We start from the raw sequence: 69,470 nt of genomic DNA, 5'->3' as shown, positions 1-69,470 counted from the left end.
TCCATGTAGGCCCCCCATGCCTCCTGGCGCCAGGCCAGCGCACGCTCCTGCAGCTGCAGGTGCTGCTCCGCGACCTCGAGCTGCCATCAGTGGATGGCCAGCAGCTGGGGGTCCGTCGCCATCGGGTGGTGGTGGTGCGGGGTCCGCCGTCTAGCCCGCCGTGGAGCCGGTCGGTCCTCGGCCGAGGAGCTGGCCTGGAGCGATGGTCCCGGAGGGCTCTCCGGGACTACTGATGCCTCGCCGGCGCTCTCTTCCGGTCCTTCTGATGGTGCAGGTGCAGGACACAGGGGAGGAGGGGGGGAAGAAGAATGGAGACAGGCGTTAGTGTGGGCCCCGAGCCGTGGCCTTTGTCCCCCCAGCCCTGTGCTGCAGGTTCCCCATCCCCGTCCCCGGGAGATGCTGCTGTGATGGATGGGGTTCAGGGGTCCCCCTGCCCTGCACCCTGTCCCCTGGTGGGAGCGACTCTCACTTCACCCCACAGGGTCTAACAGCAGGAGAGGTTTCTTAGGCCACAGATGCCCAGTTTCTCCCAGGAGTGACAGCACCAGCTGTCAGAAGAGACAGTCCTTCCAACCCGTCGTGGGGAGAAGACCCCAAGGGGGGCCCCTCTGGGATGCAGCTTTCCCCCTCCTCAGGCTGGCTGCCTTCCAGCTCTCCCTTCCCCTAGCCTCCGCCTGTGGCCCCCGCGCTCCCCCCCAAATTCCAAGCCAGCTCGGCTCCTCCCTCCTCTTTGTTCAGGGCAGAGGTGTCACCTGCCAGCTGTAGCCCCAGGATCCTCCTTTGCCCCTGGGAGCTATTCGGCTCTTGTTGCTCATATGTAGCCTGAGTCTCCCTTTTGCACTCCCCCCACTCCATCACATGCTGCTGCTGCTGCTGCTGCGGGGTGTCCCACCCCCTCCTCCCGGGGGCCCCTCGAGGTTCCGCTCCCCCCTGCCCCGGGGATGGGGCATGGCACTGTCGTGCGGGGTTCGGGGGGGCAGGGGCTGATGCACTGCTGTGAGGGCCATGGCCCTGCTGTCCTTGGGGCCATGGCCATGTGAGCATGTGGGGGGCCCTGGACACATATCTATTACCCCCCCCGCCCCTCAAGCCCAGGGTTGTACACCAGAGGGGGGTACCTACCTGTCGGTCCACTCCCACGGTCTGGAGATCCCCGGGGGGCGGAGGCCCGGCTGCTGCTCCGGGATGGCAGGAGGAGGATCTGCAGCCCGGATTCTGCAGAGGAGGAGCCCCCCTCCTCCTCCTCCTCCTCCTCCTGCCGCGATGTCCCGGGGGTGGGCTCTGGGGGGGGCCCCCGGGGTGCAGGGCTTACCTCCAGAGTGGACTCCGGCTGCAGGGCCTGCTGGGGCTCGTCAGCCGAGGTGTCAAGGGTGGCCGGAGGGGAGGAGGTGTGCCGGGGGCCCAGGATGTCCCTGAGCTCCCTGTAAAAGGGGCAAGTGATGGGGGCGGCCCCAGATCGGCCGGCTGCATCCCGGGCCCGGGAGTAACCCTGCCGCAGCTCCTTCACCTTACTCCTGACGTGGTCAGGAGTGCGGGCAGGGTGACCCCGGGCAGCCAGGCCCTCGGCCAGCCGAGCGAACGCATCCGCGTTCCACCTCTTGCTCCCCATTACCTGGAGCACCTCCTCCTCGCCCCAGAGCCCCAGCAGGTCCCGCAGCTCGGCCTCCGTCCAGGAGGGGCCCCGCTGCCGCTTGCCAGCCTGGCTGCCGGGCTGGCTGGCCTGGCTGCTTTGGCTCCCCTTGGGGGGGGTCCCCTGGGGGCGCTGGGGGGGCTGCCGGGCAGCCATTGCAGCTGGGTGGGGGGCTGAGGGAGGTGCAGGCTGGCCGCGTGTCTGGGCTGCCGCCTGCACGTTCCCTCAGCTTCCTGCACAGGAAGGGAGGGGGAGGGGACCTTTAAGGGGCCGTTCCATGCGGCCACCATTGAGCTGAGGGGCTGGAGACAGCGTCTCTGAACCCCTCAGCTGATGGCCACCATGGCGGACCCGGCAATTTCGACGTTGCGGGACGCGCAACGACTACACGGTCCCTACTTCAACGTTGAACGTCGAAGTAGGGCGCTATTCCCATCTCCTCATGGGGTTAGCGACTTCGACGTCTCGCTGCCTAACGTCGAAGTTAACTTCGAAATAGCGCCCGACGCGTGTAGCCGCGACGGGCGCTATTTCGAAGTTAGTGCCGCTACTTCGGAGTAGTGTGCATGTGTAGACACGGCTAGTGTCATGCTCACCAGTCCTGATAAGGCAGGCAGACTTCCACTGCTGGGACAGACAAAGGCACTCTCTGGATGCTGGTTGCTGCACCTCAGGGTCTTGGGGGTCAGTCCTTTAGGTGTTCCTTCTTCCCTCCTCTTGGATGTTCTGTTCTTCTTTCTCCCCCTCTTGATGTTCAGTTCCTCCCCTTTTCCTTCTGGGATCCCAGTTTTTAAGTAGTGAAACTTGAGTCCTGCTTAGCTATACCTTGACCAGTTATTTTAGTACAATTTTACTAACCAATAATAGCCCACGGAAACAGAATTACCTAACCAATCATAACCCACCACCTTACCTGATTTACACCTAACAGAATTAATTATACAGCGGACAGGAGCAATTACACACCGGACAGAGAACATACAGAAAACAGTAGAAAAGTGAAGACAGTCATCAGAGAATGGTGGTTCCACCTCAGCCATTGATAAGTCGCTGCCTGCCAGACAACATGCTGTTAATTAAGTTTTCTTTACCCATCTTGTGATCTGTGTAACAGTGGGCAGCACTGGGATGGGGTCTTCTTCTTAACAGCCTGATCTGCTACTATTGTGCTGAGATGTAGGAAAAGCTGAAGTACTCAATGCTTTTTTTGCCTCAGTCTTCACGGACAGTCAATTTCCCCATGACGGTCCTAGATGATGCAGTATGGGAAGGTGGAGGGCAGCCGTCTGTGGGGAAGGAGCAAGTTCTGAGCTACCTAGAAAAACTAGATGTGCACAACTCCATGGGTCTGGATTTAATGCACCCCAGGGTACTGAGGGAATTGGCAGAGGTCATTGCAGAACCTTTGGTCATTATCCTTGAAGACTCTTGGAGATCAGGGGAGATACTGGATGACTGGAAGAAGGCAAACATAGTGCCCATCTTTAAAAAAGGAAAGAACTATAGACCCATCAGCCTTACCTCAATCCCTCGGAAAATAATGGAGGGAATCCTCAAGGAATCCATTTTGAAGCACTTGGAAGAGGGGAAAGTGATCAAAAGTAGCCAACATGGATTCACCGGGGCAAGTCCTGCCTGACCAATCTGATTAGCTTCTATGATGGGGTAACAGGCTCTGTGGACATGGGGAAGTCAGTGGATGTGATACACCTTGACTTCAGCAAGGCTTTTGTGACAGTCTCCCACAACATTCTTGTCCATAAGTTAAGGAAATATGGATTGGATCCTTGTGTGATGGAGTCATGTGCGAGTGCATGTGCGATACTCAGGCTGGATGTGTGTGAGACAAGCAGGGCAGCTCCCAGCGGCTGAGGATGACCCTGGGGCTATAATCTAGGCTGGCAGGTAACACCTCTGCCCTGAACAAAGAGGAGGGAGGAGCCGAGCTGGGTTTGAATCGGAGGGGGCAGTTAGAAGATGGGGGGAGAGGGAGCTGGAAGGCAGGCAGCCTGGCGAGGGGGGAAGCTACACCCCAGAGGGGCACCCCTCGGGCTCCTCTTCCCAGGATGGGTTGGAATGACTTTCTCTGATTGCTGCACTGACTCTTCTGTGAGAAACTGGGCCTCTGTCGCTGAATAATCTTCCTATTCTACCTGCTGAGTGAGAGTCACTCCTGCCTGCGGACGGGGTGCAGTGCACGGGGACCCCTGAACCCCATCACACTGGTGTCAGCAGTGGGATGCACTGCACCCATGGATGAGCTCCAGCAGTGGCTGACTGAGCGCAGGAGAAGGAAGGAGCCTCACAAGAGCTGGAGGGGCCAGAGGTGGAACAGAGCGATTCCTGCAGCTGCTGCTGGTGAGTGGATACCCCGGGAGACAGTGGGGAGATGGATTATACCTGACTCCTGAAGGCAGAGCTAGCGGGGCTGTGCAGAGAGAGGGGCCTGACTGCGGGGAAGGTGACCAAGGCCCAGCTGATTGCCCAGCTGGAAGAGAATGACCGATCCGGGGGGCCAGAGCCTGTCCCGGCAGGAAGTGGCCAGTCACCCCCTGGAAGCGTTTCGGATTGTCAGACAGGAGCGGGGGCTCGACGTCGTCAGACAGACGCGGTGCCCACCAGGTCGCGCTCAGCTAGCGGTGGTCCATCGCGGGCGGAGTCCCCCGCCGCAGAGCTGCGAAGGCTGGAACTCGAGGTGAAATTAAAGGAACTGGAGCACCAGGAACGGGAAAGAGAGCGTGAGCGCCAGCTACAAGAGAGACAGCGGGAGGAGAGAGAGCGAGAGCGGGAGCACGACTGGGCCATGGCAGAGGCGAGACGCCAAGAGGCCCCGGCTGTGGTAAGCGGGGAGAGGGCCAGGCTGCTCGGGGTGGCCAGTCACTTGGAGACGCACGTGCTGGCCCAGTGTCAGGACCCAGGGGACATGGACGAGTTCCTTACTGCCTTTGAGTGAGCCTGTGAGTTGCACGAGGTTCCCCCAGCCGAATGGCTCCGACACCTCACCCCCTTGCTGGGCCAGAAGGCCGCAGCGGTGCTCAGCCAGCTGGAGGGGCTGCAGCCTGGGGACTATGAACGGGTCAAACAGGCCCTGTTGCATAAGTTCGGGCTGACTCTGGAGATGTACAAGAAGAAGTTCCAGGAGGCGCAGAAGAAGCCAGAGGAAACCTTTGTAGATGCGGCCTCCCGCCTGAGGCAATACTACCAGAAGTGGGTGTTCGGGATGGGAGCCCAGTCCGTAAAGGACCTGGTCGAGCTGACGGTCCTGGAGCGATTCTACGAGATGTGCTCACCTGACCTGAGGGTGTGGCTTGTGGACCAGACACCTGGGGATCCACACAATGCAGGGAAACTGGCAGATGACTTCACAAACAGCCGGGCTATGTTTGAAAGTGAGCCCCAGAAAGAGAGGGAGTCCTGGAGAGAGAGGGAGTCCCGGAGAGACCGGGAATCTCAGAGAGACCGGTTCCTGGCTGTATGACAGAAGGGACCACCTCTTGGGCGAGCCCAGGAAAGAGGGGCCGGCCACCCACCCTGCCAGAGGGCCAGCCAGGGCCTGGACAGAGCAGCCGGCTGGAGGGACACAGCAAGACCCGGGCTGTTATCGCTGTGGGCGTAGATCAGCCCAGTGCCCCAAGTCCCCAGACAGGTTGAGGAGGCCGGGGGGGTCATGGAGTCAACTGGGTGGAGTCCCAGGCGCCAGAGCGGGTGGTGCCGACAGTGGGTACTCGGCTTGGGCCGAGCCCACCCCACAGACCAGCTCCTCAGGGGGCCAAATGCTCAGAGATCAGTTTACAGAGTGGGGGCGGCACCACCTCTGTGGAGCGAGTGTCTCGCACCCCTCGAGGTGGATGGGAGAAAGGTCATGGGGTTCTGGGACACAGGCGCTGACGTGACGCTGGCCTGGCCCGGGGTGGTGGCACCGGGCCGGATGATGCCCAGTTCCCACTTGACTGTAACGGGAATTGACGGGACCCCTTTCAAGGTTCCCATAGCGAGGGTGCACCTGAAATGGGGGGATAAGGAAGGCCCCAGGGAGCTGGACGTGCACAGCCATTTGCCTGCGGATGTACTAATGGGGGGTGATCTGGAGAACTGGCCAGGTGAGCGCCCTCATGCCCTGGTCTTGATCCGTAGCCAAAGCAAACGAGGGGGGCTCTCCCCAGGTTCGGGGGTAGATACCCAGCCAAAGCCATGGAAGCCACAGGGGCCAACCTTGGGAGAAAAGGGGGCCCCCAAAAACCGGGTCTCACAGGCCAGTGGTTCTGGAGCCAGGCAGGGAAGGGGAAGTAGCTTCCGCCCCTGCCCTGTCCAAAGAGTTCCAGGCAGAGCAGCAGAGAGACCCCTCCTTGCAGAAGATGAGGGAACTGGCCAGTCTCAGCCCAGCTCCACAGCTGGGGGAGGGCTGCAGGGAGAGATTCCTGTGGGAGAAGGGATTCCTGTACCGGGAATGGGTTCCCAGACGCAAAGTGGAACCATGGAAGATCCAGAGGCAACTGGTGGTTCCCCAAAGGTACCGGTGCAGGTTGCTGTACCTAGCCCATGATGTCCCACTCGCAGGACACCAGGGGATCCACTGCACCGGAGGAAGGTTGTTACAGAACTTTTTCTGGCCAGGGATCTTTGCAGCTGTCCGTCAATATTGCCTGTCGTGCAATCCCTGCCAGAGGGTCTATTCCCCTCTCTGACCAGCTGACCCCTGCCCAGCAGACGGAGATCAAGGAGGTGCTGCATTCACACCAACAGCTGTTCTCGGACAGACCCGGACACACTGACCTGGCTGTCCACCGAATAGAGACAGTGACCCACGCCCCTATCAAGTGTGTGCCGTTCAGAGCCACAGGGAGGACGGCTCAGGACATAGAGCAGGAGGTTGAAGACATGCTGGCTCTGGGGGTGATCCAGCCTTCCTCCAGCTCCTGGGCCTCTCCCGTGGTGTTAGTCCCTAAAAAAGGTGGGTTTGTCTGGTTTTGTGTGGACTATCACAAGCTTAACGCCATCACTGTATCGGACGCCTACCCCATGCCCAGGCCTGACGACCTCTTAGACAAGCTGGGGGGAGCCCGTTACCTCACCACCATAGACCTCACCAAGGGGTACTGGCAAGTGCCATTGGACAAAGATGCCCAGCTCAAGTCGGCTTTCATCACCCCTGTGGGGCTCTGCGAGTTCCTGGTCCTGCCCTTTGGCCTCAAGGGGGCACCCGCTACCTTCCAGCGCCTAGTGGACCAGCTACTGAAAGGGATGGAGAGCTTTGCCCTGGCTTACATGGACGACATTTGCATCTTCAGCCAGACGTGGGAGGACCATGTGTCCCAGCTCAAGCGGGTGCTGGACCGACTCCAGAAGGCTGGTCTGACTATCAAGGCAGGGAAGTGCAAGGTGGGGATGGCTGAGGTGACCTACCTGGGCCACAAGGAGGGTAGCGGCCGCTTAAAGCCGGAGCCAGCTAAAGTGGAGGCTGTCAGAGATTGGCCCACACCCCAGACTAAGAAGCAGGTCCAGGCCTTCATTGGGATGGCGGGGTACTACCGGAGGTTTGTGCCCCACTTTAGCTCCATCGCAGCCCCACTCACAGAGCGGTGTAAAAAGGGAAAGCCTGACAAGGTGGTCTGGACCGAGCAGTGCCAAGAGGCCCTCTGCCCGCTGAAGGAGGCTCTGGTCAGGGCCCCAGTGCTGGCAAATCCAGATTTCGACAAGCCCTTCCTGGTGTTCACCGATGCCTCAGACGTGGGGCTGGGCGCTGTGCTAATGTAGGTGAATGACAAGGGGGAGAAACACCCCGTCGTGTACCTGAGCAAGAAGCTGCTGCCCCGGGAGCAGAACTACGCAGCTATAGAGAAGGAATGTCTGGCCATGGTGTGGGCACTGGGGAAGCTGCAGCCGTACCTGTTTGGACGGCGTTTCACCGTGTGCACCGATCACTCACCCCTGACCTGGCTGCATCACATGAAAGGGGCCAACGCCAAGCTCCTGCGGTGGAGTCTGCTCCTGCAGGACTACGACATGGAGGTGGTCCATGTCAAGGGGAACAACAACACCATAGCCGATGCCCTGTCACTCAGGGAGGGCCCCGAACTTCCCCGGGTCACTGGCTAAGTGACCCTGCTCAGTTCGGTCTAGAAGGGGGAGAGATGTGATGGAGTGGGGAGAGTGCATGTGTGAGACTCAGGCTGGATGTGTGTGAGACAAGCAGAGCAGCTCCCAGCGGCCAAGGATGACCGTGGGGCTACAACTGGCAGGTAACACCTCTGCCCTGAACAAAGAGGAGGGAGGAGCTGAGCTGGGTTTGAATCAGAGGCAGCAATTAGAAGCTGGAGGGGAGAGGGAGCTGGAAGGCAGCCAGCCTGGCGAGGGGGGAAGCTACACCCCAGAGGGGCACCCCTCGGGCTCCTCTCCCCAGGACGGGCTGGAATGACTGTCTCTGACTGCTGCAGTGACGCGTCTGTGAGAAACTAGGCCTCTGTGGCCTAATAAACTTCCTATTCTACCTGCTGAGTGAGAGTCACTCCTGCCTGCGGCCAGAGTGCAGTGCATGGGGACCCCTGAACCCCATCACACCTTGAACTATAAGATGGATAGAAAGCTGGTTTGATGGTCGGGCCCAACGGGTAGTGGTCAATGGCTCAATATCTGGATGGCGGTCTCTTTCAAGCAGAGTGCCGCAAGGCTCGGTTGTGGGGCCAGTGTTATTCAACATCTTTCTTAATGACCTGGATGAGGGACTGGGTTGCACCCTCAGCAAGTTTGCGGATGACACAAAACTAGGGCGAGAGGGAGATACGTTGGAGGGTAGAGAGAGACTCCAGAGGGACCTGGATAAATTGGAGGACTGGGCCAAAAGAAATCTGATGCGGTTCAACAAGGAGAAGTGTAGAGTCCTGCACCTGGGGCGGAAGAATCCCAAACATTGTTACAGGCTGGGGACCGACTGGCTCAGCAGCAGTACAATGGAAAGGGACCTAGGGGTTATGGTGGATGAAAGGCTGGATATGAGTACACAGTGTGCCCTTGTAGCCAAGGAAGCTAACAGCATACTGGAGTGCATTAGAAGGAGCATTTCGAGCAGATCTGGAGAAGTAGTTATTCCTCTTTATTCGGCACTGGTGAGGTCACATGTGGAATATTGTGTCCAGTTTTGGGCCCCCCAGTATAAGAAGGATGTGGATTTGCCGGAGCAGGTTCAGCGAAGGGCAACATAAATGATTAAGGGTCTGGAGCACAAGAACTATGAGGGGAGGCTGACGGATTTGGGCTTGTTTAGTTTACAGAAGTGAAAACTTAGAGGTGATTTAATTGCAGCTTTCAACTTCCTGAAGGGGAGCTCTAAAAAGGAGGGTGAGAAACTGTTCTCAGTGGTGTCAGATGGCAGAACAAGGAGTAACGGTCAGGAGTTGTAGAGGGAAAGGTGTGGGTCAGATATCAGGAAAAACTACTTCACCAGGCGCGTGGTGAAGCATTGGAATGTGTTGCCTAGAGAGGTGGTGGATTCTCCATCCCTTGAGGTTTTTAAGTCCCGGCTGGACAAGGTGCTGGCTGGGATGACTTAGTTGGGGTTGATCCTGCTTGAAGCAGGGGGCTGGACTAGAGACCTCCTGAGGTCCCTTCCAGCCCTGTGATTCTGTGATTCTGTGTCATGTAGGTGGAATGTGAGTATGTGACTTGTAGTTTCATGGTTACTGGTTGCTGCTCTTTAGTCTCTTTAGGCCTCTCAAAATGGCTGGAGAAACCATATTGGTTAGACTGTTATAGGTTATGAAAACCAAATTCATCAAATAAAAGTCTCTCCTGATCCCCGAGGACCAGCCACATGCCCAGGTTAATTTATAACTCAGATCTTGACCAATAATTCTGCTGTGCTGATCCTTTGTATTCGAATCTACTATAGGTAGGAAGGGAGGGGGGGAGGGAGGAATACACTGAAATCAAACACTGAAATGCCAGCCGAAGCTGAGAACGTCAGACACAGAAATGACACGTGTACATGAATGGCACAACCAGAGCCACAGCCTAGAACCTTCCACAGACACCTCACTCGGCCCTCTCTGTGCAAAGCTTGTTGCAAATACGTACCAGGGCTCACCACAGCGACTGATCTGGTCAGAGTCCAACCAGATAACATCACCGGCAGTGCTGCTGCTTTCCCTCCAGCACCTGACCACGGCCCCAGCTGCCTGAGTCATCCAGGGAGCATCCCTTATTTGAGCACCACATGGAGCCTGCCCCGGGACTCTCTGTGGAATGCCTGGCTGAGCTCGCCCCAGCATACCTGGACTCTTGTAGACCGTCTCAAGGAGCCAGGTGAGAGACGGGACCAGAAAATCACTCCCATGCCCAGATTTGCAGCCGTTTCCATCGCCAGCCCCGCAGCTGCCTGTCCCCGCCCGAGTAGCACCTAGTACGAGGCCAGCTGGGCACAGCCTTTCTCTGCCCTTCACACACTCCCCACTCCCTGGGCAACATCACAGCAACCCTTCCTCCCAGCTCATCGGCCACATCACACGACACACGCGTGGGGCCCACCCCACCCATTCAGTGTTCCCACCATCGTCTCACTGCTCCGTGCTGGCCGCGGTGCTAGGGAGAAGCAGCTTTGCTGGCTGACACTGGAGGGGGTCTGTTGCGCTGGGCAGGGAGGCAGATGGGGGCCTGTTAAACCCGCCTCAGTCTCACCATTCGCCTCAGGCTGCGTTTGCCTTGCACAGGAAGCCCAGGCGTTGGGTGTTCCACAGAGACCCTCCCAGTCAGCAGCAGTGCCACAGCAAAGGTCCTTGCCTACAATTGTCACACCTCTCCCACCACCACAGGGCCAGCCCAGAGCCTCACAGCGCCTGATCCCATCACAGCCACCAGAGCACGAGGGGTCAAGTTCCTGCAGCATTTCCGCTGCCATCGGCTGCTTTATCCCCTCGAGAAACAGCTTGCCCTGGGTGACTGAGCTGGGGGACAGCCATGGGCAGGAGCTCAGATGTTTGGGGGCTGGTGCTGTATGCATTCAGGTCTACAGGGCAGGGCAGGGCAGGGCCCGAGGACAGCAGCCAGACTGAATTAGAAATGACTCTCCCCTAGCAACACAGACCACAATGTGCCATGCACGTGGCTCAGGCATCTTCTTCTTCTCCTGGACTGAGATGTCAATCGACAGATCCCATCTTCTGCGATGCTGTGGGTGAGCGGCTAAATCAGTCCTTGATCGACAGAGCTGATTACAGATATAGGGAATGTGGCAGCAGGAACGCAATGCTGCTGAAGGCTGGGAGCAATGTGCCTCCCAGAGGTCATCTGCATGAGAATGCAAAGGGCTGCAGGTGTGATACTGAGGCTGGGAGGAATGTGTCTCCCAGAGGTCATCTGCATGAGAATGCAAAGGTGTGCATGTGTGATACCTTTTCAGGCAAAGCCTAATGGGTAGCAAGTAAGCCATGAGATTTGATCTATTGTAAACATGTTGTAAAATCACAATTTAAGCTGACACTCAGTGAGGGAGTTGTGAGATCTCACCAATACTCTGCATTGTTGTGGGGGACAGGGCAGTCGCCATAGGTGCATAAGACATTGATTACACAGGGCTCCCTGATTTAAAGCATTATAAAGGAAGAGGTGTGGGTGAGTCAGTTTGTTATACCATACAGCTAGCTGCATGGTGTGGCAAACGCTCCTCATCTGTTGAAAGACAGAGCTGGATACGAGGGTGTTTGTGAAACCCCCAACTAGAGCTATCAAGAGCTGAAATCACAGGGTTCTGTCTCAGTGTGATTGATAAAGGAGTGCTGGTAGATGAGCTTGGAGCAAACTAGCGAGTGATCTGTATCGCAGTCAGCAATATGATAGCTGTGTGTCAGAAGGACGTTTTTGAGGTTATTATGGCTAGTGATGACGACGTCTAGTTGATGCCAGTGCTTCGAGCGTGCGTGTCTCCACGACACTCTGTGCTGTGGCTTCATTTGGAAGAATGTGTTTGTGATGCACAGATTATGGTACGTGCACAGTTCAAGGAGACGCTGTCCATTGTCATTCATTTTTCCCACACCGAAGTGTCCTAAGCAGGAAGGCCATGAGGCCCAATCAGCTCCAACTCTGGCATTGAAGTCACCCAAGATGTACAGTTGTTCACGAGCAGGTATTTGCGCTACAGCAGCACTAAGCACGTCATAGAACTTGTCTTTTACTTCTGGTGTGGCGTACAGGGTTGGAGCATAAGCGCTGATCAGATGGATGGGACCGGCGCAAGTTTGAAGCGTGATCCAAAGCGGCTCCGCTGGCTTGGCCACGTCCACAGGATGAATGATGGAAGGATTCCAAAAGACATCCTGTATGGTGAGCTAGCCTCTGGCAAAAGACCTCCCGGATGCCCCCAGTTGCGCTACAAAGATGTCTACAAGAGAGACCTCAGAGAGGTAGACATCGAGCTGGACAACTGGGAAGAACAAGCAGACGACCGCAGCAGATGGAGGCAGGGATTACACAAGGGCCCTCAGAAGGGCGAGATGAGGATCAGACAGCTAGCAGAGGAGAAGCGAGCGCACAGAAAGCACACTAAGGACTTGCCAGACACCCACCACATCTGCAAGAGATGCAGCAAGGACTGTCACTCTCGTGTGGGTCTTCATAGTCACAGTAGACGCTGTAAATGAAGTCCTCAATTGAAACTATAAAGGGCGCGATCCATAGTCTATGCAGACTGGAGGATGCCTACTACTACTACTACTACTGGTGGTAGATGATGGTGGGTGGCTGTTAGGAGGAGCTGCAGACCATGGTGACCAGCAGGTGGCTGGTAGGAAGAGCGGTGGGGAACGAGGGTGACTGGCAGAGAGCTGGTAGGAGAAGCGGCGGATGATGGCAACTGGCGGGCAGCTGGTAGGAGGAGTGGCAGACTGGTGGGCGGCCCGTAGGAGCAGCAGCTGGTAGGAGGAGCGGCGGACGACGGCGGGGGGGCTGGTGGCAGCAAGGGGATGCTGCAGAAAAGTGGACAGCTAGTACTGCCCTGGTGTTGTATCTGTGCGCTCTGGGTTTGGGACTGCACCGTGGGACGTACACCCTGTAACCGTGTGGGGTAAAGGGCCAAGAGCCTCAGCAAGAGACTTGGTTCTACTGCATATGGGGATGGGATCTTGGTAACGGGGTTTGTCTCTTCTTTGCTTAGATATATACTGCATCTGTCAATGTAACCTTGGGGTAGGTTATGGTCACTAAACAAGCCATTTCTATCTCAGACTCTGTGCTTGCGAGGGGGGGAGAACCGCCTTACAGGCACCCAGCACGTAGGGTGAAATTGTCCCAGGCCACTGGGTGGGGGCTCGAGCCGGTTGGTCGTATCCTTGACAGGAAACCCCCCAGGAGCTGAACCCGGCCCTTCTGGCAGGCATCTGGCATTAATAGAAGGGTTACATAAGTGGGGGCTCGTCTGGGATTTCTTTTGCTGCGTAGTACCCCTTACAAGCACACATATATATAACATTGTAAGAAGCAGTTCTGTTGTTGCAGGATAAGTTAGAGTTTATACCATGGCTGGTCGTATGCTAGAAGACTGGTGTGAGGAGTTGAGTATCGATCCTAGAAATTGTCTGTTAGTTTTAGGGATATCTGAGGGTACGGAAGATGGCCCAATTGAGGCCCTTCTAACAAAAGCCATTGATTCTCTAACAAGGTGTCATATACTAGACCTCAAGTAGACGACAAAGCATTTGTGGTGCTATGTGAACTGCCAGTAGCTGTGGACTCTTTGCAGATCCCAAGTGAGATAAAGATTCCCACTGGCACCTTGAAAGTTGTGATCACCAAGGCCTTTGCAACAGGCCCCGCTTCACATGCTGGATTTGAGGAGAAGATGACAGCCTTCTTGGCACAGGAAGGAAAGACTGTGGCAGATGTGTCATGTCTACTGAGTGCTGAACCATCGTTCCCTGGCCCTTCTACAGATCTATGGGCCAAAGCTTTGACAAGTGTTGGAAAAGGTCCTGCGACCACATCATGAGTCTAATTCATACCGTAAGTTACGCTTATTTTCTGGAGGTGCGGGCCCAATAACAGGGGAAGAAGCGTTTGAACTCTGGTTAGCACATACCACTGAAATGCTCCGAGAGTGGGCAGTACCTGAAGCTGAGAAGAGAAGGCGACTGATAGAGAGTCCAGCGGGGTCCCGCGCTGGATGTCATTCGTACGTTGAAGCTGGGTAAAACGGAGGCTAGTGTAAATGACTGCTTAGAAGCTCTCAATCATGCTTTTGAGAGGACTGCAGATTCAGAGGAAGTTTATTGCAAATTCCTGAATACCAGACAACAGAGGGGTGAAAAGTTGTCAACCTATGTTCAGAGGTTGGAGAAACTAGTGCAGAGAGTTGTCTTGCATGGAGCCATCACAGCGGAGCAAATGGATCAAACTCGAGTGTCCCAAATTGTGAGGGGAGCGCAATACCAGCACCCAATCCTATTCCACCTTTGGTTAAGGGAACGACTGGCGGCCCCACCCAGCTATTCGTGATTTATTAAAGAGATCCGAGAAGAGGAAGAAAGGCAGGCCACCAGTGAGAGTGGGGGCACTCAACCATCCAAACATGGCGGTACGACCCCTCACAACCCCCCCCAAAACATTGATGGTGAACAGTGGAGAGGAGCTCGCCCAGAAAGTGCAAGACCTGATGGTGCAGGTGGACGAACTGAGGGGTGCTGTAGGTTCAGCCTGGGCACCAGGGAGTGGTGAACAGCTAGCAGAAGTGGTCCATAAGACTGGGCTCAGGACCACTACTTCTACAGGCCGGCCAAGTATAGGATCTGTCTTCTGCTACAAATGTGGTCAGGAAGGACACACTGCAGCAAGATGTCGAAATAAGGAAAATCCAACACAGGTGTACCAAAAGCTGAGGGTCACCTGGGAAAAGTCGGGAAATGGCTACAGGGTTTGGGAAAGGAGCTGCCGACACCCTTGGGAATTGAAGGCTCCCCTAGAAGAGACAGACCCACGGCCTTCCCACGAGGACTAATAGGACCTAGAGCAGAAGTCAATGTGAAAATAGAGAGGGCGGAATGTAGAGCCATACTTGATACAGGGTCTCAAGTGGTATCTTGGTAAAGGGCTTTGTCTCATCTTTGCTTAGATATACGGCATCTGTCACTGTAACCTTGGGGTAGGTTATGGTCATTAAACAACCCATTTCTATCTCAGACTCTGTGCTTGCGAGGGGGGGAGAACTGCCTTACAAGCAACCAGCACGTGGGGTGAAATTGTCCCAGGCCACTGGGTGGGGGCTCCAGCTGGTTGGTTGTATCCCAGATGAGCCCCCACTTATGTAACCCTTCTATTAATGCCAGATGCCTGCCAGAAGGGCCGGGTTCAACTCCTGTGGGGTTTCCTGTCAAGGAAATGACAATGACCTAAAGGTATGTGTGTTACTGAAGAGGAATTATCGCACCATTCTGGAAAGGGAAGAAGCCGAGCTGGCTTCATATTCAAATTCAGCACATTAACACATGGTTTAAATCATCATGGGAACTTTCTGAGTCACTATAGGGGCTTGTCTGCATACTTGGCTCAATCCAGTTCTTGACCTTCCCCCACATCCCTCCACTCTCTGATTTGCTCACCTTGATTATCGTTTTCTGATTTGTCCTTCTTGCTGACTGTTTTTGGTTCTCTGTGCCTTAAATATTGAGTCTGTTCTGCTCTGGCTACAGTCTGAAGAAGTGGGTCTGTCCCACGAAAGCTCACCTAATAAACTATTTTGCAAGTCTTTAAAGTGCTACTTGACTGCTTTTTGTTTTGATAGCATATAGACTAGCACGGCTTCCTCTCTGTTACTTTGAACAGGTGGGAAGGGTTAATCACACCAGGCTTATAACTATCAAAACAAAAAGCAGTCAAGTGGCACTTCAAAGACTCACAAAGCAGTTTATTAGGTGAGCTTTTGTGGTACAGACCCCTTTCTTCAAACCATAGCCAAACCAGTGGTCAAAGCATTCAACAAGCTACCTCAACCAGAATCCCTCCCTTCCTTCTTTACAATGCTTTAAACCAGGGAGCCCTGTGTAATCAATGTCTTATGCACCTATGGCGACTGCCCTGTCCCCCACAACCCAGCGCATCTTGAGATCTCACAACTCCCACACTGAGTGTCAGCTTAAATTGTGATTTTACAACTACATGTTTACAATAGACCAAATCTCATGGCTTACTTGCTACCCATTAAGCTTTGCCTGAAAAGGTATCACACATGAGCCGTGTCTACACGTGCACGCTACTTCGAAGTAGCGGCACTAACTTCAAAATAGCGCCCGTCATGGCTACACGTGTTGGGCGCTATTTCGATGTTAACATCGACGTTAGGCAGCGAGACGTCGAAGCCGCTAACCCCATGAGGGGATGGGAATAGCGCCCTACTTCGAAGTTGAACGTCGAAGTAGGGCACGTGTAGACAATCCGCGTCCCGCAACATCGAAATAGCGGGGTCCGCCATGGTGGCCATCAGCTGAGGGGTTGAGAGACGCTCTCTCTCCAGCCCCTGCAGGGCTCTATGGTCACCGTGTGCAGCAGCCCTTAGCCCAGGGCTTCTGGCTGCTGCTGCAGCAGCTGGGGATCCATGCTGCGTGCACAGGGTCTGCAACCAGTTGTCGGCTCTGTGGATCTTGTGTTGTTTAGTGCAAGTGTGTCTGGGAGGGGCCCTTTAAGGGAGCGGCTTGCTGTTGAGTCCGCCCTGTGACCCTGTCTGCAGCTGTGCCTGGCACCCTTATTTCGATGTGGGCCGCTTTGGCGTGTAGACGTTCCCTTGCAGCGCCTATTTCGATGTGGTGCTGCACAACGTCGATGTTGAACGTCAACGTTGCCAGCCCTGGAGGACATGTAGACGTTATTCATCGAAATAGCCTATTTCGATGTCGCTACATCGAAATAATCTACTTCGATGTAGGCTTCACGTGTAGACGTAGCTATGCACACCTTTGCATTCTCATGCAAATGATCTCTGGGAGACACGTTCCTCCCAGCCTCAGTATCACACCTGCAGCCCTTTGCATTCTCATGCAAATGACCTCTGGGAGACACATTCCTCCCAGCCTTCAGCAGCGTTGCGTTCCTGCTGCCACATTCCCTACACAGATGTCACGTAAAAAAGCCACCAACTGCAGGCATTGCACATTCCTTTTGGATCCAACACTTTTCCTGTAGTGCCTGGATTTGCTGACTCAAAGCAATTAAGAGCCTGTACAGAGGTTTGCCATCAGGACAATCTGTTCTGAACTAGAGCATCCAGATCACTGGGAGATATGCCGCATGGCTTCACATTGGCCATTAAGGTGCCTTTGTTGTGCTTATACTGACCACGGATGAAGCACTTCCCATGAGCAAGCTGGCCACAGAAGACCATCTTTGGTATCTGTGTGTCATCCATTCTCATTACATGTCCAGGCCAACCAAACTGTCTGTTCGTACGCATTGCGTTCATGCCCAGACACCACACAGCTTCAGAACCTCCATGTTAGGAGTTTTGTCCCATTGAGGAAGATGGGCCACATGGCTCCGGCATATTTCTGAGAAGCTGGCGGCCATGGGACAAGGAAGGGGAGGCAGACTCTTGGCCATTCTCTGCACACTCAGGAGCCACGGTCATGTGACTGGATTTTTATATGGGGTATGGAAGCCATTTTAATGGCCAGTGTGGCTATTGGTGCCAAATATTGTGTGAGGTGTCTAACGAAAGCTGATGATACCCTGAATCTGTGTGTGCTACTCACGGCTGTGCCATGTGTGTAGGGAAGGTTACAGATATTAGCTCTGTAGCTGTGTTAGGAAATGTTTCAGTGCGAAGCTTCACAACAGGAAGTGCGAACTCAGCCCCAGCCAGGACATTGGGCTGAACAATAGGGTGGAAACCAGGTGCTTGGACACCAAATCCACATTCCAGATGCTTGGGACGTGGCAGTGGGATGCAGCCCAGTGACCGGGGCTGAGACGAAGGAACAGGTCCTGCTCAGAACTCTGAGACTGTCTCCTGGGATTCATCCACAACAGCCCACCTGAGTCAGGTGGGGGCGGACGCCCAGGGGACTATGGGAAGAAGAAGGGGCCAGGTCCCTGAACAGAGTGGAACAAGAGAGACAACACAAGAGTGAACAGAGTCCATCTTGGACCCTTTGTCTTTTGGTTTCCAAGGGTCCGTGTCCAGCATGTGGACCCCAGTGGGCCTTGTCCCAGACCCTGCAGCCCCCTAATGATGGCCCTGTCAGCCCGCACCTGGCCACACATTTCTTTATTGCAGAGAAGGGGCTGCCCCAGCCCCCTGCTCACCCCCTCCACGGACGCCAGGTCCAGCTGGTAAATGACTTCTCAGCTCATGACACTGTGGGGGGCAGGGCTGGGTTAACAGTGAAATGAACCAACACTTCTCAGCACCCAAAGGGCCCCGGGCACCAGCCCTGCCCCCGCCAGCCCACACTGAGTATAAACCCAGCTGGGGCAGCGCTGGGCACTCACACCCGCGGCACCATGAACCCAGGGACCATCCTGCTCCTTGTGGGGCTCCTGGCCCTGTGGGCCAAGCTGCAGCCTGTGTGTGGACAGCCCATGTTCCGGCTCAAGCCAGGGGGTAAGCGCAGACAACTGCAGCTGGGCAGGGCAGCCCTGGACCTGCACACCTTGCAGAGAAGCCAGGGACTTGCCCAGTAAATCACATGACTGCCTGCTGGGTGCTGGAGGGCAGAGCTGCAGGGCTGGGGTGGCTGTCTGGGGCTAGGCTCAGTGGGGAAGTCATGCAGGCACTGGTCTGGGGCAGCGCTGCACCCTGGTGCATTGATCCTGCTGCTGCTGAGCCAGGTGCCCACCACCACTGATCGCTGCCGGAGCCCATGGCCAGAGAATGACGTTGGAAACCCATCTTTGTGCTGATGTGGGCTCTGCCCCAGCCCCTGGCTCCCAGCACAGGAGGAACTGGGAAATGGTGCAGGAGCTGGGGAAAGGGGGCCATAAATGTGGAGTGGGGTGTAGGGAAGTGGGGGTGCCCCCTGCTGGAGAGCACTGCCCTGGGGCCAGAGCACGGGGCTCCACCTGCCAGGCACGGGAGTCATCGGCCATTCAGGTGCCCCGAGAGCTGCAGGGGTGCGGTAGTACTGGGCAAACTCCAGCCTTGCGAGCTGCTTGCTGAGCAGAGCCCCCGCCAGATGGTTTGCAAACAGCCCCTCTTCTCCCCACCACGAGGCCAGGGCAGAGCCCAGGGGCCGGGCCCCACGCCAGGTGGCACTGGGCTGGGGCAGGGGCGTGGCATGTCATGGCATGGCAGGCGCAGCGCCGACGGGCATCGGGCCCTCTGGTCTCACAGCTCAGAGACTCCCCAGCAGTGGCAGGGAACTGAGACAAAACAAGCAAGTTCCCCACCCCTTCCACCCCTGCACTCCAGCAGCTGCCAAGGGGGCAGGAGGTGGCTGGCAGTGGGGTTGGAGATAGCTCTGAGGCTCGAGCACTGGCCTTGTAAACCCACAGTTGTGAGCTCAGTCCTGGTGGGGGCATTGAGGGGTCTGGGGCAAACAGATTTAAAAAAAAATCGACTGGGATGGCCTTGGCCCTGCTGTGGGCACTGGACTGGGTTCCCTCCCAGCCCCACAAGACAGGTATACGTGTTGGCAGAGCACCCGCCGAGGCTGAGAAATGCTGTGGAACAGAGAAGGGGGTCACCTCCCTGGGAGCTGTAGCAATCAGACAAGCCACAGCTTGTTCTCATTTACTGCTCTACCTGCACAGGTGTGGGGGAGAGGTCACCTGTTAACCTACTTGCAGTGGAGCCAGACTCACACATAGGGCCCAAGCCTGGCCTGGCAGCTAGAATGGCAGTGGGCCCATCCCATCCTGTCCAGGCCTGCAGAGCCTGAACGAGCTGACTGTTGGCATGGCACCCCTGGCGTGGGGGGAGCCATGGCTGGAGCACAGATGGCAGGAGCTCTCTGGCAGAGGGAGTGTAGGGGTATCCCTGGCAGTGGGCTGGTCTGGGGCTGTCAGCAGACACCATGCTCCTTTGGGTTCCTGGCTCCACCAGCTCCCCAAGGTCCTCCAGTGACACCGGGGCAGGTCACCCTGCAGGGTGCCCTGGATCTTGGGGACCTGGGCTGGCAGCCTGGCTTCAGAGGAGCACCCTCCCCACCCACTGTTCTTATGCTCCAATCAATGGGGAGGGAGGAAGGCGGGACGGCCAGAGCAGGAAGCTGGCTGGCCCTGCGGATGCCCTGGCCTGAGGGTGGAATGTGAGTCACACACACAAACAGGCCAACCGCTCCCATGCCGTGGCCCTGGATTGAATCCAAGTATGAGTCCAGGCCCCATTCACCAGCGAGTTAATTCCCCTCCAGCGCTGGGGCTGGCTGGAGGCAGCTCCAGCCAGAACAGCTTCTCGGAGCAGTTAATCTCCCTGGGTCACAGTGTAACCTCAGGCTCAGTGTAAACTGCCTGTGACCCCGTCTGAGCGAGCGGGAACTGACCCTCCCTGCCCGGAGCAACCCCTGCAACTGGCCGGGCAGGACTGAGGTGTGGCAGCCGGAGCTGATTTCTCCGCTCTCCAGCCCAGCGCAGGGGCACTTCCCAGCGTTCCCAGGCGGCCAGCACCCACAGGCCAGGCAGAGCACAGCTGGAGACTCTGAGGTTCTGTTGCTGAGCTCCCAAAGCCTTAAGAGCCAGGCCCCGCAGGCAGCTCCAAGGACCCAGGCAGATGTGGCAGCAGGTTCCCTCGCTCTCCTACTCAAGGGCCAATCTAACTCGGGCTGGGGGCAGGTACAGCCCCGGTGCTCGGAGGGGCTCTCCCTGGCTGTCCTCGCTGCCGAAGCCTGTTTCCCCAGACCCAGCTCACCGGCCTGGGCTGCCTTGGGTCGGGGGCTGACGCTGTCAATGTGTAACAGGTGTGTTCCTGTGTTCCTTGCATGGGCGCCACTCAGGGGCCTTGGCAGGGGCAGGCAAAGACCTAGTGCACCACACCAAGGCCCTTCCCAGCATCTCCTGGCTGCAGTCGGAGCAGAAGTGCCATTTGGCCCATTGCCTGGTATTACCTGGTAACTGTAAGAAAACGGCACTGGGTGCCCCTGTCACAGACCACAGCCCTGCAGTGCTCAGCACTGACCGCACAGCACACGAACTGACAACCAGCCTGCCCCGCTTGGCACCAGGCTAGGCACCCTCAGCTTCCCCCGACGCCTTGTCCCTCGGTGGAGCCACCCCCACATCCTCTCAGGCCTGGGGATGCAGAGAGCCCTGCAGGCTGCTGTGCCCTGGTGCAGCTCCACAAGCTGTTGTGACTGCCTTCACAGAGAGTGCCCGTGCCAGCTGCACCTGCAGACCCAGCGTCCGCATCACGCGAGGGAAACCAGGGCACGCCAGCTGCCCTGGAACACCAGCACCACTGCGGTCTCGCAAGGCTATTGAGTGACAACAGCCTCAGCCAATGGCAACCATGGCTGGGAGCATTACGTCACCCAAGCCAGCTGTCACTGGCTGCAGGAGGACACGAGGGCTGGACTGGGTAATGGTATTATAATGGCTCCTCAACACCTTTGAAGCCACAAAACAAAAGCGGTAGTGCTGTAACACCTGAAAGCTAACCATATCCTTCATCAGGCGACGCGCTTTCGTGGGACAGACCCACTTCTCCAGATCTGGCGAATCCATGTAAGCACATCACCTAATAAAGAACATGGTTAGTCTTTAAGGTGCTCCAGGAATACTGCTCCCGTTCTGCAAAGACCCAGACAAACACGGCTCCCTCGCGGAGACGAGTCACATATGCTGCGTGAAGCTGGAGGGATCCTCCTGAGGCAGCGGAGTGGGGCTGAGGTGCTGGCCTGCCTGGCTGCGCGGCTTTGACTCCTGCTCTGGACGCCAGCTGGGGACGGCTGTGTGCGGGAGGGTTGGCCTTGGCTTTTGACAGCAGCCAGACATGGGAGCTGGGCACCTCAGCTGTGTGCGTGGCTAGCACCTGGCAGGGCTCGCTGGCGCTGCGTGGGCTCAGCCACTCCTCTGCAGACCTTTGCCGGTGCCTGGCAAAGCCGTGGGCCCACACACCGATCAGCGTGAAAGACGTACAGCGTCGCGGCCGGCGGGAGCCTCCCCTTTCTGCGGCGCTGACGAGACCTGGCGCAGGTGCAAACTGTGTGAAAGAGCCATTGTGCTGTGACCGTTGGCTCCTCTGGTTACGTAAACAGCCCCTGCGTGCCTAGAGCTGGGTGGGAACAAGCCAACTGGAGCTGAGTTATGGCCACGCCACGCCCGCCTCATTGTTGACTCTGGCCTTTAAATTACTTGACAGTATGCACCAGCACAGAGCTGCCAAACTGCGTGTGCCCACAGCGCGTCGGAGCTGGCCAGGGACAGGCGTGTGCCCAGCGCCACGTCCCTGGGGCAGAGGCGCGTCTGCCTCACAGCAGCCTGGAGCAAATCCCTCTTGGGCAGTGCCTCAGTTTACCCACCGAAGTCAGGCATAAGGAGACAGTCACCTGGCACACTCCCAATATGGAGATGGGGGTGCCCGCCCTTGCCACCTGCATGCGCATGAACATTGGTGAACAGGTTCTGCCTTGGGGCGGGCACAGTGCCTGCTCCTCCCAACCCAGTGCTCACGGGCATGGGGCTCCGAAGGGCTGCTCCGCTCCCCCTGCGCTCAGACAGCCCCCATCACTGCTGTGCCTAAGGGCTCTGCTCCACTCCACGCTGCCAGCTAGTGTGGGTTTGGCAGCCTCAGCCTCAGCATCCTCCCAGGCCCTCCCACACACGGCCTGGAGGGCTGCTAGCACTGTGGCCGTCGCGTTGTGCCCTGGAGCTGCTGCGGTGGAGCTGTGAGTGAGGGGTTGCACAGACCATGCCCACCTAGGGCAGCGGTGGGCAGCTGCTTGCCCCAGACTGCATGCAGCCTGCTGGGGTTCTAGGCGTGGCCTGGGGCTGTTTTTATCGCGCTGCATTGCCAGATTCCCCGGGTTCTGGCTGTGGAGATGTTTCCTGCCGCTGTTTCTAATGACAGGCCCGTAAAGCTGGGGCCGGGGCATGAGGTGCATGTGGACTGCACCCCACATGGCCTGGAGAAGTGCACTCACCAGCCTCCCTTGCCCTCCCTGGCTTAGGTTGTCACTTTGCCCCAACTCGACCAGGGGCCCTTCCGGGGGCTGCTCAGGGGCCCGTTCTAAGCCTGACCCCATTCAGCATTTCCCTCCGGGGTCTCCTTCTGTGGAGAGGAAGTCCCAGGTGTTGCAGGGCTGGCAGTCCAGCCGGGAGAAGCAGAACAGGAGCCCAAGGTGGGGCACCGGGTCTGACGCTTGCTGCAAGCAGTAGACATAAGGCACAGCCCTGCAGCAGACCACCATCCCTTGGGACATGTGCAATATCCGTCTCTTGCTATCAGAGCCCTTCTGGGGAGCTTCAGCCACACACCAGCGCCTGGGCTCAGCCCAGAGCCCAGAGGCGTTCAGTGGCCTGTGAGCCACAGAGGCTCAATGTCTCTTTCAGCCCAAATCTCGGTGACCTATGCTTTCCTGAGCCCAACCTGCAGCAGTCTGGGGGCTCAGGGCTGCACCCCTGCTCTCTCCTCCTGCCCAGTACTCAGCTGTTCAGTCACTCTCTGCAATGCACAGAGCACGGTCAGCCTCACCTGGACACAGCATCCCCTGGGGAGCTGCAACGCCAGGAGAAGCAGGTTCTTGGATCACCCGCGCTCCGCTGGTCGTGGGCTAGAGGAGGCCGGGGAGCTGCCTGAGAGGTGCAGCTACTTGCTGTCAGTGGTCAGATGCTGGGTCCCTTCCCAGCTCTCACTTCCTGGTTTGCAGGCAGGCTACAGCAGATACCTGATACCCAGGGATTGTGCAACAGAGTGGAGAGGGAGCGCAGCTCTCCAGGGAGCCAGTCCCTCCCTCCGTGGCTGCGGCCCCACCTCAGGAAAAGCTTAAAGCCCAGCCAGGGCTGGGCTTTCTGAGTTGCTGCCTGCAGCACCATGGTGAAGTCCAGCCGTGCTCTGCTCCTCCTGGGGCTCCTGGCTTTCTGGGCCCAGCTGCCCTCAGCTTCCGGTCAGAACGTTACAAGTGAGTAGGCCTCCCCAGCCACCCCGGCCGCGTAGGCAGCCCACCGTGCAAGGGGGGCTTGTGCCTCCAGCACCAGGATGGAGCCAGGACCCAGCTTCCAGATGCTCTGGAGCCGCTCACCATGAGCCGGGTCCTCAGCCCTGCTGCTCGGGGCAGGAGAGGCGCTCACGGCTCTGTGGGCCTGCAGCCCGGCCCTCCCCTGGGCCCACCCTGGCCTGGCTCCATCCTGGGCCTTTGCGTTTCAGAGAAGGAGGGCGTGTGCCCGTCCCTGGTGCTGACGATGGCTAACTGCACGGAGGAGTGCCAGGACGATGGCGACTGTGAGGAGAACCTCAAGTGCTGCCCAACGGGCTGTGGAAGGTCCTGCCAGATCCCCGACGGTAATGCCCACAGCGCTGCCGCACGCCCCCGTCCGCTGGGCCTGCCACTGCCCTGCCCAGGCTGCTCATGCAATGGCGGGCGTGCAGAGGGGCCGCGGGAGCCGTGAGGGTAGCCAGGGCCCTGCCTTCCATGCCAGCGATTGTACTGCTCTCCTGGGTGGCGCCGATGTGGCCCCTGTGATGTGGCGCTGCCCACAGGCCGGGGCAGGGAAGGTCCTCTGTGGGATCGGGGCCTGTGTGTGCCAGTTCTAGGGACTGGGCCCCTCCTATCCCTCTGCCAGGGAACCCTGAGCTGAATGGCTTCGGTCCAGGGGCCAGAGATGTGCCAGCCCCATGGTGGGCGCTGTACACCCCCTGGAGCTCCAGGCCATTGCCGGGGCCTCTGGAGCAGCAGCCCCCAGCTGAGGGGCTCAGGGGAGCTGTGGCTGGCAGCGGAAGCATTTCAAGCCTGCGGAAGAGCTCGATGGGTCTCTCATCGATGGCAGCTGGACCACTACAAGCTTGAACCTTCCCCTTGTCTCTCTACTGTCCTGCAACAGACCCAGCCACAACCCTGAACAGCAGAACTGTGCCCCTGAATGTCTTCCTCGCAGAGGAGCTGCGGGAGCATCCCAGTGCCTGAGGGGGAGCAGGGGAGCCCAGAGCCAGACAGCGCCTTGCTCAGCGGGGGGGGGACGGCTGGTTGCACCCCTGCGCTGGGGCCTCGTCAGCAGCCTGGCGCCCCGGATGGAACGGCTGCAGCTAGCTGTGGGGGGCTGTGCCGAGTGCGAACCCCGCAGGGCTCAGACTCGGGGTACGATAGAGAGGAGAAGCCCCGCCCCATTGGGCTCTGGCCGTTGCATTTCCCTGGCGGTAACGCTGCTCATGTGGCGCTGCCCCACGGGGGGGGGGAGGCGCCTGCAGCCGTGCCCCACTGGGGAGCGCAGCCGCCGCCTGGTGTTGGGTGGGCTCCCCGCCCAGTGCAGCTCCTTCAAGTCTCCGTCTGCTCGAGCATGCTGGGAGGGGGCTGGGAGTGGGCTGAGCTCCTCCTCAGGCCCCCCACCCCCCCAAGCCCCAGCCATCTCCCAGCATGCACTGCGTGCCTGGCCTCCTGCTCCTCCTCTGCCCGCCCGCCAGGTCAGCCGCTGTGGGGTCTCGCGCCCGGCCGGCTCTTGCACCTCCCCACTGACAGGCCCGGTGCAGCCCATCCACTTCTCCGGGGCCTGGGCGCTGCTGGGCGGTCCCCGCCGAGGGCGTGGCGCTCAGGCCTGTGGCAGCAGCAGGAGCCCCAGCCCCAGTGCAGGCAGCACAAGGGCTATGGAGGCTGCTCGGGGCCTCCTGTGGGGCTGGGTTAGTGGCACTCCTGGGTGCCCTGCCAGCAGCGTCACTCACCTACAGCTGCCCCCACGGCACAGCTGGCGGCCACAGTGCCCTTACCGTAGCCAAGCCCTGAGAGCTCCCTGTCTGCCCCTGAACGCGCAGCTGTGCACGCTAGGCTGGGCTGGACACAGCCAAGCAGCGGCAAGGGAGTGGCTGCTGCTCCTTCTCTGAGCCCTGGGCTGCAGGGATTCTCCCCTGTCCCTGACCCCTCTGGGGAAGGGAAATGCAAAGGAAATCACACTGCCTCCTCTTGTCTCTTCAGAAAAGCCTGGCCAGTGCCCAGAAGTGAGCGGTGGGATCCCCATGCTGGGGCTGTGCAAAGACCTCTGCTCCAGCGACACACAGTGCCAAGGGAGCTTGAAGTGCTGCAGAAACGGCTGTCGTAAACTGGTTTGCACCGAACCCGTTTAGAAGGTCAGCACGGCAGTACCTGGGGCAGGCGAGAGAGAGCCTGGGTCGTTCCTGGGCACAAGGAAGAGAACAGGGAATCCCCCAGGGTGCTCCTGGGCATGCGATAGACAGCACATCATCCCAGTGTGTGCTCCTGGGGTGTGCGATATACAGCACGGCATCCCCGTGTGTGCTCCTGGGGTGTGCGATAAATAGCACAGCATCCCTGTGTGTGCTCCTGGAGCGTGCAATGGATAGCACACCATCCCTGTGTGTGCTCCTGGAGCGTGCGATATACAGCACGGCATCCCTGTGTGTGCTCCTGGAGCGTGCAATGGATAGCACGGCATCCCTGTGTGTGCTCCTGGAGCGTGCGATATACAGCACGGCATCCCCGTGTGTGCTCCTGGGGTGTGCGATAGATAGCACGGCATCCCTGTGTGTGCTCCTGGAGCGTGCAATGGATAGCACACCATCCCCGTGTGTGCTCCTGGAGTGTGCGGTAGATAGCACAGCGTCCCCGTGTGTGCTCCTGGAGTGTGCGGTAGATAGCACAGCATCCCCGTGTGTGCTGCTGGGGTGTGTGATATACAGCACGGCATCCCCGTGTGTGCTCCTGGAGTGTGCGGTAGATAGCACGGCATCCCCGTGTGTGCTGCTGGGGGGTGTGATAGATAGAACAACATCCCCATGTGTGCTCCTGGAGTGTGCGACAGGTAGGACGGCATCCCCGTGTGCTACTAGGCCATACAAGACATAGCATGGCATCTCCATGTGTGTGCTCCTGGAGCGTGCGATATACAGCATGGCATCCCCGTGTGTGCTCCTGGGGTGTGCGATATACAGCACAGCATCCCTGTGTGTGCTCCTGGAGCGTGCAATGGATAGCACACCATCCCCGTGTGTGCTCCTGGAGTGTGCGGTAGATAGCACAGCGTCCCCGTGTGTGCTGCTGGGGGGTGCGATAGATAGAACAACATCCCCATGTGTGCTCCTGGAGCGTGCAACAGATAGCAAGCCATCCCCATGTGCTCCTGGAGCGTGCGATATACAGCACGACATCCCCGTGTGTGCTGCTGGGGGGTGCGATAGAGAGCACAGCATCCCCGTGTGTGCTCCTGGGCCATGCAATAGACTACACGCCATCCCCGCAAGTGCTTCTGGAGCATGTGATAGATAGCACGGCATCCCCATGTGTGCTGCTGGAGTGTGCGACGGGTAGCACAGCATCCCCATGTGCTACTAGGCCATATAAGACATAGCATGGCATCTCCATGTGTGTGCTCGTGGAGCGTGCGATATACAGCACGACATCCCCGTGTGTGCTGCTGGGGCGTGCGATAGATAGCACAGCATCTGCGTGTGTGCTCCTGGAGTGTGCGATAGACAGCATGGCATCCTCGTGTGCTCCTGCGCTGTGTGAAAGATACCACAGCACCCCCGTGTGTGCTCCTGGGGCATGTGACAGATAGTACGGCATCCTCGTGTGTGCTTCTGGGGAGTGCGATAGATAGCGCAGCATCCCTGTGTGTGCTCCTGGGGAGTGCGATAGACAGCACGGCATCCCCTTGTGCTCCTGGGCTGTGCAATAGATTACATGCCATCCCCATGTGTGCTCCTGGGCCATGCAATAGATTACATGCCATCCCCATGTGTGCTCCTGGGGCATGCGACAGACAGCACCGCATCCCCGTGTGTGCTGTTGGGGAGTGAGATAGATAGCATGGAATCCCCGTGTGTGCTCCTGGAGCGTGCGACAGATAGCTCAGAGTCCCCGTGTGTGCTGCTGGAGTGTGCGACAGGTAGCACAGCATCCCCGTGTGTGCTCCTGGGGCGTGCGATGGATAGCACGACATCCCTGTGTGTGCTGCTGGAGTGTGCGACAGGTAGCACAGCATCCCCGTGTGTGCTCCTTGATCGTGTGATAGATAGCACGGCATCCCCTTGTGCTCCTGGGGCGTGTAATAGACAGCACGGCATCCCCGTGTGTGCTCCTGGAGCGTGCAATAGACAGCACGGCATCCCCGTGTGTGCTCCTGGAGCGTGCAATGGATAGCACAGCATCCCTGTGTGTGCTCTTGGGGCGTGTGACAGATAGTACTGCATCTCCTTGTGCTCCTGGGGCATGGAGTAGATAGCACGACATCCCCGTGTGCTCCTGGAGTGTGCGACAGGTAGCACGGCATCCCCATGTGTGCTCCTGGGGCGTGCGATAGATAGCACGGCATCCCCGTGTGTGCTTTTGGTGTGTGCGATGGATAGGACAGCATCCCCGTGTGTGCTCCTGGGGCGTGTGATGGATAGCACGGCATCCCTGTGTGTGCTCCTGGGGCGTGCGATAGATAGCACGGCATCCCCGTGTGTGCTCCTGGGGCGTGCGGTAGATAGCACGGCATCCCCGTGTGTGCTCCTGGGGCGTGCGATAGATAGCACGGCATCCCCGTGTGCTCCTGGGGCGTGCGATAGATAGCACGGCATCCCCGTGTGTGCTTCTGGGGCGTGCGATAGATAGCACGGCATCCCCGTGTGTGCTCCTGGGGCGTGCGATAGATAGCACGGCATCCCCGTGTGTGCTTCTGGTGTGTGCGATAGATAGCACGGCATCCCCGTGTGTGCTCCTGGGGCGTGCGATAGATAGCACGGCATCCCTGTGTGTGCTCCTGGGGCGTGCGATAGATAGCACAGCATCCCCGTGTGTGCTGCTGGAGTGTGCGATAGATAGCACAGCGTCCCTGTGTGTGCTCCTGGGGCGTGCGATAGATAGCACGGCATCCCCGTGTGTGCTCCTGGGGCGTGCGATAGATAGCACAGCATCCCCGTGTGTGCTCCTGGGGCGTGCGATAGATAGCACGGCATCCCTGTGTGTGCTGCTGGAGTGTGCGATAGATAGCACAGCGTCCCTGTGTGTGCTCCTGGGGCGTGCGATAGATAGCACGGCATCCCCGTGTGTGCTCCTGGGGCGTGCGATGGATAGGACAGCATCCCCGTGTGTGCTCCTGGGGCGTGCGATAGATAGCACGGCATCCCTGTGTGTGCTGCTGGAGTGTGCGATAGATAGCACAGCGTCCCTGTGTGTGCTCCTGGGGCGTGCGATAGATAGCACGGCATCCCTGTGTGTGCTGCTGGAGTGTGCGATAGATAGCACGGCATCCCCGTGTGTGCTCCTGGGGCGTGCGATAGATAGCATGGCATCCCCGTGTGTGCTCCTGGGGCGTGCGATAGATAGCACAGCATCCCCGTGTGTGCTCCTGGGGCGTGCGATGGATAGGACAGCATCCCCGTGTGTGCTCCTGGGGCGTGCGATAGATAGCACAGCATCCCCGTGTGTGCTCCTGGGGCGTGCGATAGATAGCACGGCATCCCCGTGTGTGCTCCTGGGGTGTGCGATAGATAGCACGGCATCCCCGTGTGTGCTCCTGGGGCGTGCAATAGATAGCACGGCATCCCCGTGTGTGCTTCTGGTGTGTGCGATAGATAGCACGGCATCCCCGTGTGTGCTCCTGGGGCGTGCGATAGATAGAACAACATCCCCGTGTGTGCTCCTGGGGCGTGCGATGGATAGCACGGCATCCCCGTGTGTGCTCCTGGGGCGTGTGATAGATAGAACAACATCCCCGTGTGTGCTCCTGGGGCGTGCGATGGATAGCACGGCATCCCCGTGTGTGCTCCTGGGGCGTGCGATGGATAGCACGGCATCCCCGTGTGTGCTCCTGGGGCGTGTGATGGATAGCACGGCATCCCCGTGTGTGCTCCTGGGGCGTGCGATAGATTGCACGGAATCTCTATAAAGAGGGAAATAGGCCTGCTGCTTTGGGGACCTTGTCTGACGTACGTATTACCCTCATGAGCTGGGCTAGTGAAAGGAGCTGAGTCCCAACTCCCCCTTCCTTCACGCAGAATCCAGCCTGACCTCGAGGTCTCCCTTCCACTCTCCTGCACAGCAGAGTCCTCCTGCCTCCAACAGGCTGAGGACCAGGACTCCGGGGGCACCCACTGATCTGACAGTTCAAAGCCAATCCAATGTCTGCACATCAGCCCACCTTTTAAACAGTAAGGACAACCCAGGAGCAGTCAAAGGGGACCAGGCCTCCTGCTCAGGCCCTGGCTGGCTGCAGGGATGCCATAGGTCGGATAAAAACAACAACAAGTCCGGTGGCACCTTGTAGACCAACAGATATTTTGGAGCAGAAGCCTTCATGGGTGGGCAAAGACCCCTCTTTTACCCACTAAAGCTCATGCTCCAAAATATCTGTTAGTCTACAAGGTGCCACCAGACTTCTTGTTCTCGAAGCTACAGACTAACTCGGCTGCCTCTCTGAGTTAGGTCAGATACTTGCGCTGCTGGTGGCCGCGCGCCCTAACACCCCAGGGAGCAGGACCCTTCTCCCAGCATCAGCCCCTCCTGGGGTTCCAAGCCCCCTCCACAGCTGGCCTGCAAGGCCTCCTGGCTGGAGACCTCCCTGTGCTCAGAGCCCCCCTCACTCTGGGCAGCTCCAAGCCCAGCTGCTCTCTGCTGCTCTGCTTCCATCCCCCTTGGCTGTGGGCTGTGCACAGCTCTGCCCCCTTGGCTGTTTGGCTCTGAGATTGGCTTTGCGCCCCAGCTCGGCCCAGGAACGCTTGGCTCATGCAGAACATGGGAGCCCCTGACCAGCCAACACCCCTTGAGTTTTCATAAGGGGCCAACCGTCCCCTGGCACCTGTCTGTGCCCCTGCAGCGCAGTACTGGCAGGACGGGCAACCTGGGGTGGGGTGGCCGTGTTTCCTGTGCCCCAGCTCCAGTGCCTAAGACTCATAGCCAGTACTCCCAGGTGCTGTGGGACTTCCCGTCTCACTGCACAGTGGTATGAGAAGCCCTGGGGATGGGTGGACAGCCAGACCTGGAGGGAGAGCTGCTCCTTGCCACAGGGCTCAGCTGGGCCCACAGGCTTCTAGCAGGGCTCTTGTTACAGATTCCCTACCCTGAGCCAGGGGCTCTGCCATGCCGAGGGGTTCAGGACCCCACCCATGGGGCTGGCAGTGCCCAGGAGGCAATTCATTGTCAGCCCCACCCCGAGCCAGGGCTGATGGAGCAGGCAGGGCATTTGCGCACAGCCTCCTCATTGTTTGACCTTCCCCCTGCAGATGTGTCCTCGAGCTGCCCATCTCCAAGCCAAAGGGGAGCTGTTCTCAGAAACGCCTGGTGTGCTGTACACAGCTCCGAGTACCCTGCCCAGCCAGCCTCCAGGCTCTCGCCCTGACCCCAATAAAACAGCCTCCTCTTGCAGCTTTGGTGGTCATGCCTCCGTCTTCTCCAGCTGCTTGGGGCAGGGGCCTGGCCGGCTCTGATCCTACACCGATGTCTCACCCAGAATACCTGCCGTGCCCAGAGGGCCAAAGCCAAGCTGAGCTCCAGTCCTGCACCCTCGCCTCACCGCGGACAGTGTGTGTCCAAACCTGTGCTTGCTCACTCGGCACCAGGCCATGCTGCCGGCTGGGGGAACGCAGGCTTGCCCGTTTTACAGCTCCCTGGGTGACAAGCCAGGGCTGGGGCTGAGAACAGGCCCCAGGTCGCCCTCCTGCCCCTGCCAGGCTTGGAGAGGGCAGTTGGGCACTTGGCTTTCCCCCACACAACAAGTTGGTCCAGCCCCTTCCTTCACCGCTGCCCCGAGCCTCTGGGCAGCTCTCAGGGGAGGGCTGGTCTGGTCCCGGCCTCGCATCTCTGCTGCAAGGCACAGGAGCAGAGCGGCCGAGACGGCCTGGACGTAGGCACTTTGCACCCCACAGCGCTTCTTTGGCAGTAGCCCCACGCAGGGCCCTGAAGTAACACAGCAGAGAATCCAGCCCTTCCGCTTCCCAGCTGACCCAGAGCTGCTGGCCGTGGGGCAGGAGAGCTGCAGCACGCCCGGGGGAGTGCTTTCCATTCTAGCCAGGATGTCTGGCTGGGTTCAGTGGCTCTCCCCAGCACCCGCCAGCCCCCAGCTGGTGTGAACAGCCTGCCCGCGGGGGCCAATGCGCTGCCTGCCTGGGATTCTCCCACAGACCTGGCCTGGCCCCGCCCGGGTGGGCCCATCCCTACTGCAGGGGTGTGCAGTAGAAATGTAAGATCACCACAGCCCCCTCAGCCCCAGCTCAGAATAAAAGCCCTTCCCCTCCCCCAGAGCCAGGCACGCACGCATGCATGCACACACACACACGCACAGATATATGCACACGCATGCATGCACACGCACACATGTATGCATGCACACGCACACATGTATGCATGCACACGCACACACGTATGCATGCATACACGCACACACGCATGCACACGCATACACGCAAGCAAGCATGCACACGCGCACGCATGTGTGCACACGCGCATGCGTGCACACGCGCGCGCATGCATGCACACATGCACACACACTGCAAACTGCAGGTGACTCATCAGCGCTGCTGCCACTGGAGCCATCAGGCTGCAGCCACCAGAGCTGAAGGAGGACCCCACGTCCTATACCTCACAGCCAGGCCCGGCGTGGGCAGAGCCCACACCCCACAGCCAGGCCCGGCATGGGCAGAGCCCACACCCCACAGCCAGAACCCAGCATGGGCAGAGCCCACACCCCACAGCCAGGCCCGGCGTGGGCAGACCTACACGGTGTTATACGGAAAAGTCCTACACAGGATGGTTTCAGGGGAAAAGGCAAAACACCACATTTCTTAGTAATACACATATAGCAATCAACACATCATAGGCATATGATATATCCCCCCCACACACGCACACTCTCTCTCTCTCTCTCACTCTCTCTCCTGTCTTGTTGCAGTTACCAGTACTCGCTCCCCACAACTGCACTGGCCGGGTGAGTTAGAGGGAGGAGGGGTGGAGCTGCTCCAGTGCTGCCAGGACAAGCCCGGGGTCCCTGTGCCATGTGCCTTCCCTTTCCAGCGTCCTCTCGCTCACGCAGGTTGACACCAGTTACCCAGCTCATGCCTATGCATAATCTGGAGGAGCAATCTTATGAATTTGCATTTAGCACCTTCTCCTGCGTAGGGCCTCCCAAGGCGTCTGCATGGCTAACCGTCTTCCAATGGGCCCAGTGCACAGGTTCCATTGTTCATCTCCTTGGGCTTGGATCTACCTTCTCCAACCCTTGCGAGTACCTGGAGCTGCTCATCTCCTGCCTTTCCATTCACATTTCAGTCACTCCACAGGGCAAGAAATTAAGCAACCCAAAACGAAAGGGTTTATTTACCTGCTTGTAGGAACGGTTCTACAGAATGTACCTACATTTCTATATCACAGGGCTTAACACAATGATACATAAAATGACTTGACACAGTATTTAAAAACTCCAATGAGAAAATAGTTAAAACAAAGATGTATCTATAACGCCACACCCTGGTCAGGGTGCGCAGACCTCACACCCCACAGACAGAGCCCAGAGCAGACAGACCCCACACCCCACATCTAGGGCTGGTGCTGGCAGACCCCAAAATGCACAGACAGGGACTGGCACAGGCAGATCCCTACACTCCACTGCCAGGCCCGGAGCAGGCAGATGCCACACCCCACAGTTGGGCCTGGCGCGGGCGCACCTCACACCCCACAGCCTGGCCCCACATGGGCAGACCCCATATCTCGTGCTTGGGGCCAGCACAGGCAGACCCCACATTCCACACCCAGGGCCAGTGGGGGTAGACCACGGCCAGATCCCACACCCCACAGCCAGAGCCCCGTATGGGCAGACCCCACAGCCCACAGCCAGGGACCGGTATGGGCAGACCCCACACCCCACAGCCAGAGCCCCGTATGGGCAGACCCCACACCCCACAGCCAGGGACCGGTATGGGCAGACCCCACACCCCACAGCAAGGGACCGGTATGGGCAGACCCCACAGCCAGGGACCGGTATGGGCAGACCCCACAGCCAGGTCCTGGTATGGGCAGACCCCACAGCCAGGGCTGGCGCAGGCAGACCCCACACCCCACAGCTAGAGCCTGGTATGGGCAGACCCCACAGCCAGGTCCTGGCATGGGCAGACCCCACAGCCAGGGCCCAGTATGGGCAGACCCCACAGCCCACAGCCAGGGCCTGGTATGGGCAGACCCCACACCCCACAGCAGGCCCAGAATGTGCCAACACTCCTGCCATGGCAGAGCCTGAGTTACTCTGTTCAAGGCCTCAGCTGCCAGGCTCGGCTGGCCCATGGACTGTGTCTGGGTCTGTTCCTCAGGCCTGGCAGCCTCACAGGGCCTCTCACCCTCTCGTTCTTGTCACTCTGCGCTGGCCGCCCTGCCCCGGGACTCGCTCGGCCCCATGTGCTGGAAGGGGCTGGAGAACAGGCAGGCGCAGGGTGCTGGGCTGACGCCAGGGCCGGAGCTGGGCAGGGTGAGGGCGAGCCACTCTCAAGGCTGAAAGAATGAGGAAGCCCGGACACCTCCCAGCCTGGCCAGGCCCCAACAGTGGCAGCACTGGTGTTTGCAGCTGGCCAGCTGCAGAGCTCCGCACCGAGGCTGGACGCAGGCTCTATGGGAATACCGCAGGGCTGACGGAAGCCAAGGCTCCCCCAGGAGCAGGGCTGGTCTGGCACTGCCTGTGTGCGCCTCCCTGGCTGGCTCTCAGGCCCGACCGTGCCAGCTGGCGTGCGGCCCACACACCTGTATGTGCACAAGAGCCCTACACAGGGGCGGTGACGCCGGATGCTCATACCTCGCTCCACGGGGACCCTCTGGAGCCCAGCGGCTGGGCTGTCCTGACACCTCTGCCACAGGCTTTGTGTCCCCATCCTGCCAGAGGAGGGGATTTCGCACCCTCGGAATTCAGGGCCCTGCCCACGCAGGGAGAGGGCATCCCAGGCCTCCGAGGACAGGGCTGGAGATGGTGCTGGCGCCAGCTGGGCCACAGCCCCAGGGCTGGGCTGCACTGGCCCCATGGCTGGGCACTGGCCCACAAGCATGTCGAGTTGGTGGGGTGTACCATGGGCCCGGGGCCCTGCCAGCCACTGTATGCCCAGGCCCTGCCCTTTGCAGATGGGGAGAGCCATGGTGCCACTGAGTCCCTCCCCTTCCCAGGAGCAGGTGGAGCAGGGTCACTGCACGCCCAGGTCTCTGCCCCACAGCCACCCCTGCATGTGCTGAAGGGCGCAGAGGCTTGCCTGCCTTGTCCCCTGCGCAGGGTCCCACGGAGCCCAGGCAGCTGGCAGGAGCAGCCCTTGGGTGCTGGCTTCCAGGCGCACAGAGCTCTTGTGAATACCCTGGGGACGTCTCTTCCTCCACCTGTCACCGGACGGCACAGCTGAGGCTGGCAGCAAGGGGTGGCAGGATGGCTCTAGTGGAGGGTGGCAGGGAGCCCCCAGTGAGCGGCATGGCGCAGCGGTGCTGGAACCTTGGGATAGGTGGGAGGAACGGGCACTGTCCTGCACTGCCCCCTTGGTACCTGGCAATGTGTTGGTCACTGCCCACTGGGCTCTCCTCCGATGGTTCCCAGCCTGCAGCCCTGTCACTGCCACTGGCCAGCCAGAGCACAGCCACGTTGCCAGGACCCCGCGTGTGGCCTGGACAGTGCAGCCAGCCCCGAGGTGCGCAGGGTCCCAGCGGGCTGGCCTGGGGCACTCACTCAGCCAGAGACTCCCCTGGCTCGTGGGAACGGGTAAGGAGGTAGAGGCAGACCCTGGAGAGCTCCGCAGGCTGCCTGCCCAGCTCCGCTTCCACGTCCGGCTCCCTGCTGTGCCGAGCACACCCACAACACGGCCCCCTCCCAGCACGAGCTCACCAGCTGAGCTGGCTTCTGGCCGATGCCCGCTGTCCACCCGGGAGCCAGCTCCTTCCCTCCCTGAGCCAGCACCTCTGGGCCACTCTTTAAAGCCTGGCCTGGCTTGGCGCTGGGTACTCAGACGTGCTCCGAGCACCACCATGGAGTCAGGAGGCATCTTCTTCCTCCTGGGGCTCCTGGCCCCCTGGGCCGAGCTGCCGCCTGCAGCAGGGCAGGAGAGCAGAGGTTAGTACAGAGCTGGGTCAGACTCAGGGCGCTCAGTCTAGGGAGTTTGCCAAGGGCTGAGCTGATCCCAGGGCCCAGAGGCAGGTCTAACAGCGTCCGTCCGCCGGCTGGGAGTGGCAGCAGGCGATTCGGGCTGGAACCAGGCAGTGTGTGTTTCGCAGGGAGGGTAACGGCTCACTGGGAGAGTTACCAGCCTCTGGGTGGATTCTCTCTCCCAGGCCAGGGTTAGTTCCCCTGGCTGGTTTCCTACCAGCTCCAGTTTCAGGATTTTTCTGGGCAGCTCCCCGGCCAGGGAGATGATCACAGCAGTTCCTGCTGGCGGGGAGACTGCAGCTAGGAGTCCAGGGATCATCTACCACCCAGCCCAGCAGACAGCACCTCAGGCAGGGGCAGGTGCCTAGGTTCCCGCTGTGCAGGGGTGCAGCTGGTAGCTATGTTCTCACTCCACTGGGGTGCAGCTGAGTGCCCTCACATGACCTCATTTGGCTGCAGGTAAAGCAGGTGACTGCCCAGCAGGGGGGATCGAGTTCGTGCGTCCCTCCAGGATCTACTGTTTCACAGATAACAGCTGCCCAGGCAGCCAGAAGTGCTGCAATAGTGGGCATATGAGGACCTGCCTCCTCCCCAACACAGGTATGCTCTGCTCACCCTGGCTGTGGGAGCAGCCCTCCACCGTGGTTGGGTGGGAGTGCTGGAGCAACCTGTGGGACTGGGAAGGGATGGCAGGAATCCAGGAAAGGTGGTGTTCCATTGCAGAGCCAGGGACCTACAACATTGCTTTCCTCAACCAGAGGCATCACTAGGCAGGGCCGTTTAGTAAGCACGATGCTCTGGTTCTTAGGGGGCAGGCTGGGTACGGGCTGTGCAGAATTCGGCCCCAAGCCACACAGCACCTCTCTTTCTGTGGGGTGAGCTGGTGCAAACAGCTCTTGGTGGAGCCTGCTCCTGCCACTGGTGCTGGCTGAGCGCTCTACTAGAGGGAGCTGAGTGCAGACCGCTGCGACCCCCTCTGGCCCAAGACTGGTGTCTGCCCACCCAGCCCCAGCCTCTGCTGCCAATGTCTCCTCCCGGGGAGACCAAGCTGCCAGGCCCTGGGGCTTGCTACTGCTCAGTGAAGGGGCAACCCAGCAGAGGGTGGGCAGGCCCTGGGCCAGGTGGAACAGCTCAGACAAGCTGGAGCATCGTGGCTGAGATGTCTAAAGCAGCAGAACATCCTGTGACAACTCGAGCGAGGGGCTGGGGCTGGGGCTAGGGCTGGGGCTCTGGGACCCACCAGCCAGGAGCTCCTGGCTGGCCTTCCTGCCTTTGGATGCACAGCAGAGAAGCTCAGGGCCACTGCTCTAGCTGGTGCTGAGCAGCACAGGGGGGCACACTCCCCAGACAGCTGAAGGGCCTGACAGTGCACTGCGCACTGCGACTGCCCCATGTGCCTCCCGCCTGCAGTGAATCCCGGGTACTGCCCGGAGCACCAGGCCAGCATGGCCGAGCCCTGCCTGGAGAGCTGCCACAACGACTCAGCATGTGCCAGCGGGGCCAAGTGCTGTGCCAGGGGTTGCCATGTTCTCTGCACCGCGGCGGAGCCAGGTGAGGCTTCGTGTGAGAGCACTCAGGGGCTGGCGGGCTGAGATACCAGGAGGGCAGCGACAGGTTGTGCCAAGGGCCACCCAGCAGCTGCCCACAGCACTGCCCAGGCTGCTGCTGCCTTGGGGAAGGCTCTGTCCCGGGCCAGGCTGGAGACACTGCGCCCTCAAGGCCCACACGAGACGTGACTGGCCAGAGGTAAAGAAGGGCCCTGCCAGCCCCCATGTGCCCTGCCCCACTCCAGAGACACTGGCCGGCAGCCTCGGGGCTGTGCCCCCATGCAGAGCTACAGGGCCAATGCACCATGGCACCAGCAGGGGGAGCCCGCAGCCTGTGCCTGCCCCAGACGGACAGGCAGACAGACGCCCAGCAGCACCAAACCTGCCCTGGCTGGGGGATGGCCCAGGACAAGCCTGCTGCCCCTGGCAGGGCTGAGTGGGGCATTGTCCCTGCACCCAAGGGTGTCACACTGCCAGCACCGCTTTTCCTGGCACACCGACAGCTGACAGCTGGGGAGAGGGGGCGGAAATCGGGGGCAGAGACCCATATCCCTGGGCAGGGGGCACAGGCACTGAGTGTGGCAGGGCCTGGCTCACAGACCGAGGGCTCTCTGGGCAGGCCTGGGGCCAGCCAGCCGGTGGGGCTGTGTTGAGTGTTACATCTCTGCCAAGCTGCCTCCTGAGCTGCTGTCCTGCTTCCAGCCAAGCCCGGTGTCTGTCCTAAGAGACGAGTGTCGCAGGACTTCACCACGTGCGTGAACCAGTGTGACAGCGACAGGCAGTGCCCCGCAGCCCAGAAGTGCTGCTTTGCCGGCTGCGGCCTGGCCTGCCTCAGCCCCTACACAGGTACCGATGCGCCTGACCTGTCCACGGCTGCTGCCCAGCCAGATCTGGACCCCCGGCGCTGGCTCAGCACAGCCCTGCGTACACCTCCCCCAATGGGCTCCGTGCGTGCCAGTCCCACAGGAGACCCCAGGAGCAGGCCCCACACCCCAGGTGGGCCCCATGTCCTGACTCTGGCATTCAGGGGCCTCCCAGGCTGGGGGCTGCACACCCCAGGGTCCCATGAGCCCCAAGACAGATCACATGCTCCTCCCCATACGCATGTGCGTGGCAGCCACACGTATCCTGTCCGTGGCACGTCCCAGCTGAGGCGGCAGGCGGTGCTCAGTGCTGCTCTTTCCCCAGAGAAGGCTGGTGTGTGCCCGGCTGTGCAGCTAGAGGCACCCAAGGGGCTGTGCCTGGACACCTGCGTGGACGACGCCGACTGCCCAGGAGAGGAGAAGTGCTGTGCCACAGGCTGTGGCTCTCAGTGCCGAGGGCCCCTCTCAGGTACTGCTCCGCCCCAGCCAGCCCACTGCTGGAGCCCATGTGCTCAAAGTGCCCAGCCACCAGGCCCTGCGGCCACCCCCATCTCCAACACCGGGCATGGCTGGGAGCCCCAGTAGGATGCAGGAATCCCACCCTGGGATTTCCTGAAGTGGCCTCTGAGCCAGACTCTGTGCCAGCGTGGGCAAGTCTGGGGGCTCCAGGGTACTTAGTTGGCAAACAAAGCAAACCAGCCACCTTCTGAATACATAAACTCCATAAAATAGGGAGGCACCCTCCAGGAAAACCCCACCCCGGAAGTGACCCCTCAGGAGGAACCCCTTCCCCACCCCCCAAAGGGACCCCCCCAGGAATAAACCCCACCCCCCAAAGGGACTCCCCCAGGAGGAACCCCATCCCCACCTCCCAAAGGGAACCCCTCCAGGAAAAACCCCACCCCCCAAAGGGACCCCCCCAGGAAAAAACACCACCCCCAAAGGGACCACCCAGGAGGAACCCCACCTCCAAAGGGACCCCCCCAGGAAAAATCCCCAGCCCTCAAAGGGACCCACTCAGGAGGAACCTCCTCCCAAAGGGGCCCCCCAGGAGAAAAACGCACCCCTCAAAGGGACCCCCCCAGGAGGCACCCCATCCCCACCCCCCAAGAGACACCACTCCCACCGGTCCAGCCCGAGGCCCGAGTAGCCCATCCCTGTCCGCTAGATGGCACCAGCACCATCCCCGGCAGCAGGCGGGGGCCAGGTGGGTCCCTGGGCGGGTCCCCGCCAGCCCGGCCGCCTGCGAGACCTGGGCAGGGGGCTGGCGAGACAGCGCCGGCGGGGCAGGGCAGGGAGCCCGGGGGGTCTCAGGGGACCGGCTCTGTGTTCCAGTGAGGCCCGGCGCATGCCCAGCCGCAGCCCGGCGCCTTCTCGTCTCCTGCCGGCGCACGTGTCGGAGCGACAGCGACTGCCCCGCCGCCAGGAAGTGCTGCAGCAATGGCTGTGGGCGGCTCTGCATGGAGCCTGTGGCTGGTCAGTCCTGCCCTCTCCCCGCACCCGCTGCTGAGCCCGCACCCCCCCAGCCCAGCCCCCGGGCTCAGGGACCTTCCCACTGCCCCCTCGTGCTGCTCCCGGCCGGCCAGAGCAGCCACGCAGCCGGCAGCTGGCGGCTCCCGCCTCCCGTGGCTTGGCGCCCTGCCATGTCCTGCTCTGCCCTGCAGTGAAGCCCGGGCTGTGCCCAGACCGTGCCCCTGCGAGCAGCCAGGACCCCTGCCTTCTGCGGTGCCTGACGGACAGCGACTGCCCAGGCCACGGGAAGTGCTGCTCGATCAGCTGTGGCCGCACCTGCCTGTCCCCGGTGCAGGGTAAGCGCTCCCGGCGTGCGCCTGGGCCATGGCCTGGGAGCTCGGACGCGGGCAGGAGCTGGTCCTGATCACTGGCCAGCGAGGGGCCAGGACCCCACCTGCAGCGGAGGATCTGGGGGTGGTGGCCCCGGCAGCGCACGCTGCCCAGCAGCACCGCACAGCGCCTGCGGGGAAGGTGGCAGCTGGCGGCCGCCGTGAAGCAGGCGAGCGCGAAGGATGGCAGCTGAGAAGGCCCAGGGAGCCAGAGGGGTCTGTGGCACGGGCGGCCAGGAGCGGTGAGGTGCTGGAGAGAGGACGCCACAGGACACAGCAGCGGAGACTGGGCTCGCCCCGACCCCAGCCACTCTGGTGTTCTCTGCATCCTGGCAGCCCCGGGGGGCTCTAGCAGGAGAGGGGACTGGAGCTCTGGCAAGCAGGAGGGGCTCCAGCCACAGCGGGGGGGCTCCCAGGGGTGGGGGCTCTGGAAGGGGGGCCGACGTGCCGCTCTTGTGTGTCACAGTGAAGGCTGGTGCATGCCCAGCAGTGCTCAGAGGCTCCCTGGGGCCCTGCGTGGAGAGATGCCGCAGTGATGGCGACTGCAGCAAGGCAGGGAAGTGCTGCAGCACCGGCTGTGGCCGCATCTGCAAGCCCCCCCGCGAGGGTAAGAGCTCTGCGAGTCATCCGGCCATGCCCCGCCCCTTCTCAGAGGCCCCACCCATTCCCAGCCCCTTCCCGGAGGCCCCGCCCATTCCCCCCTGCTTTCTATGATGCCCCACCCATTCTCCGCCCCTTTTCTGAGGCCCCACCCATGCCCTGCCCCTTCTCCGAGGCCCTGCCCCCTCAGTCCATCCACACACGGTACAGACACTTGCTCATTTACCTGGCAGGAGCAGGGGGCTGGGGTGGGGTGGGGGCGGAGGTGAGGGCTCTGTGAGGGATTTTGGGTGTGGGAGGGGGCTCAGAGGTGGGGTACAAGAGGGGTTTGGGGCTTCAGGTGGCATTTACCTCTGGGGGCTCCCCAGAAGGAGAATCACATTCCTCAGTTCCTGACCAATGGGAGCTACAGAGCCGGTGCATGGGGTGGGGCAGAGCCCAGAGTCTCCTACCCCCACAGTCACCCCTGCACCTTGGAGCCAGCTGGACACATCATCACTCCCAGGAAGCCAGGCAGTGAGCCTGCCACCCCTGCCCACTGGGTTGGACCAGCCCAGGCAATGGTGCCCACCAGAGCCACCAGAGTCCTGTTTCCAGGCGTTCCAGTCCAGTCTGGACACCAGGCAGCCTGACCCCCCTGCGGGTCCCTTCACAGCCAGGCTGCAGCCTTACATCCCCTGGGGGTCGCACCAGCTTCTGGGTGGGGTCCCTGCACCCCTGCTGCCACACGCAGGCCCAGCAGCCCCTCCCCTGGCTCCTGGGGAGCAGTGAGCCCCTCTGGAGCCCCCTCTCTCTGCCTGGGCCCCCAGATATCTGCCAGCTCCCTGCCGCAATGGGCCCCTGTGATGCCGACCTCCCTCGGTTCTTCTACAACTCTAGCTCTGGGGCATGTGAGAGATTCCTCTACGGAGGCTGCGGGGGGAATCCCAACAACTTTGTGGAGGAAGCCGAGTGCGTCCAGGCCTGCGGGGGCCCCGGTAAGGGACACAGAACGCCGCACAACCATCCTGGGTCTGTGCCAGAGGCCCACCACGGCTGGGCCTCAAGCCCTGGCCTGCCAGCCCCTAGTCAGCTGGGTCTCATCCCCTCGATTCAGGACAAGTTGCTACAGATGTGGAGAGGAGGGCAGGGAAGCCAGGATTGGCAGGGCCCTGGGGCCACCTTTGGGAGGGGCTCGCGCTGCTTATCCCCAGGTGGAGTGGCACAGAGGGCAGGACAGGGGCTGCAGGGCTGCATGTGGGGCAGAGGCAATTCCCACCCAGCAGTACCGGCGAGCCCTGAGTCCAGTGATTGAACCAGAGGGACTAGGATTAATGGGGACCCGGCGGGGTGGGGATCCAGCCAGGTCCCCATCCTCCCCGGGAAGCCTCTGATGCTGAAGGGTGTCTCCAAGAGGCAGGGCAGGGCAGAATGGGCCCGGATGTGCCTGTGTGGGGCAACCAGCTGCACTGAGCTGGGGATGGGTGGGGCTAAGGTAGGGTTGCTAACTCTCCTGGTCTGGTCAGAATCAGAATCCAGCACTGGGTGACTCTTAGCAATGATCCTGGAGATCCTGGGCTTGTGTAGTCTGCAGAAGAGAAGACTGAGGGGTGATTTGATAGCAGCCTTCAACTTCCTGAAGGGGGCTCTAAAGAGGATGGAGAGATGCTGTTATCTGTATCAGAGAGGTAGCCATGTTAGTCCATAGCTTCGAGAACAACAAGAAGTCCTGTGGCACCTTATAGACTAACAGATATTTTGGAGCATGAGCTTTCGTGGGCAAAGACCTGCTTCATCAGATGCATGAGTTGGGGGTGGTGTTCAGAGGGGTATTTAAAGAGTGGGGTCCCAGAAAAAGGGAAGGCAAGAGCTGACATGGTCTATTCAGCAAGGTGGAAATGGCCTAGTGTCAATAGTACATATCAACAGAGTTAAAAATGAGTCAGATCAGATCAGGTGAGCCTTTGTCAGAGTCTAATGGGGAGATCTTAACACCCGGGGCAGAGAAGCTGCCTTTGTAAGCTGCGAGCCACTCTGTTATCTGTAGTGACAGAGGGCAGAACAAGGAGCAATGGTCTGAAGTTACGGCGGGAGAGGAGTAGGTTGAATAAAAGGAAAAACTCTTTCCCAAGGAGGGTTGTGAAGCACTGGAATGCATTGCCTAGAGAGGTGGTGGAATCTCCCTGGAGATGGACGTAGGAGATGGATGTGTTGAGAGTCTCTGGGTGAGACTAAGAGGGGTAAAAAACAAGGGTGGTGTCCTGCTAAGAGCCTGCTACAGGCCGCCTACCCAGGTGGAAGAGGTGGATGCAGCTTTTTTTAAACAACTAACAAAGTCATGCAGGGCCCCAGATTTAGTGGTGATGGGGGATTTCAACTATCCAGATATATGTTGGGAAACCAATACAGCAGGGCACAGACTATCCAGTAAGTTCTCGGATTGTACTGGAGACAAATTTTTATTCCAAAAGGCTGAAAAAGCTACCGGGGGAAGCTGTTCTAGATTTGATTTTAACAAATAGGGAGGAATTGGTAGAGAACTTGAAAGTGGAAGGCAGCTTGGGTGAAAGTAATCATGAAATCACTGAGTTCACAATTCTAAGGAAGGGTAGAACGGAAGAGAGCAAAATAGAGATAATGGATTTCAGGAGGGCAGATTTTGGTAAACTCAGAGAGCTGGTAGGTAAGGTCCCATGGGAAGCAAAACTGAGGGGAAAAACAGCTGAGGAGAGTTGGCAGTTTTTCAAAGGGACATTATTCAGGGCCCAAAAGGAAGCTATCCCGCTGTGTAGGAAAGATAGAAAATATGGCAAAAGACCGCCTTGGCTTAACCAGGAGATCTTGCATGATCTCAAAATAAAAAAGGAATCATATAAAAAGTGGAAACAAGCACAAGTTACAAAGAATGAATATAGGCAAACAACACAAGAATGCAGGAGCAAGATTAGAAGGGCTAAGGCACAAAATGAGCTCAAACTAGCTACAGGCATAAAGGAAAACAAGAAGGCTTTTTATAAATATATTAGAAACAAGAGGAAGACCAGGGACAGGGTAGGACCATTGCTAAATGAGGAGGGAGAAGCAGTAACAGGGAACTTGGAAATGGCAGAGATGCTTAATGACTTCTTTGTTTCAGTCTTCACTGAGAAGTCTGATGAAGGAATGCCCAACATAGTGAATCCTAGTGGGAAAGGGGTAGGGTTAGAAATTGCAATAAAAAAAGAACAAGTTAAAAATCACTTAGGAAAATTAGATGTCTGCAAGTCACCAGTGCCTGATGAAATGCATCCTAGAATACTCAAGGAGCTGATAGAGGAGGTATCTGAGCCATTATCTATCATCTTTGGAAAATCGTGGGAGACAGGAGGGATTCCAGAAGACTGGAAAAGGGCAAATATAGTGCCCATCTATAAAAAGGGGAATTAGAATAACCCAGGAAACTACAGGCCAAGTCATCTTAACTTCAGTGCCAAGAAAGATAATGGAGCAGGTAATAAAAGAAATTATCTGCAAGCACTTGGAAGGTGGTAAGGTGATAGGGAACAGCCAGCATGGGTTTGTAAAGAACAAATCTTGTCAAATTAATCTGATAGCTTTCTTTGATAGGATAACGAGCCTTGTGGATAGGGGAGAAGCGGTAGATGTGGCATACCTAGACTTTAGTAAGGCGTTTGATACGGTCTCGCATGATATTCTTATCAAATAGCTAGGCAAATACAATTTAGATCAGGTTACTATAAGTTGGGTGCATAACTGGCTGGATGACCGTACCCAGAGAGTAGTTCTTAATGGTTCTCAATCCTGCTGGAAAAGTATAACAAGTGGGGTTCCACAGGGGTCTGTGTTAGGACCGGTTCTGTTCATTGTCTTCATCAATGATTTAGATATAGGCATAGAAAGTACGCTTATTTAGTTTGCAGATGGTACCAAGCTGGGAGGGGTTGCAACTGCTTTGGAGGAGAGGGTCATAATTCAAAATGATCTGGATAAATTGGAGAAATGGTCTGAAGTAAACAGGATAAAGTTTAATAAGGACAAATGCAAAGTGCTCCACTTGGGAAGGAACAATCAGTTTCACACATACAGAATGGGGAGAGACTGCCTAGGAATGACTACAGCAGAAAGGGATCTAGGGATTATAGTGGACCACAAGCTAAATATGAGTCAACAGTGTGATGCTGTTGCAAAAAAAGCCAGCATGATTCTGGGATGCATTAACGTGTGCTGTGAACAAGACACGAGAAGTCGTTCTTCTGCTCTACTCTGTGCTGGTTAGGCCTCAGTTGGAGGATTGTATCCAGTTCTGGGCTCCACATTTCAAGAAAGATGTGCAGAAATTGGAAAGGGTCCAGAAAAGAGCAACAAGAATGATCAGAAGTCTGGAGAACAGGACCTATGAAGAAAGGCTGAAAGAATTGGGCTTGTTTAGTTTGGAAAAAAGATTAAGGGAGGACATGATAGTGGTTTTCAGGTGTCTAAAGGGTGTCATAAGGAGGAGGGAGAAAACTTGTTCTTCTTGGCCTCTGAGGATAGAACAAGAAGCAATCGGCTTAAACTGCAGCAAGGAAGGTTTAGGTTGGACATTAGGAAAAAGTTCCTAACTGTCAGGGTGGTCAAACAGTGGCATAAATTGCCAAGGGAGGTTGTGGAATCTCCATGGCTGGAGATATTCAAGAACAGGTTAGGTAGATGTCTATCAGGGATGGTTTAGACAGTACTTGGTCCTGCCATTGGTGCAGGGGGCTGGACTCGATGACCTCTCGAGGTCCCTTCCAGTCCTAGTCTTCTATGATTCTATGATTCTACAGGTTTGTACGTCCTGGCTGGACAAAGCCCTGGCCGGGATGGCTTAGCTGGGGTTGGTCCCGCTTTGGGCAGGGGGCTGGACTCGATGGCCTCCCAGGGTCTCCTCCAGTCCTGGGGCTCTGCTTTTAATCAGCTCTTGTAAGAAAATGACCTTGAGTCACATTGGAGAGAAACGTTCCTAGTGCAGCGTCTGTCTTGTTGGCAGCCCTTGTCTGGGGGCAGGGCCCAGCTGGGTGCTTCCAGCCCAGCCGCCCTGACACCATCTCTCTGTGTTCGCCCAGTGAGACCTGGGATCTGCCCTCCCAGGGCCAGGGATGGCAGAGCCGACAAGTGCGTCACCCCATGCACCAGGGACAGCGACTGCCCCGCCAGTGAGAAGTGCTGCCTGCTGAGCTGTGGCCAGGCCTGTGTCCCGCCTGTGCAGGGTAAGGTGCCGCCAGCGCTCGGCAACGCTGCCAGGGCCCCCAGGCATGAGGGGGGGCCCCGCTCCACCCCACACGTGGAGGGCTCTGCCTGTGCAGGGAGGAGGAATCCAAGCTGGGACCCTGCCCCACTGATCCCCGGACTGACCCCAGCTCTGCCTGGACCCAGCGGCGCCGTGGGAGCCAGAAGCGGTGCTGCAGAGCTGGGCAGGGGCTCTCTGTCTGGCTGCAACCCTCTGGGGCACAGGGGCTTGGCCTGGGCTCTCCTACCTGCTTCTCACTGTCACAGAGAAGCCGGGCCAGTGCCGCAGGACACTGTTCGTGTGCCTGGGGCCCATCACCGCCCAATGTGACACTGATGCCGAGTGCCCTGGCACCCACAAGTGCTGCCCCGTTGGCTGTGCCAGGGAGTGCACCCCTGCTGAGACAGGTACGTCCCCCCTCCCCCCCGGCGCCAGCCCAGCCCAAGTCTCCCAGAGGGCCTGCGAGCTGGGGCTGCACCAGGGATCACCGCACAGGCAGTAGGTCATGTGCAAGGCGCACAAGGTGCTGCTTCACCAGGAAAGGCCCAGGGGACCCCCAACCCCGCTGGCGCTGAGCCTGACAGCAGCTAGAGTGGTGCTGGGCTGGTGTGGGGTGGGCTCACCACAAGTGTCTGGGACCCGTGTGCCATAGCAGGGTGTGTGGCCTGGAAACTGGAGGCTGCAGGGTACTGAGAAGCAACTGAGGCTCTGGGGGCCAACTCCTGGAAACATGGGAAGTGCCAGTGGGTCTGGCCCACCCGGGAGCTGGGGTCAGAGCGGCCAGCACTGGCCGTCCAGGTGCTGCGTGGAGCAGCGCCCCCACTGGGGCTTCCTGCCCGGGGAGCAGTCCCTCCCTCCTGCCCGGGCTGTGCATGGCTGGCTCAGCCCCCAGCACGGGCAGTGAGATCACCTAGACATGGGCGCCCGTCTAGAGTAGCCACGGCTCTGCCCCTCGCTGGCTCTTGGGCTCGGTGACATCTCATGTGCCACAGGCTCGTCGTCTGCTCCCCTGCCTGGCCCGGAGCAGCCCCTTGTTCGGTGTGGTGTGCAGGCTGAGGGGAAAGGAGGGGGCGGTATTTCTGCTCCCTGGCCCGCACACTGCCCTGTCCCCCCTCCAGCCTCTGTTCATGCTCTCCAGGCCTCTGACAGCTTTGGCTGCTTGTCCTGAGCACCACCCTCCACCCTGAGTGCTGGGGAGGGGCCGAGTCGCTGGGTTATCTCGGAGCGTTGGGCCCTTCTGCTTCTGGCCCAGAGTTGTTGTTACTGGTTTGGTGAAACGAGGCAGCTTGCGCATCCCCCTCATACTCACAGGGCTGGCGCTGTTCTCCCTGCCTGGCCAGGCCTGTGGTGCCCCAGAGCCCCTGGCACACAGACTGCGGCTCACGGCTGCTGGACTGGGCACTTCGCAGCACATGCTGCTGCTGGCAGGTTTGCCATTGCCTTGCCCTGGGTGGTCCCAGCAGCTGCTGGGCGAGCGGTGCTCAGCGAGGCAGGGGGCACTGAAAGGAAAGCAGGTGCGGATGGATGTCCTCGGCCCAGCCAGGCAGAGCCAGGAGCTGTATTCAGAGCCACTGGGACCAGGTGAGCAGTGAGCTGGGACTCCCAGGGAGGAAGGATGGGAAGCTGGCCCAGGGCTTTCCTCACTCCTAGTGGGGAGAATGTGGCCCTGCCCCACCCCCAAATTTGCTGGGCTGCCTGCTGGGTGGTGCTCGACAGCCACGGGGCTCTAACCTCAGTCCTGCTTCTTCTGATGCATCAGGGACTGGGGTGGCCCATGCAGGAAAAGTGCTGCTGCCTGCGCGGGGCAATGACCGAGCCAGACTGCAGTCCCGGCCTCCCCTGGGGCACCTGCACCCTCCACCGCACCGGAGCCTCCCAGCTGCATCCCAGCAGGGGCAGCATCAGGGCAAGCCAAGGCGGCAGGTACCAGCCTGGCCACTGGGCCTCAGCAGGGGCTGCAGAGCAATAGAGGCACACAGGAGAGTGGGCAGTGGCGTGGCAGTGCCCAGCCCCGAGGGGGTCGGCCCCAGGGTGGCGGCAGGAGGGAGCCTGCATGGAATTCCTTAGCTCAGGCCAGGGTCTGCTCAGCACATGGCTCTGTGTACCAGACAGGCTCATGATCCTGCTGAGCCCTCTCCATCCCACAGGCAGCCGAACGGTGCAGCTGACCTTTGAGTTGCTCCGTGCCACAGTCCAGCAGTGCCCCAGGCACAAGCCGCTCTTCTGAGCGGAGACCATGTGGCGTGCAGCCCAGCAAAGGCACCCGCCTCAGCTCAGCCAGATTGCTGCCGCTCTCCTGGCCCCCTCCAGCCACTCGCATTCCTGGCCAGGCCTGGTGTCGTCCGAGCACAGAGACTGGCCGCCAAGGGCACCCTGGGAACCAGGGGGATCAGCCCCTGGCAGGGAGACTGGGGGAGTCACTGAGGGATTCCCTGCAAAGCTGGTTCTTGTGGGAAGTGCTCAGGCCTGGGAGGAACCAGCCACTGCCCCACACACTGCAGGGCTCACTTGCGCCATGGCCTCTCTCTGTCTCAGTGAGGCCTAGGCCCTGCCCCCAGTGCTGCAGCCTGTGGAACCTTCTCCCAGGTGGAGAGAGCAGCAGCCAGGGCTGGGTTCCAAATCTAGGGTTCCTCTCCATTCATCTAACACAGAACTGGCTTGAGCTCCCACCTCGTAACGAGGGAAATTCACAGCCCACCCCAGGCACCTGGGAGAGGCAATGCTCCCCCGCTGGCAGGCAGAGTCTGAGCACAGCACAGAAGGCTTCAATAGCAGAGGAGGGAAGTTCCTTGGCACTGATTAGGGAAACACCACAGACAGAGCTCCTAGACACACCGGGCAACGAGAGTCCTGCCGCAAGCAGGTGGGGCAGTGTCCTTTCCTGCTCAGGTTCTAGAGTCCAGCAACCCAGATGTCCCCTTCACATGCCCAGCACTCCCCTGCACCCCCTCACAGTCGCTGCCCTTCCTCAGGGCGGACCCAGAGTTCAGGGCTGCCTCTGCGGGTTCACCTCCAGCCTTTTTCCCACTCCATGGGTCATTCGCCATCCGCCTGCTCACTGCTGTCCACCTCCGTCTCACCTTGTCATGCTGCTGCTGCTCTGCTGCCCTGGCGGCTGCTCACTGCGCCACCCCTCCTCTACCGCTCTTACTGGGCACCCGCTCAGCCGGCTCATTGTGGGTTTGGCTCCAGTGTTTTCAGCTCTCAGCCCAAAGCACCATCCAGCTGCACGAAGTTTCCAACAACCACTGGGGTAAATTTAAAATAGTAAAAGCAATGCCTCACAGAGCCTCTTTCAGCTCTGCCACCGAACCATAGGAAGAAACAGATTGCCTCATATAGTTCACACCTGCAGACCATAAAACGTCCTCCATCCCGTCCCATCCTGTCCTGTCCCGCTACACCACACCACATCATGCCACACCACATCACGGCACGTCACACCCTTCCTCATTCACCTTCACAGAGCGCTAGCGGGGCGTCCCTTGTCTAGCCAAGGATCTTTAACTGACAGGGTCTCTCTACCTTTGCAATGGGTTAAATGCGGTCTGCCTTTTCTTCAGGCCCACAATAATTGCAAGCACTGCTGAACACGCTTCACAATGCCTTCATTGAGTATCAGCATAATTCGTGGCCCCACAACAACCAAATGGATAACAATGGGCAGAACACCACCGTATCAGAGGGCTATCTCGCCGATCTTAGCACACAGGAGCGCGTGACCCTTACATGCACAGCCCAGAATCTCATTCTTTCAGCTGACAGCGTCTCCCTCATTCGAGCCAGGTTAGGCATAGTCTTTCTTCTTTGTGTTCCCACAATGATCAGAGACATTACAATTAGCATTAACGCAATTTGTGACCTAACGCCAGCCACCCTGATTACAATGAGCAACACACCTGTCCATCAGCTGAAACTCACACGTGTAGCAAAGGAGGAGCAAGCAGTAGGTACATAGACACACCCAAGGCTTCTTTCCCGTCTCAGCTAGTGGTCATGGAAGCATTCCTTCTGGTCCTGTTTGCAGCTGCTTCTGCAAGCTGCCCCCCGGCACCAGCAGGACCAGCTTGCCCAGGCAAGAGGCAGGGCTGCTTTCACACCTGTGCTTTGCGCTGTGCAAGTACCTGAGACCATGAGTGACTCCAGCTGGGTTCTCAGTGCAGGAACCTCCCACCCCAGCACAGCCACGGCCTGCCTGGAAGGAAGCCCCAGGACCACTGCACTGTCCAGAGCTGGTGCCAGGGGTCACTGGGGCATCCGTGCAGACAGAGGAAGGGGAAGGTGAGGGGATAGCAAAGAATGACAGTGACTGGGGATCTAGTCCCATGCCCAATACCCCAAAGGCAGTGGGTAAAACACACCTGGGGGCGAGAAGAGCCAATCACTGACTGAGCAGTGAGTCAGCTCCACGACTTGGAGCCACTGGGGACTCTTTGTTCTCCTGGTGCTGAGACAGCCAGGATCCCAGGCAGGATGGGACCTGCCTGGCCTGGGCCTGGTATCGCACAGAGATGGAAAGGAAGGTGCAATGAAGGAGGTGTCTGGGGGTGCTGCCAAGGATGGTTAAATCAGGGAAAATTGCTTAGAGACAGAGCTACTGACAGTCCAAGATTGGCAGTCCTCCCCCACAAGGAACCAAACCCAGCACAAAAAGCACTTGTGTTTGCCGCACTGGCTAACCAGAAACCACACCAGCCATCCCCCCAGACACCCCAGTTCTCCTGCACACCTGGCAGCACTCTCCTAACACAGACGAACAGTTATGAAAACCAACCACACCACACCCAGACAGTTTCTTCTGATGCCAAAGGGCCAGCCACATTCCCAGATCAATTTTTAACTCAGACCTGACCCAAAAGAGAACGCTGTACCAATCCTTCAGAATCTGCAATCTAAGACTTAAGCACAAGAAGAGAGAAGCAGAGGACAAGCGTTGAGATTGTTAAAGGAATCAAATACGTACAAGAGTTGCACAGTTCTTGGTGTGGGCTTGTGCCAGAGCTGGAATAATCTGCCGTCTCAAGACAAGTCTCTGGAATACAGCCTCTGTCAGGATGGGCCCTCTGAGCGTCCAAGCTCAGTTCAGAGCAGAGAGCCACCAAAGGGGGTGAGCCGGGCTAAAGACAAAGGGAGAAACCCCCAGGGCCCTTCTCGTACCTTTGCCCATGTGGAGGGACTCCCGCTGTTCTCGCTGTGTGACAGTGTGTCCCAAGATGGAGTCTGTCACATGGGCAAGTCACCTGTCCGTGCATGACTCGGGCCTTTTCAGGCTGCAGCCATGGTGTCTGTCTGGTCTGAACATCCACAGAAAAGCTCATCAGATATGGATTGGCACCGCCCCCGGGGCATTGTCAGTTAAGTACGGCTATTTACCTGAATAATAGTCCTCTTACAATGGGCTGGCCAGCATCCCCCGATATCTTCCAGAAGCAAACGTTTGCCATGCCAGTACAGAGACAATACTCAGGACTTCAAACACAAACTTGGAGCAGGCGTGTGAGCAGCATAAAGAGAACCAGTGAATCATCAGCTCTGCAGAGACATCCCACTGTGTAGGAGGTTTGATGCACACCCAGAACAGTGGCTGCAGCAATGATCTGTATGTCCATCTCCCAGTCCAGCCCCCTCCCAGGGGGTATCTTTGGAGACGTCTTGGAGCAGTGAATAACTGTGAAGGGACAAACAAACCAAATGTAGCTTCACTCAGCCTCCAGCTGCTCAGAGCTGTGAGATCCCTCCCTACCCCCAGGTATCGGCTACCCCCGACCGGTCCACCAGAGACACTGATCATTGCCCACCTGTCCTCCTCCATCGGGTCACTGAGCCACCCCTCCCCTCTCCCCACCAGGCCATTGTTCAGTGTCACGTCTCCCAGGGTAGCAGAACCTCTGACTCCATCCTTGGGGCCTTAATCCTCAGGCCTCACAGAATCACAGAGTCACAGAACCATAGGGCTGGAAGGGACCTCAGGAGGTCATCTAGTCCAGCTCCCTGCTTCAAGAAAGATCAACCCCCACTAAGTCATCCCAGCCAGGACCTTGTCCAGCTGTGACTTAAAAACCTCAAGGGATGGAAAATCCACCACCTCTCTAGGCAACGCATTCCAATGCTTCACCACCCGCCTGATGAAGTAGTTTTTCCTAATATCTAACCTACACCCCTCCCTCTTCAACTTCTGACCATTGCTCCTCGTTCTGCCGTCTGACACCACTGAGAACAGTTTCTCACCCTCCTCTTTAGAGCTCCCCTTCACCTCTAAGTCTTCTCTTCTGTAAACTAAACAAGCCCAAATCCCTCAGCCTCTCCTCATAGGTCTTGTGCTCCAGACCCTTCATCATTTTTGTTGCCCTCTGCTGAACCTGCTCCAGCAAATCCACATCCTTTTTATACTGGGGGTCCCAAAACTGGGCACAGTATTCCAGATGTGGCCTCACCAGTGCCGAATAAAGAGGAATAACAACTTCTCTAGATCTGCTTGAAATGCTCCTCGAAATGCACCCCAGGATGCTGTTAGTTTTCTTGGCTACAAGGGCACACTGTGTACTCATATCCAGCCTTTCATCCACCAGAACCCCGAGGTCCCTTTCCATCGTACTGCTTCTGAGCCAGTCGGTCCCCAGCCTGTAACAATGCTTGGGATTCTTCCGCCCCAGGTGCAGGACTCTATACTTCTGCTTATTGAACCGCATCAGATTTCTTTTGGCCCAGTCCTCCAATTTATCCAGGTCCCTCTGGATTCTCTCTCTACCCTCCAATGTATCTACCTCTCCCCCTAGTTTTATGTCATCCGCAAACTTGCTGAGGGTGCAACCCAGTGCCTCATCCAGGTCATTAATAAAGATGTTGAATAACACCAGCCCCAGAACCGGGCCTTGTGGCACTCCGCTTGAAACAGACCGCCATCCACATATTGAGCCATTGACCACTACCCGTTGGGCCTGACCATCAAGCCAGCTTTCTATCCATCTTATAGTCCAAGGATTCAATCCATATTTCCTTAACTTATGGACAAGAATGTTGTGGGAGACCATATCAAAATCCTCGCTGAAGTCAAGGTATATCACTTCCACTGACTTCCCCATGTCCACAGAGCTTGTTACCTCGTCATAGAAGCTGATCAGATTGGTCAGGCAGGACTTGCCCCTGGTGAATCCATGTTGGCTACTTTTGATCACTTTCCCCTCTTCCAAGTGCTTCAAAATGGATTCCTTGAGGATTCCCTCCATTATTTTCCCAGGGATTGAGGTAAGGCTGACAGGTCTGTAGTTCCCTGGATTGTCCTTCTTTCCTTTTTTAAAGATGGGCACTATGTTTGCCTTCTTCCAGTAATCCGGTATCTCCCCCGATCTCCAAGTCTTCAAGGATGATGGCCAAAGGTTCAGCAATGACCTCTGCCAATTCCCTCAGTACCCTCGGGTGCATTAAATCCAGACCCATGGACTTGTGCACATCTAGTTTTTCCAGAGAGCTCAGAACTTGTTCCTTCCCCACAGATGGCGGCCCTCCACCTTCCCATACTGCATCATCTAGGAGCGTCATGGGGAAGTTGACTTTGTCCGTGAAGACTGAGGCAAAAAAAGCATTGAGTACTTCAGCTTTTCCCGCATCATGTGTCACTAGGTTACCTCCCTCAGCCAGTAATGGCCCCACACCTTCTCTGATAACCTGTTTATTGTTCACATGCCTGTAGAAACCCTTCTTGTTACTCTTCACAGCCCTTGCCAGCTGCAGTTCCAATTGTGCTTTCGCTTTCCTGATTACTGCCCGGCATTCTCCAGCCGTATGTTTATACTCCTCCTTAGTCAACTGTCCACGTTTCCATTTCTTGTATGCATCCTTTTTGAATTTAAGCTGACTTAGGATTTCCCTGTTAAGCCAAGCTGGTTGCCTACCATGTTTGCATTTCTTACTACGCAGCGGGATTATTTGTTCCTGTGCCTTCAGTAAGACTTTTTTAAAATACTTCCAGTTCTTTTCAACTCTTTTCCCCTTCATCTTCATTTCCCGAGGGATCCTGCTCATCCGGTCTCTTAGGGAGTCGAAGTCTGCTCTTCTGAAATCAAGGGTCTGTATGTTACTGCTCACCCTTCTTCCTTTTGTCCAGATCCTGAAATCTACGATCTCATGGTTGCTGCAGCCCAGGTTCCCTCCCACTTCTATTTCTCCTACTAGTTCTTCCCTGTTTGTGAGCAGCAGGTCAAGTTGCGCACGGCCCCTGGTCAGTTCCTTCAGCACTTGTACCAAGAAGTTATCCCCAACATTCTCCAAAAACTTCCTGGATTGTCTGTGTGCTGCTGTATTGGTCTCCCAACAAATGTCTGGATGATTAAAGTCTCCCATGAGAACCAGGGCCTGTGATTTGGAAGCTTCATTTCGCTGCCTGAAGAAAGCCCCATCTATCTCCTCTCCCTGATCTGGCGGCCTATAACAGACACCAACTACAACATCACCTCTGTTACTTCCACCTCTCAGCTTAACCCAAAGACACTCAACTGGATTTTCTCCTTCCTCATACCGGAGCTCTGAGCAATCACACTGCTCCCTCACACAGAGCTCAACTCCTCCTCCTTTTCTCCCCGTCTGTCCTTCCTAAACAACTTATAACCCTCCATGACCGTGCTCCAGTTATGTGAATCGTCCCACCAAGTCTCCGTTATTCCAACCACCTCATACTTGTGTGACTGTGCCAGGGCCTCTGATTCTTCCTGTTTGTTCCCCAGGCTTCTGGCGTTAGTGCACAAGCATCTTAGAGAAGGGGCCAATTGCCCCACTTTCTCCTCTTCACCCAGGAAAACCACTTGATTGTTCCCTCCTCCTTCCCCACTTACCTCCAGGCTTGTGTCACCTTCCCCTGACAAACCTAGTTTAAAGCCCTTCTCACTAGGTTTGCAAGCCTCCCTGCAAAGATGCTCTTTCCTCTTTTAGTGAGGAGGATCCCATCTCTTCTCAGCAATCCCTGTTCACGAAACAGAATCCCATGGTCAAAGAAACCAAATCCATCCCTGCTACACCACCTACGCAACCACGCACTTACCTCTGTGATTCGATGATCCCTCTGCGGACCCCTTCCATCCACAGGGAGGCTTGACGAGAAGACCACCTGTGCTCCGTATTCCTTGATCTTTCTCCCAAGGGTTACGTAGTCTGCCGTGATCTCATCAAAGTTGTTCTTGGCTGTATCATTGGTTCCTACATGAAGAAGTAGGAAGGGGTAATAGTCTACAGGTTGAAGAATTTTTGGCAGTGACTTGCCGGGATTCTAGGTCCGGGCGGCAGACGGGTGCCTCCGTCCGTCTTAGGAGGGAGTCTCCGACCACCACCATTCGTCTTTTTCTCTTAGGGGTGGTGGTCATAGAACTCCCATCCCTAGGACTGCGCATCCCCTGCCTTCTAAACTGTGGGGACTCTTTCAGACACAATCCCTGGGAGGTATCAGCCCCAATGATCTCTGCTGTATCACCTGTGGAGAGAGGCTGAAAGTGGTTACTTAACTCCACTGGAATTGGAGAGACTGGAACTGCTTTTCTGCTCCTGGAGGTAACATGCCTCAGGACCTGTATCCTCCCTGCAGCTGGGGCCTGGGGCTGCAGATGGCCATGATTCCCTTTGTGCTCTGCAGAGCTGAGGGCAGTGCGGGCCCCACACTCCTTGCTGCCTCCTGGGCAGCGAGGGGATCCCCCAGGGCTCTGCCAGCAAAGCACTAGTGGGGCTTGCAGGAAGCCTCCTTTCGCCAGCCTGGAGCCAGCAGTGCAGCCCGCACCAACCCCGCCGCACAGGGCACAGTTCCAGGCACACAACAGGCTCCAGGCACGGCCAATGGCCCCCGTGCCCGTCCCTGCCGCAAAACTCCTCACTGGAAGGTTTTTCTACCAATTCTGGCAGGAAGACGATCCGCACCTGTGTAAAAGTGGGAAAGCTACTAAACGGTTTGACTTTTCCTCCTCCCGCCCTCCCCAAAATAACCCCCCTTCTGTTCACAGCACCTCGAGGCCGCGACAGCCTTCTCCCTGCCCACGACCTGGGTAAGTGACAGAGTGCAGAAGAGGGTGACAGGATAGAGGGGCTACTGGGCAAGCGGTGTGTCCCTTGAGTGGCCTGGCAGACAGACGGAGGGTGGGCATCTTCCACCTGCACTCACCGCACCAGGCTGGGGGCAGCATCCCAGGGGCCCTCCAGGTCTCATGCCCTGAAGCCATCCCTGCATGTGAGCCACCTGGCAGGGCTCTGCAGCACATCCTTCTGAGCAGTGACACCCACCACCTTGTCATCCCCACCAGGGAGATGTGCTGCCTCTGACTCTGCCACCCTGCCAGTCAGCTCCCACACCAGCCAGTCAGCTCCAGTCCCACCAACCAGCTCCCACCAACCAGATCCTGCCCCAGCCAGTCAGCTCCAATCCCACCAACCAGCTCCCACCTCAGCCAGGCAGCTCCCACCCCAGCCAGTCAGCTCCCACCTACCAACCAGCTCCCACCCCAGCCACTCAGCTCCCACCTACCAGCCAGCTCCCACCCCAGCCACTCAGCTCCCATCCCACCAACCAGCTCCCGCCCCAGCCAGTCAGCTCCCATCCCATCAACCAGCTCCCGCCCCAGCCCGTCAGCTCCCATCCCACCAACCAGCTCCCACCCCAGCCAGACAGACAGCTGATGCAGACCAGCAATCCCACTGCTAACCCCTCCTACTCAAGAGCTGTTCATTCTCTATCCTCTCTCTGCTGCAGTGAAACCTGGAACCTGCCCCCCTGTCACTGTCCGATGTGCCCGCTCAGCACCAGCCCAGTGCTCCAGTGACCTTGAGTGCCCGGGACGGCAGAAGTGCTGCTACATCGCATGCCAGTTCCGCTGCGTTGACCCCACAGAAGGTACCGCTGGCGGCGAGGGGCTGTGCGCATCTCAGAGCAGTGAGCGTGCCCTGTGCTGGCTGAACCAGGGTCCCCGGGAGAGGTGCGCCAGCCCCCGGCTGCAGCCAGCTTGCTGCACCAGCCCTGGCTGACGTCCAGGGGCCCTGCGCATGGCTCCCCAGGGAGGGACCCGGGTACCAAGCACCTTCCAAGCTCCACCCCTCCAAACACTGGGGACAGGCTGAGGCTGACACTCCCCCGCAGGATGGGCTGCAGCCACCTGCCAACCTGAGCCCTTGCAGAGCCCCAGCATCAACCAACTGCCCTGCTGCAGCCTGTCGTGGGCGGCCCAGGGCGTGTGTGTCTGTGCAGCCTGAGCCCATGGGGCCTGCTCTGCAAAGAGCCTGCAGCCGGAGCAGCTTACGGGGCTGGGGTGAGGAGGAAGAGGCTCCAGGCTGACTGGCCAAAGGCGCAGAGGCAGCTCTGGGTGACTGGCTAACAGGTGCGGGACAGCTCCAGTCTGGGTGTGACAAGGGAGGGGGCCTCCAGCCTGGCTGGATGATGGGGCCAGGGGGAGGATTCGGGCAGACTGGGTAAAGGGGGGCGGGGGGATTGGGGACTGACTGCACTGGGAGGGCTCCAGACTGACCGGAAAATGGGGAAGAGCTCTGGGCTGATTGCAGAATGGGGGGACGCTGCAGACGGAGACTCATGGGAGCTGCTCAGTGACTGGAGAATGGCGGAGGGGCAGGACCTGGCTCCCTGGAGGGGTTGCGGGGGAGGCTCCCAGCTCTGTGGATAAGGGTGAGGACGGGCGGGTCCCAGCAGACTGGACATCGGGGGTGGGGGCTGCAGACTGACAGTCAGGGGGCTGCAGACAGACCAGGTATCGGAGGTGGGGGGGTCCCAGCTGACGATGGTGGGGGAGGGGGCTGCAGACTGGCTGGGTCCGGGGATGCACTCTGGGGAATTTCTCTCCCTTCCCCGAGCGGAGGGAGCTGCGTCCTGCCAGCGCCGCAAGGGGAGCAAGTGAGGCTTGCCAGGGCTCCGCTCAGCCCCCACACCCAAGCACATCCCTTGCTTGCAGGAAAGCCCGGCTACTGCCCGGTGCCCTCTCCTCCTGGCCTGAAGCACATCGCGACCTGCCGCCCCTGCACGGGGAACAAATCCTGCTCCAGCTGCTCCCGGGATGCGGATTGCCCAGGCCCGCAGAAGTGTTGCCCAGGGCGGTGTGGAAGCTGCTGCCAAGACCCCGTTTCCAGTAAGAGAACGTAGGAATGGCCGTACTGGGTCAGCCCCGGGGTCCCGCCAGCCCCGTCTCCGGCTCAGGCGCTGTCAGGCAGGGCTTTTGAGACACCCGGGCATGGGGTCACATCCCTGTCCCCTTGGCTGAGGGCCAGTGATGGAGTGGTCCTGGAAGAACCCGTGTAATTCTGGGAAGGACCCAGTTACACTTTGTATCAGAGGGTAACTGATTTAGTCTGTATCTTCAGAAACAAAAAGAAGTCCTGTGGCACCTTATAGGCTAACAGATGTTTTGCAGCATAAGCTTTCGTGGGCAACTACCCGCTTCATCAGATGCATGAGTGGGGTTTCCAGAGGAGTTGGTGTATGTTGTTGACGAGCCCTTGGCTGTTATCTTTGAAAGGTCGTGGAGATCGGGAGAGATCCCGGATGATTGGAAAAAGGCAAATGTAGTGCCCATCTTTAAAAAAGGAAAGAAGGATGATCCGGAGAACTGTAGGCTGGTCAGTCTTACATCAGTCCCTGGAAAAATCATGGAGCGGCTCCTCAAGGAAGTCATTTTGAGACACTTAGAGGAGGGGAGAGTGATCAGGAATAGTCAGCATGGATTCATGAAGGGCAAGTCATGCCTGACCAATCTGATTAGTTTCTACGATGAGATAACTGGCTCTGTGGATAGGGGAAAATCAATGGATGTGATTTATCTGGACTTTAGCAAAGCTTTGGATATGGTCTCCCACAATATTCTTGTCTGCAAGTTAAAGGAATGTGGATTGGATAAATGGACAGTAAGATGGATAGAAAGCTGGCTAGAAGGTCAGGCCCAGCGGGTAGTGATCAATGGCTTGATGTCAGGATGGCGGTTGGTTTCTAGTGTAGTGCCCCAAGTTTCAGTTCTGGGTCCTGTTCTGTTCAACATATTTATCAATGACCTGGATGAGGGGTTGGATTGCACCCTCAGCAAGTTCGCAGATGACACTAAGCTAGGGGGAGAGGTAGATACACTGGAGGGTAGGGACAGGGTCCAGACTGACTTAGACAAATTGGAAGACTGGGCTGCAAAAAATCTGATGAGGTTCAATAAGGACAAGTGCAGCGTCCTGCACTTGGGCCGGAAGAATCCCAAGCATTGTTACAGGCTGGGGTCCAACTGGCTCAGTAGTAGTTTTGCAGAAAAGGACCTGGGAGTTGTAGCAGATGAGAAGCTGGACACGACTCAACAGTGTGCCGTTGTAGCCAAGAAGGCTAATGGCATATTAGGTTGCATGAAGAGGAGCGTTGCCAGTAGATCCAGAGAAGTGATTGTTCCTCTTTATTCGTCTTTGGTGAGGCCGCATCTGGAGTACTGTGTTCAGTTCTGGGCTCCCAGTTATAGGAAGGACGTGGATACACTGGAGAGGGTCCAGCGGAGGGCACCAAAATAATTAGGGGGCTGGAGCACGACTTGTGAAGAAAGATTGAGGGAATTGGGAATGTTTAGTCTGCAGAAGAGAAGACTGAGGGGGGATTTGATAACAGCCTTCAACTTACTGAAGGGAGGTTGCAAAGAGTTTGGAGAGAGGCTGTTCACGGTGATCACGGATGGCAGAACATGGAACAATGGTCTCAAGTTGTGTTTGGGAAGGTCCAGGTTGAACATTAGGAAATACTTTTTCACTAGGAGGGTGGTGAAGCATTGGAATGGTCTACCCAGGGGAGTAGTGGAGTCTCCATCCCTGGAGGTGTCTAAGTTTCACCTCGACAAAGCCCTGGCAGGTCTGATCTGATGGGTTTGGTCCTGCTTAGAGCAGGGGGCTGGACTCGATGGCTTTTTTATGTCCTTTTAGCTCTATTGTTCTATGATGCTATGATTCTAGGAGGGTTTAAATATATGGGCTCATGCAAAGGAGGGAGTCCTAGTTAAGGGGAGGGCAGAATTGACAAGGTCGGTTCAGTCACGGAGGATGTGGCCCATTATCAGCAGTTAATGTGGAGTTGTGAACAAGAGAGGAGAAACTGCTTTTGTAATTGGCCAGCCACTCCTAGTCTCTGTCCAGTCCTTGGCTGATGGTGTCAAATTTGCAAATAAATTGCAGCTCAGCAGTTTTTTATACCTTCAAATCAATGGCACCCCTATGGTCCCACAGTTTGCCAACATTTTTATGGCTAACCTGGAACAACACTTCCTCAGATCTCATCCCCTAGTGCCCCTCCTCTACCTGCGCTACATTGATGACATCTTCACCATCTGGACCCATGGGAAGGAGGCTCTTGAAGAGTTCCACCGTGATTTCAACAGTTTCCACCCCACCATCAACCTTAGCCTGGACCAGTCCCCACAAGAGACCCACTTCCTGGACACTACTGTGCAGATGAGCGATGGTCACATAAATACCAACCCACACCGAAGACCCACAGACCGCTATGCTTATCTACACGCCTCCAGCTTCCATCCAGGGCACACGACATGATCCCTTGTATACAGCCAGGCACTGAGGTACAAACGTATTTGCTCCAGTCCCTCAGACAGAGACAAACATCTACAAGACCTTTACCAAGCTTTCTTCAAACTACAATACCCACCTAAGGAAGTGAGGAAACAGACTGACAGAGCCAGATGGGTACCCAGAAGCCACCTGCTACAAGACAGGCCTCACAAGGAAAACAAGAGAACACCACTGGCCATCACATACAGCCCCCACCTAAGGCCTCTCCAGTGCATCATCAGTGATCTGCAACCCATCCTGAACAATGATCTTTCACTCTCACAGGCCTTGGGAGGCCGGCCTGTCCTCACCTACAGACAGCCTGCCAACCTGATACAAATCATACAATCATAGAATCATAGAACACTAGGACTGGAAGGGACCTCGAGAGGCCATCAAGTGCAGCCCCCTGCCCCAGTGGTAGGACCAAGTACTATCTAAACCATCCCTGATAGACATCTACCTAACCTGTTCTTGAATATCTCCAGCGATGGAGATTCCACAGCCTCCCTTGGCAATTTATGCCACTGTTTGCCCACCCTGACAGTTAGGAACTTTTTCCTAATGTCCAACTTAAACCTCCCTTGCTGAAGTTTAAGCCTGTTGCCTCTTGTTCTATCCTTAGAGGCCAAGAACAAGTTTTCTCCTTCCTCCTTATGACTCCCTTTTAGATACCTGAAAACCGCTATCATGTCGCCCCTCAATCTTCTCTTTCCCAAACTAAACAAGCCTAATTCTTTCAACCCTTTTTTGTAGGTCACATTCTGTAGACCTTTAATCATTCTTGTCGCTCTTTTCTGGACCCTGTCTAGTTTCTCCACATCTTTTTTGAACTGCGGTGCCCAGAACTGGACACAATACTCCAGCTGAGGCCTAACCAGCACAGAGTAGAGCGGAAGAATGACTTCTCGTGTCTTGCTCACAACACACCTGTTAATGCATCCCAGAATCATGTTTGCTTTTTTTGCAACAGCATCACACTGGTGACACATATTTAGCTTGTGGTCCACTATAATCCCTAGATCCCTTTCTGCTGTAGTCGTTCCTAGACAGTCTCTCCCCATTCTGTATGTGTGAAACTGATTGTTCCTTCCCCAGTGGAGCACTTTGCAATTGTCCTTATTAAACTTCATCCTGTTTACCTCAGACCATTTCTCCAATTTATCCAGATCATTTTGAATTATGACCCTCTCCTCCAAAGCAGTTGCAACCCCTCCCAGCTTGGTATCATCTGCAAACTTAATAAGCGTACTTTCTATGCCTATATCTAAATCATTGATGAAGACATTGAACAGAACCGGTCCTAACACAGACCCCTGCGGAACCCCACTTGTTATGCTTTTCCAGCAGGATTGAGAACCATTAAGAACTACTCTCTGGGTATGGTTATCCAGCCAGTTATGCACCCAACTTATAGTAGCCTCATCTAAATTGTATTTGCCTAGCTTTTTTTATAAGAATATCATGAGAGACCGTATCAAATGCTCTACTAAAGTCTAGGTATGCCACATCTACCGCTTCTCCCCTATCCACAAGGCTCGTTATCCTATCAAAGAAAGCTATCAGATTAGTTTGACAAGATTTATTCTTTACAAACCCATGCTGGCTGTTCCCTCTCACCTTTCCACCTTCCAAGTGCTTGCAGATGACTTCTTTAATTACCTGCTCCATTATCTTTCTTGGCACTGAAGTTAAGCTGACTGGCTTGTAGTTTCCTCACCAGCAACTATAGACCACAACACAGTAACTTAACATCAGCCATACCATCAGGGGCTCCTTTACCTGCACATCTACTAATATCATATATGCCATCATGTGCCAGCAATGCCCCACTGCAATTTACATTGGCCAAACTGGACAGTCTGCGCATAAAAGAGTAAATGGACACAAAGCCGACATCAGGACCAGTAACATACAAAGCCCTGTAGGAGAACACTTCAACCTCCCTGGATTTAAGAGTAGCCGTCCTGCAACAAAAAACAAACTTCACAAACAGGCTGCACAGAGAAACTGCAGAGCTGCAATTCATTTGCAAATCTGACACCATCAGCCATGGACTGAGCAGAGACTGGGAGTGGCTGGCCTATTACAAAAGCAGGTTTTCTGCTCTTGGGGCTTGTCTACACAAATTCCAAGTGCCTGTGGCCAGAATTAAGCTGAGGTGCTGCACATTGCACTTCACCACTCGGGCTCGTTCACATGCCCCCTTCAAAGGAGGGGCTAGTGTAGACTACGCCTTGCTGGTCACACCTCCGCGTTAACTGCTGATAATGGGTCACCTCCTCTGTGTCTGAACAGACCTCGTCAGCTCTGCCCCCTCCTTGACTGGGATTCACTTCTTTTCAGGGTCCAGTATACTTAACCCTCCTCTGGAACCCCCCACTCCGGTACCTGATGACACGGGTCTTTGCCCCAGAAAGCTCATGCTGCACAATAGCTGTTAGTTTATAAGGTGCCACAGGACCTCTTGTTGTTTGAGTGAAGAGATACTTTCCCCGGCTGGTTGTAAACCTGCTGCCATCAATTCACTGGGCTGCTCTTGCCCTTGTGTTCTGTGAAGGGATAAATTACACTTCCCCTCCACTCCCTCTGCTCCATTCATGGGCTGCTCGGCCTCCACACTGTCCCCCTCCAGTCGTCCCTTTTCCAAGCTGAATCCAGCCAGTAGGCAGCAAACACCTGCAGCCCAGTGTGCATCCCCAGCCCCACTTCTGTGAGCAGCAGGATGGGGAATCAGGGGCCCCGGGGCAGGGCAGGTCCCACGTGTGCAGTGCTCATCTCTGCAGACAGGGTGGTGCTGGGGGAGGTGTAACACTGAGCTCAGCACCTTGGGGTGACAGGGAGGCTGCTGCTGAGCCTGGAGCTCTATCCAGGGCTAGATGCTGACTGGTGCTCGTCACGTGCTGAGCCCTGAGGACTGCTCTGATGCTGGGCCACTCGCCCTGCAGTGCTTGGCTGTGACTCCCTTGGACGGGCCGTGCCATGGCTCTGGGGCAGGCTTGGTGTCAGAGACAGTAAACAGCCCAGCTGTGCTGCCTGCAGTCACATCCCCCCACCCTCTGCTCTGCATCTGCAGACTTCTGCCATCTCGGCCCCGACGTTGGCCCTTGCAAGGCCTGGGTCCCTCGGCTCTTCTATAACGCCAGCTCCCGGCAATGCGAGCCGTTCATCTACGGTGGGTGCCAGGGCAACAAGAACAACTTTGAGACAGAGGAGGAGTGTCTCTGGGCCTGTGCTGGCCAAGGTGAGGGTCTGCTTAGCCCCTGGGCCCTGGGCCCACGTAGCGAGCCGCCGGCTTGGCTCAGCCGCTCCTCTGGGAAGTTCTTTTAAACCTCAGGGATCTGGTCTCAGCACTGGCATTCACAGCACCTGCCTTCCCGACATACCAGCCTCAGAGCCTCCTGCTAGCCCAGCCAGGGCGAGGGCCCACATAGTCCCTGTGTGTGAGCAGGGCCAAGTCACAGCTGCTAGCAGGCCTCTCGATGTCCAGACCCTCCTCTCTGGTTCCCCTGAGACCCACTGCTGCTGAGATGCACTCGGCTCCTTTGGCTTGTACCCAGGGCAATGGGGGTGCTGGTATGATGGACCCATTTTGGGCAACACCAAGAATTATACAAACCTGGGACCCATGTCTGGCTGTTTGCTCATTGGAGTCCCCTGGTTCTCTTTAACTACCCTCACCCATACTAACTGCCTCCGAGCCCAGGTGGCTCTGTGCAGGGTAAATGTAAGAGGTTTCTGGGGCACTGCTGAGACGGTCAAATCAAGATGAAGTGTTTAAAGACAGGGCTCCCCACAGCCCCAGGCTGGGGGTCCTCCCCCCTCAGGCACCCAAAGCACCGGCCAGCAAGGAGTCACATACGCAATGCCTTAGACGCCCCAATTTTCCTCTGCCCCCAGCAGTCCCCTCCTTGCACTGGTGAGATGGTGTGAAAACCAACCTCACCATATCCAAACGAGTTCTTCTGGTCCCGAAGGACCGGCCACATCCCCAGGTCCATTTATTCTCAGACCTTCCTCAGAAGAGCCTCTGGGCCAGTCCGAAAGGGTTGTTCATAAAGGCTACGTCTACACGTGCACCCGACATCGAAATAGGCTATTTCGATGAATAACGTCTACACGTCCTCCAGGGCCGGCAACGTCGATGTTCAACTTCGACGTTGCTCAGCCCAACATCGAAATAGGCACAGCGAGGGAACGTCTACACGTCAAAGTAGCACACATCGAAATAAGGGTGCCAGGCACAGCTGCAGACAGGGTCACAGGGCGGACTCAACAGCCAGCCGCTCCCTTAAAGGGCCCCTCCCAGACACAGTTGCACTAAGCAACACAAGATACACAGAGCTGACAACTGGTTGCAGACCCTGTGCCTGCAGCATAGATCCCCAGCTGCCGCAGAAGCAGCCAGAAGCCCTGGGCTAAGGGCTGCTGCCCACGGTGACCATAGAGCCCCGCAGGGGCTGGAGAGAGAGCATCTGTCAACCCCCCAGCTGATGGCCGCCATGGAGGACCCAGCAATTTCGACGTTGCGGGACGCGGATTGTCTACACGGTCCCTACTTCGACGTTGAACGTCGAAGTAGGGCGCTATTCCTATCTCCTCATGAGGTTAGCGACTTCGACGTCTCGCCGCCTAACGTCGAAGTTAACTTCGAAATAGCGCCCGACGCGTGTAGCCGCGACGGGCGCTATTTCGAAGTTGGTGCCGCTACTTCGAAGTAGCGTGCACGTGTAGACGCAGCTAAAGAGTTACAATTGTGAAAGGAAGCAAATTACATACACCAGTTGCACAGCTCTTGGTTCAGGTTTGTAGCAGGGAGGGAATAATCTGCAGCCTTAGAACAAGTCTCTGGAATAGCCGCTGGTGGTTGACCGTCCCCTCAGGCTCCAGTTCACGGCAGAGAGCCTTCAGCGGCGAGAAACAGAAATGAGGGCAGGAGGTAACTGGGGCCCTTTCTAGACCCTTCCCCAGTGGCAGGAATCCCATTGTTCTGGCTCTGTGACCTTATGTCCCAAGATGGAGTTTGTCACATGAGCAAGTCACCTGACAATGCAGAACTCAGTCCTTTTCCAGCAGCAGCCATTGTTTCCATGCTGGTGTGATGCTGATTGGCACCACCTGAGCTGCATTGTCAGTTAAGTGCTGCTATTCACTCGACTGGCTGCCCTTTCACAGTAGGTCGGCCGAGCCCATTGAGGTCTCCCAGAAGGAAACATTTGAAATACAAGTTCCGAGCTGGGGCTCATAAATTCAGACACAGAAATGAACCAGGCGTATGAGCAGCATAAGTGGAATCAGCAAATCATCAGCGTTCTAGCGACCTCTCCCTTGGCCCACCTTGTCGTAGATTTGGTGCAAACATGTAATGGGGGCTGCAAATAAGATTTGTGTGTTTGTCTCACAGAGGTGGTGCGATTCCTCGGCTGGCTGAGGAGCAGACCTGTGCCTTGGGATCTGGCCTGTCAGCCTTCGACCTGGAGTCAGTCCACAGCCTTGTCCAACCGCATTCACCTTCTCTTTCAGGCAAGGCCTAGCCCTGGCCGCAGTGGGGGAGAGGCTGCATGCAGTCCCTGGTGAGGGTTCCCACGCACCTGGCATGACCCTTTGAGACGATGCTCTTCTGCTGTCAAGTCCCTGTCCTGCATGAAAGCAGGTGTCCAGCACTCACAGCCCGACTCTCACTGTGACCCTGACTGTGTGATGGGGTCTCGCTGCAAACGCAAGCATTGTTACAGATAAAGGGAAATGGCTGAGTCAAACCTGTTCTGCCTGCAGCCTGGATCATTCCGCTGTGTCTGAAATGCACAACAACATTCCACGCAGTGGCTGCAAAGAGTCTGCCCCCGGCACACTTGCCCTCAGTCCGTCAGGCACCCGTTGGCCGGCTGAGGAAATGCATCCGGGCGTGCAAGGCAGCGTTTGCTCCAGAGCACTGGAATTTCGGTGTGGCCCAGTCAGACTCACACAGCGCATTGCTTGTGGCTGGGGTGGTGTGGCTGTCCTGCGGGGAGGGGGAGGTTTAGCACAGTTTGCACGTGCAGTTCCCGCAGTTCCGTGCCCCAGCATGGTACGCGCAGCTAGTTGCCGCGCCAGCTGTTTACCTGGGCACTTATTACTGCACATGCATCCAACAGCTGGGCCCAGCTGCAGCCCCCCTTCCTCTTCATCCTACAGCGGAGAGGCCGAAAAAAGGCACCGGCCTTCCCCACCGTTGGCTGGAGTGTCTCTGCCTCCTTGCAGGGCAACACCTGTGGCCCTGGGCACTGGCAAGCCGATGGCTGAGCGAGACAATCCAATGGCTGGGGTGACATCTCAGGAAGTCCTCAGGTCTGTGCTGCAGGGATCAGCCCAAGTTCACACGGCAGGCGGGGCCAGGATGGCATCACTCGGGCACTGCGCACACAGGACGGGCTCCCTTAGCGCCTGACAGAATTGATCCCGCCAGGTGGCTGTTCTGTGACACCAGTTCACGCGCCCTCCAAGGTCTGGCTGCGAACGTTTCGCTTCTCAGCCACCCGCTTAGAGGGCCCCGGGCACTTTTGTCTCCATTTCCATATTCCCTGCACCCCAGCACAGAAAGACCCTGGAATGCAGCTCTGCAGGGGCCCCCGCCCACAGACAGGCATATGCACCTCAGCAATGTCTAACCCAGCCCGCACGGTTCCCGAGCCCCCACGGGGAGCAGCCGGGCTGGCACAGAAACAGGTGAGAGAGGAGTTTGGCATGAGGGCAGAGGGGGCTTCTGGCCAAGGAGGGAGGCCTGGGACCTGCCCTGGGCAGCTGGGCCTGCTCCCTGGCAGGGGGCTCCACACTGGCCCAGGCCCCTGGCAGCCGCAGCAGGGTTTGACGGGCAGGCCGCACACGGCCCAGCTCTGGCTGCAGATGGTCATGGTGAGATGCACCCGCCGGCCGATAAGCCTGTTGACACAATCTGGCAGGGCATCCAGCACCCGCTTCTGTGAACTCCCCCTCCTGTGATTGTGCTGCTCCCAGGCTTGGCACTGGCTGCTGGCAGGGTGCTCCAGGTCACCACGTGGGAGCCAGCCCTTCCCCTGCAGGCCCCACCCAGGCCATGGGGGTTTAAATCCCCACCTAGCTCAGCCCTGGGCACTCAGAGGTAGCCCTTGGCAGCACCATGAAGTCAGGTCCCATCTTCCTCCTCCTGGGGCTCCTGGCCGTGCGGGACTCTGTGTTGCAGGAGAAAAGCGGTGAGTCGTTTTCCGGTCCCTCTCGCGACAGGCAGCTGGGGTGGAGGTGTCCCAGGGAGCAGGGAGGAAGAGCAACGTGCATTCGTGGTGCTGGCTATGCCGTGCCAGCCGGACTGCCTGCCGGCGCACGGTGCAGCCCAGCTGCTGCGGGGCCTTCACCGGGTGGCCAGTGGAGAGCGCCACTGCCATCACCCTGGCTGGTGCTGACATGGGCTCCGAGGGGGAGCAGCACACGCTGGCCATGGAAATGCACCGGCTTAAGTCTGTGTTCCCAGCTGGGCCTTTGGCCAGGGACTGGGACGCACCGGCTCTGAGATCTGCCCCGAGCACACTTGGAGCACGTGCAGGCTGCAGCCCCGGGCATGAGCGTTCGGCTGTTCCAGCACGTCCGCTGTTTACAGCTGTAAGTCGCAAGAGCAAGGCCAGGGCTGGAGAGCTTCAGCCGCAGCTCTCCCCAGCCGCTCCCCCGCATGGCGGTGCTGAGCTGCTGTGAGGTTGGGGTGGCATTACGCCAGGTCAGCCCAACAAGGCGTTTACAAGGCACAAGCACTTTTGCCACTTGGCTTTGCCCCCGGGTAAGAACCCTGCCCATGCTACAGCTGCCAGCCTGTCTCCCCAGTCTCAGCTGCACCGGGAAATGGCCTTCAGGATTCAAACAAAGAATGCACTGAGCAGCAGCTGAAGTGGACAAGCCTGAAGGGCTGCAAAGTGTCTGGTCTGTAACTGGGGCTGGCCCTCAAATGCTGGCCAAAAGAACTGTACCGTCTGCACCTCCCTCTGGCCCCTCCAGTCTCCTCCTGCACTCTCTGGGTGCAACAGGGACTAGCTAGCCAGCCAATCCCCAGCCCAGAATGCTGACCAAAGTCTAGGAGCCAGGACGGTAACACATCAGTCAGATGGGGGTGCGGGGGTCTTCTCTGCCTCTGCTTTCCTGGTCAATGCTTCTGTTGCCAATGATTTGGAATCATAAGATCTAAAACCTTCTTTCTGTGGGGTGTAGATACTTCTGCATCCAAAGGAAGTTCACCCGTTATAATCGCAGAGAGATAGCTGTGTTAGTCTTTAAAAACTAACAAAATAATTTATTAGATGATGAGGTCCCATGAAAGCTCATCACCAAATAAATTATTTTGTTAGTCTTGAAAGTGCTGCTTGTTTGATCCATTTATAATTCTGAAGACCAGAAAAGTTAGCTTGTTGCTAAGATGCTGGGGATGGGTAGAAGAATGTTGTTGTGTTTTCTCACACTGGTGTCGGTAAGACTAACGGGCACACAGGTGAGATCTGTTGGTGATCCTTTCTGCACTGTGTATTAACACAGAGCAAATTATTTAGCCAAATCTTTTTCTTTTTTTCCTCAATAATGGAGATCCAGGTTGACCAATCTTCTTGGCATTGGGTTAACTTGGTAGTTTGTTGGGGCTGAAAGTAAAATTGAAAAAAATCAGAAATGTCCGAACGTTCAGCTGAGATAGTGGCGAGAGCCTGGCCCACGCCACAGCCCAGCAATCAGAGCTCTGAGCTAAGAGCAGGGCTGTATGTTCTCAAGTCCTGTTCAGAATCTCTCCAAAGCTTGGGGTCAGCCCTGTCTCCCATACCCTGACGAGTACCCTCACCACTAGGCACCACCTCCTGCTGCTCCTTGGGTCATTTCCTATGCTTTACAGAGAGGGTTAATAATGTGAACAAAACATTTCTTCTTCTTCGAGTGTCCCCGTGGGTGCTCCACAATAGGTATCGGGCTTGCCCGGCGCCGCAGATTGGATCTTCCAAGCAGTTTCTGCCGGACCGCGCATGCGCCGGCGCGCGCCGCTCCCTTGCGCACTCCTGGCCACGTGCGCGATCCAGTCCC

The 69,470-nt window shown here is 57.6% G+C and overlaps 2 protein-coding genes across 2 annotated transcripts; both read left to right on the top strand.

Moving 5' to 3' along the window:
* Nucleotides 1-23,455: 23,455 nt before the first annotated feature.
* LOC142022291 (waprin-Phi1-like) lies at nt 23,456-31,047 on the top strand. Its single transcript, XM_075011987.1, has 4 exons — nt 23,456-23,655; nt 23,901-24,035; nt 25,657-25,808; nt 30,906-31,047. The coding sequence occupies exons 1-3, from the start codon at nt 23,568-23,570 to the stop codon at nt 25,803-25,805; spliced, it is 372 nt and encodes a 123-aa protein (XP_074868088.1). The 5' UTR covers nt 23,456-23,567; the 3' UTR covers nt 25,806-25,808; nt 30,906-31,047.
* A 4,611-nt stretch (nt 31,048-35,658) lies between these two features.
* Nucleotides 35,659-66,167, top strand: LOC142022373 (uncharacterized). The gene is made up of 16 exons (XM_075012139.1): nt 35,659-35,743; nt 36,236-36,376; nt 37,187-37,327; nt 38,026-38,169; nt 38,512-38,655; nt 39,522-39,662; nt 39,851-39,994; nt 40,494-40,634; nt 41,437-41,604; nt 45,694-45,837; nt 46,124-46,264; nt 55,838-55,879; nt 56,581-56,721; nt 57,788-57,961; nt 63,487-63,654; nt 65,815-66,167. The coding sequence occupies exons 1-16, from the start codon at nt 35,659-35,661 to the stop codon at nt 65,985-65,987; spliced, it is 2,232 nt and encodes a 743-aa protein (XP_074868240.1). The 3' UTR covers nt 65,988-66,167.
* Nucleotides 66,168-69,470: the final 3,303 nt, after the last annotated feature.

Source organism: Carettochelys insculpta, chromosome 17 (genome assembly GCF_033958435.1).
Source record: "Carettochelys insculpta isolate YL-2023 chromosome 17, ASM3395843v1, whole genome shotgun sequence".
Lineage (NCBI taxonomy): Eukaryota > Metazoa > Chordata > Testudines > Carettochelyidae > Carettochelys > Carettochelys insculpta.
Note: the sequence above shows the minus strand (reverse complement) of the source record. Positions and strands in the feature narration are given on the sequence as shown.

What these genes read in the sequence shown, in the direction of transcription:
- LOC142022291 (XM_075011987.1), top strand. Translation starts at nt 23,568, where the DNA reads ATGGTGAAGTCCAGCCGTGCTCTGCTCCTCCTGGGGCTCCTGGCTTTC. An exon ending in TTCCGGTCAGAACGTTACAA is followed by an intron (nt 23,656 to 23,900) that starts GTGAGTAGGCCT and finishes TTTGCGTTTCAG; the next exon opens with AGAAGGAGGGCGTGTGCCCG. An exon ending in GTCCTGCCAGATCCCCGACG is followed by an intron (nt 24,036 to 25,656) that starts GTAATGCCCACA and finishes TTGTCTCTTCAG; the next exon opens with AAAAGCCTGGCCAGTGCCCA.
- LOC142022373 (XM_075012139.1), top strand. Translation starts at nt 35,659, where the DNA reads ATGGAGTCAGGAGGCATCTTCTTCCTCCTGGGGCTCCTGGCCCCCTGG. An exon ending in CTGCCTGTCCCCGGTGCAGG is followed by an intron (nt 39,995 to 40,493) that starts GTAAGCGCTCCC and finishes TGTGTGTCACAG; the next exon opens with TGAAGGCTGGTGCATGCCCA. An exon ending in CTGCGTTGACCCCACAGAAG is followed by an intron (nt 56,722 to 57,787) that starts GTACCGCTGGCG and finishes CCTTGCTTGCAG; the next exon opens with GAAAGCCCGGCTACTGCCCG.